General features: G+C 39.4%; 2 protein-coding genes across 4 annotated transcripts in view; one reads left to right on the top strand and one right to left on the bottom strand.

Annotated features, from left to right (window-relative positions):
- The first annotated feature begins 36496 nt into the window (after positions 1-36496).
- LOC132114368 (uncharacterized) lies at positions 36497-56579 on the top strand. The gene is made up of 2 exons (XM_059522472.1): positions 36497-36810; positions 52859-56579. Exon 2 carries the CDS (start codon positions 52879-52881, stop codon positions 55951-55953), a length of 3075 nt encoding a protein of 1024 aa, XP_059378455.1. The 5' UTR covers positions 36497-36810; positions 52859-52878; the 3' UTR covers positions 55954-56579.
- Positions 56580-67336: 10757 nt separating this feature from the next.
- Positions 67337-72089, bottom strand: part of LOC132114077 (moesin-like) — a 23659-nt gene continuing 18906 nt past the window's right edge. For all 3 annotated transcript variants that reach the window (XM_059522219.1, XM_059522220.1, XM_059522218.1), the window contains one exon: positions 67337-67717. In XM_059522219.1, coding sequence (XP_059378202.1) covers positions 67553-67717 — 165 coding nt within the window. In that variant the 3' untranslated portion in view covers positions 67337-67552. The remainder of the gene's footprint in view (positions 67718-72089) is intronic.

Genomic DNA, 72089 nt, shown 5'->3' with positions numbered 1-72089 from the left:
CAAAAGTTTACAGATAACACCACGGCTCTTATCTGATGGGGACTACCTACAAGTGTCTGTAAATAAACTAGGAGCATAACACAAAACAGTGCTTGCATCCACTAGGACGAACTCAACCCCACCAGCACATATCATTGCATCCTTGCTCCCTAGTATTATATTAAATAGTTTTTCCATGTCCTGAACCAACTGCCAACCTGCAATCATGTTTCACATACACACTGAAATCTGCGTGTTCAGGGTCTGCCACTGCCCACTGCACCGGATCATACATGACCTTTTCAGAGTAACTCTATTGTTCCAAATGATTGAACATTGTCACTGGTCAAAATGTTTAACAATAAAAGCATTACAGAGAAAGAAGTTTAATCACCTCTCTCACTTTCTGATCAAACACGATACATTTACTGGCCCATAGCCCATACAATCTACCTTTAGAAGTGACCTGAACCTCACGTTAACAACATGCATAAAGGAATCTCATTTCTCCAAAAAAACTAACTACACTTGATCCTTACCAACCCACTCTTCAAAAACGTTTATCTACTTTGGGATATTGTCACAAATTACACAAAGTGAGGGTATATGTTAAAACCTACTTAAAATGGATCTCTATCAGAGTTCATTGGCTTTACTAGCAATTTTAATAGTAAGGGTTTATAGAATGCAACAAGAACATAAAAAGCAGCAACATATAAAGGAGAACAAAGCCTAAATAGCCTAATAAGTAACGTGAAGGCCTCCATGCTTTGTCCTGTTTGTGGAACGTAGGCTTAGTCTCAATACAATGAAACAACCTCAATTCTCTCAGATAACCTAAATCACATTATTATAATTATGTTCTAATTACTGTATGCTCTTTTGTTGTTTTGTGGAGATTGCAAATAGGATCGCAAGTTGCTGAGGTCTCACCAAGTATATTTAGCTCATCAGTAGATTTCATTATGTTTGACTACTAAACTTAACTCATCTGCATTTAAGCTAAAAATGTTGAAAATAATAATCTAGGTTTGTCATTATTAACACACAACACAACATTTGTTGAATCACTGAACTATATTTAATTTGGTCACCTCAAGAGTCCATTCCTTAAAAGGACAGCATTGTAAAAATTAATAAAAGGAAAATAAAAGTGAATTCTGACATTAAAATGCCCAGGCTAACCACATAGCAAAAAAAAAAAAAAAAAGCATGCAAGCAAACTAAATGAAGTGACCAAAACAATTTCTGAACACAGGACATCAACATGTAAAACATGCCTAGAAAGCTAAAGGCTCAGGCTATCCAAAAGTGCATTTAGTGTTTAGCATTTGAATGCCTTTTAAAGGCCAAGCCTCTGTTGCGAACAAAGTCTCGAATGTTTTGAATGGATCTGGTCTCCAAGATAGGTTGTTCCTTTTCCTTGCACTTCAGGCACTGCTCACTGGTGGCAGTGACACCGTTTTCAATAAAAGGCCTCATATGTTTCATCACAGCTTGTATCTCCTTCTCAGACCATGGTCTCTTCACACACCGCCTAGATGAAACACGGCAACCTAAACAATTAAAAAAAGATTAGAAGATAAAAAAAAAAGATAAAAGATCCTGCAAGATGCACTTGCAGGTAGGAATGTTGCTGTTCAAAATTGCCAAACAAGCTGGAACTTGTGTAGACAAAATGTGTAATAAATTGACTTAAGATCTGCTAAAAATCAAGTTAGATTGTTTTCAATAAAATGACATTTCATTACACTGCTTGTTAAAAACAAATACATCCAGCTTCTTTATGCTTTATATGTCTAACCAAACATAATGTAAGTGTCGACTGCACATTAGCATGCCTAGTGATGGACATGGCACCGCATAATAATACCTTGAGTAACTGAGTCAGGGAGATGAGGTGAATCAGAAGTTACACAGGCAACGTTCCCCTGGTCATCTAAAAAATATTGCACAGTATAAATGGGCTTAAAGAGCCTGTCTGCCTACCAATCAAACACCATGGGCATGGAGGGGATACATGTAAAACTGCAGACAGCCAGATCTATATTATAATAACTATACTCATGGCAAAGTTGTTGAACCGGATGAAATCAGGAGAGTGTGACTGTGCAACAATACCTTGAGTGATAATTTTACTAGGCAATGATGTAGATTTTACACAGGCTAAGTCTTCACTGTTGTTTTAAAATTATCATGCAAACTACAGAACACATCAAAATACTAGCAAAAAGTTAAGCTTCTAACAAAGTTTCCAACCAGCATACTACTGTAAAATTCCTGACTAAAACATTTTTAATATACCCTAATGAACCCACAGATCCCAGCTCATTACATTTTTTTGGGTTCATCATTGAGATTATACCTTGAGCTGCAGTCTGGGAGAGGTGAGGCGATCCAAAAGTGCCAGAAGCCAACATTTCTTCATTGTCTAAAAACAAAACAAGACAAAAAAAACAATGGTATCAACCACACAGCAAGGAGGGTAGGCAATAAAAAGTTCATACATGTTTGAAATAACAGTAGGCTGTTATCTAAATGTATAAATATTTCACCAATACAATTAAAAAATCCGCAACACGGAATACAACAATTTCAATAGCCTTGGGACCCAATTTTAACAGTACCTTGCAATGTGGAAACATTAGGGACTTGCTGTGATACTGTATCCATATCGCCTATGTCATCTATTAAATGACATTGTAAAAATGTTATCAAATGTTATTACACCAACCATATACACATACACCAAGTAGATTTAACAACATATAAATGATGCATACCACCAATTTCGTCCAGAGATTTTCCTTGAATATCCTTCACACTTCCCTTCTCCATAGCAATAAGCAGCTTTGAGATCTTAGCCAGCTGAATTGTTGATTGTGGCAGTCGATAGTACTCCCTATGCACCCTAATGTCATGGCCGAGAAAATCGGCCAGCTGGTCTAGTTCATTATCTTTCAAGTTCATGACTTGGCTTATTGTGGCGATCTGTTTGCGAAGGTTAGTTGATCTGAGGTTTTGAGGATCTTCGGCTCCACAAGCATCTGCATAATGACCAAACTGCCCTCTGTAGTGACCATCACTACAAGGAATAGCGAAGAGGTAATTGTTGTTTTCAGTTACTCCACACTCTTTCCTCTTACTAATGAGGAGTGACAGGTTAGCAGTCATATCAGGAGTCAGGATCACAGCAACCTTTCGTCCTTTTTTCCCCCTCAATTCCACTCTGGCGAATTGTTTGCAAAGTCTCTTCTCAACTTCTGTAAGCCCAGTGCTTATGTCATCGTTTAATTGTGACATGTCACGATCTTCAAAATTTTTTACAGTCATCCGTGCCACTTCACCTTCCCTCCTTCTATTAAACAAAATGACCTGACAGAGGGTCACCTTTGATAGTGCTGCATAAGTGCCTGCTGTTGGGTTATCGGCTAGTTTTTCCTTAGCCAATTCCACTTGCTGACCAAGATGTAACTGTAGCTTCTGAACGTCTTTGGCCAGTGGAAGCCTGGTGCTCTTGTTGTATTTTGCCTCACTCAGGTTTGATAAGGCAGAATGGGAAACCAATTCAGACCACTTTGTTTCATAAAGTGTATGAAACCTCCTGATGGAATCGATCACCTCTTGGTCCTCTTCCATTAGGGCACGGCACATGATGAGGTCACTTATTTTTCTGAGAGAATGCCCAATTTTCAGGGCCAAACTTGGGGCTTTGAATGTGTTGTTTTCGTGATCAAAACCTGAAACTCTCTTGACAGCACTAGTAAGAATAAAGAAGTTGCCTGGTTTTATTGCCTCTTCCATGTTATGGATTCTAGTTGTGTGGCGCAAAGTCACAAGTAATCTCCCAAGTTCCCTTACTTTCTGTCTTATATACTCATGCTTTGATCTGTCACTCCCATGCTTATTAAAGAGGGACTGGGCAAACTGCATGAGATAATGATCATTCCTTATTGCAGTGGACACGTCATCCTTGTGCATTTTGCCCAGCAGTGACCAAAGTTCACTTGAAATTGGCTGGGACATTGTAGATTGAGCAGATGCTATACCAATGACTCTCTCTCTGAACTCAGGTCCCTCTGCAACATTATTCTCGGGTCTTAGAGCACATCTTTTCATATGTCGAGAAAGTTCTTTTCTAGATAACATACCCTTACAGTACAAGCAGTAATCATACGTCTCAGGGCTGCTGCTCTGTTTGGAACTCCTTTTCACTTTAAGACAGCCTGACCCTGTGGTTTTAACAATTGAGTTATGCTTGAAGTTGCCAAGGTTTCGGAATTTCTCAAGAAGAACCTTTCTGTCCTTCGATGATTTGGGGAACTGGAGTGCCTGTGCGATTTCAGCATTTTCATTTACATGCCTCTCGAGATGACGTGCAAATTTTGTTTGAGGTTTTCCACATACAAAACAATAATTGACATGGCTTTTAAGGAATTTTCTTGATTTGGTTGGGGATTTACTTTGGCCAAGAATATCCACAGTACCCTTTTCGTTACTCGCATCTTTTGTTTTCTGCAGGTATGACTCTGAGCTTTCTGGTTCTGGTTCGGAGTCACTTTGGAGATCACCAGTAGTTTCTAGATCCATCAGGATATTCTTACAGATATCCTCTGAGTTGTCCTGTATATCTATGGTCTGTTCTTGTTCAACAAAAGTAGCGCCTAAATCAGGTATATTAGTGGTAGGCCTATGGGACTTTTTGGATGATTCAGGCAACTCAACGCTCAACTCTGTCCCTGAGCTTTCTGAATCCGATTCAGAATCTGGGATGTAATCGTCACCAGATGAGACCTCATCCTGTAAAGTACATTAAATTAATTAATTAAATACAGCATACTTTAAATAACAGAAATACACATGGGGAGGAGGGATGTCAAAAACAACCTACTAAAAGCCATCATATTGATATTAAGCATATTATACGTCAATGTACACTTACATCTGATATATCCCAGTCTTCTGAGGATTTCTGGAGGCAGATTTTATGCCACACACCACAGCATTCTTCACAGACAAAATTAGGCAAACCACAGCATTAGACAAAAATGGATCAGTTTACCATGCTGACCAATTACATACTTATTTTCTAATTAAATTCAAACAGCTTCACGCTTATGAAACATACAAAACCAAGAAATGCTAACAAAATGAACTGTTCAGTACAAATGCACAGTTTGATTGATGGCTAAAATTTTCCATTTAGACAAAAAGTACACCGGTTTCGACCATTAAGGTAGAATTCACTGGAGTGGCAGAGCATTTACATTACCCATTCAAAGTCAAAAGTTAAAGTATGTAGTGATCCTACACATTAAATTCACTAACGCCACTAAACATAAGCATAAAGTGAACTAATATGATATATGGCATCGTCCTAACGATCAAGAGATTTGAGATTCTGATTATAAAACATTGTTATTGTAAAAACAGAGACATTAGTATCCTGACCTGACCAAACACTGGTTCTTTTTTTAATGTGTAATGTGCAAGGTGTGAGGCCATATAGGCTATGTTTCAGAATCAGAATTGCATCCTTGGCCCAAAGACTTCTGGCATAATGGTCTAATGTGGAACAACAATAGCTGAAATGTTTATCCTACATTAATTAATAAGGCTTGTGAGAATAAAAGGAAAGTAATTGGAAAGGTGTGGAGACACCTACAAGCATTTGGATTGCCAATTGCTTGGTGGATCTATTGATTTAGGTCTGGATTTATTAGGCCTAAAGTTTTTGTTCATCATGACCTTTTATATACAGTATATTCATCATCTCAATCAGACGAACTAAATTTAAAGTCCACTCGAAAAGCCCACTCGATCTATTATCAACTCAGATGCGTAAAGATAGGCCCAGTGACTTATTGGAAGGCACGAAGTTAGAAAAAGTTAGAAGAAAAAAAGCACTTCGAAATGCTTATCGGACAGACACTTTGAGTACAAAGACATTCTAGAAATTTGCAAGTTTGATAGTTTCTGCTCAAAGGGTTTAACATCATCTTCGAAGTTTGTGAGCGTAATTACAGAATGACTTCAGCAATGACCTGAGCGCACCACGGACTTGAGGGCATTTTGCTTGTGTTGATACTCACTTAGACATAATGAAACGTTTGTGCATTATGCTTTTCAGCTAAGCCAATCTTTAAAAATGCTGACGAAGAAGCACAAACATTGTCCTATGTTCACATAGCGCATCAAACCAAGAACTGCGGTTTTTGCATTGGTAACGTCACAAATATGGGCTTGTTGAAATTTGTTTATACAACAATTCAAACAAAGTGGTGTTTCGCTTATTGTGCGATTGGGTTAACATTGCAAACAACTCATCTATAAGTTGTAATTTTATTTCGGAGTCACGCAAATGAATAAAGTCCATGAAAGACATATTTAGCCGAGCTGCAGAGAACCGGATGAAAGAGCAAAACATTTGCGAGGATTCAAGGTTGTAGCCTAACTTAGGCCTAACTCTAATCAACAAAGAGCAATAGGACAATATAGATAGCCTAATAATATAAATGATAATAGCAAAGGAATTAAAGACTTGTTCAACATCCAAAGGAGAAAGTCTCCAGGGATAGGGAAACCCTGCATGATAGATTTGTGATGCGGCCACCAATAAAAAAAACCTCCTTTGCTTCAGGTAAATGACCTATTTTGATTCCAAAACGGTAAACTTTGCCAAAAGGCGACTAGTTTGCAGGTATGCTCTCTGTTCTCTGCAATGTGCCTCAGCTTACAAACTCACTTGCCTGGTACGTCATAGTATCTGCCACTCCAGTGTTTTCCACTGCAATGGTCTGAACTGATAAAACATTCAATCAACATGTTTTTATGCTTTATAGGAGGGAGTCTGGAACTGACCCATGGCATGAAATGAAACTACTTATGGTATACTGAGAAATGCATTAATTAAGAGGAGATGAATAACACACTTACGTTTGCATCTTACACCGTGCCATCTGATAGATGATAAAGGTGAATGGCATATCCAGCATTTGTCAATTCTCACCAATTCAAAAACCAGCTTATGGATTGTACACTGTAAAAAATGTTTTCAAAACATGAAATAAATATAAAACCTTTACACACAAATTATATCATGAATTAAAAAAAAAAAAAAAACCATTTGGCTGTTTTACTTTCACACAACCTTTTCTACAAATCCATCAGGAGAGATGAAAAGGGGGAAAGAAGTTACTTTTGAGATATAATAGTGAAGCATATCTATTAAATTCCCGTGACTTATGTTTAGCTTGGTTAACTGTTGGGGCGTCACTCATCACACACAAAAGAGAAAGATATGCTTCTACTTGGAACTCTTGTGATGATGGCAAGGAAGATAAATCCTCTAAATAATGAAGTAAACCTTCATCTGGCATTTGAAAAACACAACACATCTAGTTTCTGAACCTGTGTCCAAAGCCAAATTTAGATTTACCCTGCTTAACTTATTTTATCTGTAAAAAAAAAAAAAAAAGGCAACAGGGATCTCTACCAATCAAAGGCTTTGCTTAACACTAAAAGTTAAACTCCAGCACCAGGGTAAATCAACCTATAGTCCTGTTGTTTGAAGACAGTGAGTGCTGTAGGTAGGAAGATGGATGAGAAAATGTTCTACAATACAGACCACTAGCGAAACAGCGGGTAACTAACTGATAGGGGCAAGGAAATTGATTAAACTCTTCTTCCTAGCCACAGCACTACATAACATCAAACTGCAAGGAAAAAGACCAAGGTTAATCAACCTATTTAAGTAAAGCAAGAAAAGTAAAAAAAAAAAAATTCTAAGAAACTAAAGTAATTTTGTGAAGAAAATAAAATCTGTGCACGTGTTTGTAATGCAGACAAACTCAAGGTATGCAAGGACACTGTCCTTTGGACTTTTAATGACATCCTTGCTCAAACTCTAAGTCTTCCACTATTGAACTCCCAGTGTATGGCACACTCAGAAAAACACCAGCGTTGGGGGGACACCGTGGTTTGAAAAGACCATTCATACTGAATAGAGGACATTTCTACCGTAGCTGCAAGACGTTTAGTAAAACACTGAAAATTGTGTTCCATGGAACATCACAATACTTCTGACCATTGGTCAATTTCAAAACACAGGTAAAAATCAAACTCACCTCACAAGCAGTGTCGTTTGGCGCGGCTCGACAACCTGATCTCGATTCAGTCTCTGTACAAGGGAACACAGGGAGATTCAGTGCTTGGCTTTCCTAAGTCATAAACCCACATATAGGCATTACATACTCAACTCACATCCCTGACAGACAAAATTCTACTCAAAATATCCATCAAGACATAAAATAATCATCTAAAAATGGCCGGATATTGCCACACGTTTTTCATGCTGCAAACCCTTAGCAGGCATGACATGCATTGCCTGAAGTTAACAACATTTACTCAAAACTATAACTGACCACTGGTAAGGTCTGTTGAGAACACAGGGGGTGACACCTCCTGGTGCTGGACACCAACTTCTCCAATCCCCTCTTTTGCAGAAGAAGTGACACATTGACCTCTGAAACAGTCCACCTAAAAAAAAAGAACAGAAATATGCAAAGATGAACAGGCATCAACTGGTGCAGAATGCAGATGATGATACTACATATGTGCAAAGAAAGAGAATATTTAACCAGATTTAGCAACCATTTTGTATAAGGGAGGCATTAGGGCTGGGACGGTATGGATTTTTTCTTACCGCGGTTGAAAAGCAAGGAATTACCGCGGTATTGCGGTAAACCGCATTAAATCCTTAGAATTCTACTTTTGCTATTCGCAATCCAGAAGAGAAAGATCTCTCACGCAGAGCGAGCGCAACTCCCTGCTTAAATAGTGACGATGATGGAGAGAACTAAACATTCAAAATGTCTGGTTACACTTTAGGCCTTTTTTCATTTTCGATTTCAGCTTCCAAGGGTTATAAAAAGATGATATTTGAGGTAAAACTAAACTAGCCGCGTTCAGTCTAGCGCATCTTCCTTCCCTTCACAGCGCGCGCTGTCATTTCTCCCTAAACCCAAACTTAACGTCAGAATCAGCACGGTCGGTGATTGTTGTAAAATGCAGTGTCTGCTGTCGCTAAATTGCGTGACATGTTTGATAGTAAAAAGAGCTATTAAAAGCACAATAATCCGCGCAAGACGATGTTTACCCGTTACCAAGGCGGCGCGCGCTCCGAAACGGACCGCAACTAGACAAGCAAACTATACTTTGGGTTTCGTGTGCACGTCTAAACGATCAAATACACACAAAAATATGGCACAATGACCAGTTTGGAGATTCACTTAAACACAGTTTGTCTTAGTTTTGAGAAAATGTGTAGCCTATTATTAGATCTGCATTCGGTCTTAAAGGGGCAGCGTCTAATACACCTGCTGATGATTGCGCCATAAATGTGAATCAAACAACTAAAAGGCAAAGAGAAAATTACTCAGCTCTCTAATGAATAACTATAATAAGCATTAATCTATCTATATTAAACTATGCAGTGTTATTTTACATTTGATTACGTTATTGTCATTAGAATCAATGAATGTCATTAGACACAACTTGCACACATGTACAGGCCAATGTTTTTTTGCGGTGATGACGGTGACAAGCTCAGACCGCGGTAGGTGTCAAGTGACCGCGGTATTGCGGTAATGCGGTAACCGTCCTAGCCCTAGGAGGCATGTCACTGCATAACAAATTTCAGCATCAAGCCGCATGAAACAGCTGACAATGCACAATATAGGTACACATAGATGCCACAACTAAGAATGTGTATTAGAGAGAAAACGCTATTCCTGAACTAGCCACTTTACAAGTATGTGCTGTAGTTTCTACATCTGTGTGTGACAGAGAGGAATATTCATGTTATGTGAGGACAGTTTGTAACGCAGACAAACTCAAGGTATGCAAGGACACTGTCCTTTGGACTTTTAATGACATCCTTGCTCAAACTCTAAGTCTTCCACTATTGAACTCCCAGTGTATGGCACACCCAGAAAAACACCAGCGTTGGGGGGACACCGTGGTTTGAAAAGACCATTCATACTGAATAGAGGACATTTCTACCGTAGCTGCAAGACGTTTAGTAAAACACTGAAAATTGTGTTCCATGGAACATCACAATACTTCTGACCATTGGTCAATTTCAAAACACAGGTAAAAATCAAACTCACCTCACAAGCAGTGTCGTTTGGCGCGGCTCGACAACCTGATCTCGATTCAGTCTCTGTACAAGGGAACACAGGGAGATTCAGTGCTTGGCTTTCCTAAGTCATAAACCCACATATAGGCATTACATACTCAACTCACATCCCTGACAGACAAAATTCTACTCAAAATATCCATCAAGACATAAAAAAATCATCTAAAAATGGCCGGATATTGCCACACGTTTTTCATGCTGCAAACCCTTAGCAGGCATGACATGCATTGCCTGAAGTTAACAACATTTACTCAAAACTATAACTGACCACTGGTAAGGTCTGTTGAGAACACAGGGGGTGACACCTCCTGGTGCTGGACACCAACTTCTCCAATCCCCTCTTTTGCAGAAGAAGTGACACATTGACCTCTGAAACAGTCCACCTAAAAAAAAACAGCAATATGCAAAGATGAACAGGCATCAACTGGTACAGTGTCCATTTCACCCAAGAGGGACACCCTCACTCAAACCTTTAAGTTTATGACACTCAAAATGATGTAGACAGGGGAACAAAATGTTAAATGATGACTATCTGTACCGATAAAGATTTTCAGACTGTATCTGCAGTATAACTGTAATTAATTGATAAATCTGTCCCTTACGAAACTACATCATTTCTTAACAGTCATACATCCCGAAAAAAATAGCTGAATTCAAACTAACCTCATGTGCAGGGCTGTTTGGTGTGGAACTGGACAACTGACACTCTGCTCTCAATTCGGTGTCTGTTGAAGAGAACACAGGACATGAAGGCACAGTGCTTTGCAAGACCCCAGTATTTACCAGACATTGCTTATTCAAGCAGGGACTCACCTCTGAATAAGTGTGTAGAGAAGAAATTGGGTTCCAAGTCATGGTCACCAAGCTCTGCAACAGAGTGTTGGCCAGAAGGGATGCTTACACCACTGAGCTGTGTCTAAACAAGTTAAACAGAAAAATGCACATGTGAACTTGGACATCACCTACACAATTGTGTTATTGTACAGTTGAACTGACTAAGACAACAATTTAAAATGTTCTGACCCTTGAATATGATTGGCTGGATCACATTTGATCCTGTTGTTAAATTCCCATAACATCACATCTCTGGCTGCATTTTGTTCTATGTTAGTACACCTTAAAAAGTTATGCTGTCTGCATTTGTGAATTACTTGCCAACAATTCAGCAAGAGAAAATACCTTTTGCAGAAGAATTGTTATTTACGAATAATTCACTACATTTTGCTGTGCCCTCATTCAATAAAACTATGCCAGGAGTACGTGGTGATGCTTTGCGTTGTGACCTACTTCTTTACTTAGCCATTGTAAAACAATGGGACTTATTGCTTTAACAGACAGCTGTATTCAACCTAACCTCACAAGCAGAACTGGCTGATGTCATTTTGCAGGACTGGACTTCTGGTCTCTCTCTGGTATCTGTAGAATACAGGAAAGAATATGAGGAAGGCCAGGGAGGGTGGGGTTGTGTATCACTCTAGAAGCAACCACACTAATCACTGGTTCACATCCATTATAGACACAATACGTTTATATGCCCACCATAACTAATGTAAAACCATCTCAGTAAACATGGCCATATGTGGCATAAATGTTTCTCACTCATCTACAGCACACCATTGACAACTAGATAAAACATTAAGTCAAACAGTCACTGACCTTCAATAAAGACTGTGGATATCATGATTTTGTCTTGGAAACAGTCTTTAATAGACTCTTGGGCAGCAGTGCTTGTAACAGTAGGGGGAATCTACAAAGAATACAGGACAAAACATACAGATAAGCTTGCTGGCATCCCCTGGGAGAGTCAAGCAAGTTCAAGATTAACCTGACAAGATTGACTGAAAACCGGATTGAATACCACCAAGCAGTGACTTCTGTTTTTTGGTTATAATTGTTGGCACTAACAAGTGATAGGTATTGTGTAATATCTGTGGCTTCATGAAGCTGACACAGCTTAACACAGAGTAGCTTTTAAGACAGAGATGATTTCATTGTTATCAAGATGTCAAAATATAGGCTTTAAACCTTGACACCAATTCAGAAGAAAAAAAAAATAATAATCAAAATAACCCACCTCTTTACGCCAGGGCCATTCTTTCCCACCGTAGTCATAAGTGATTTCAGTTCCTGCCGTAATTTCCTTCAGTGCAAAAAGGCAGAGATGTGGCTTCCCTTCTGCTTCGATCAACTTCATTCTGCAATTTGGTGCCTTGTGCTCATCATTTACCAGACGTCCAAATGACCCATCTTCAAGTGCCCCATCAATACTGCAAATTTATAAACATCATGCACCAAACAGAAGTTTATAGTGACACACTTTTGAATTGTATACTTTAATTTGTAAGCAACTACACTAATGCCAACATCCAATACAAGTATAGTTGTTCGATGCACAGTTGAAAAGTTAAAGTGCAACATGAGATCTTTACTTCAGAAATCCTGACTTCTCACTATAGAAATCTAAACATAATAGTCATTCTGAACCTACCACCATGTCTTCCGCTTCCATTTGAAGTCAAACATGAAGACTGAACATGCATTGTGGTACACTTTTCTTCTATGTTCAGCTTCAGCTGCATCAATGAGCTCCCCTCTATACTCCACCACAAAGTCTCCTTGATTAAAAACATCTAAGGTGAAGATACCACGACCTGCAGACACAACCTTATTAGAGACACAGGGCTAGCAGACTATCTATTGGATACAACGCAGCACTACAAATAAATCACATAAAATTCAATTATTCCTATAAATCGCTACAATGCAACGCTGTGCATTTTTTTTTCAGTTCTACATGTAGAATAATGAATACATGTCCAAGTGTAGAATACAGCAACAGACAGGCCCACTATTAACTAAAATATAATTAAAATACTATTAACAACTTTAATTTATATTGATGTTTGTACAATTAATAGTCATAGACTGAAAACCACTGGCCATAACATCAATTCAAGAACCAGAGACGTATAACCCCTCAGTCTAGCCTACAGTGTGTCAAAGTCACTCACCTTTAAATGGATTAATATATTTTATTTGCAACATTGAGATCTTGTCTCTTCCTGCAAGGATGTGATTAGTGGCATCCTGAAGGGGCGTAGTTCTCCTTGGCATGACAGAATTTGCTAAGGAAATTGAGAATAAAAATGTAAACCACAACACAACTTCAACACATTTCATCTCACTAATACCATGGATATTCAAACGGTTTCACTTGAGTTTTATGCTTTCATAACATTCACATAACTTTTCTTTGCTGTCAGTAGATCAATATATTTTAAGTTCTGTGAGGGGACATACATAGAAAAAACAGATGGACACAAGGGTCTAATTTCAATACCCTAAAACATTAGCCCCCGGTTTCACAGGCAAGGTTTAAGCTAGTCCCAGACTAAAATGCATGTCTGAGCTGTTTTAACTGAAAGCAACTTGGACTGACATATCTTAAAATATGTCAGTGTCATTGTTTTGTCTCACACCAGTAATGTTTTTTTCTAAGGCACATTTATAAACGCTACTTAAATGCCCTAATTGAACTAAGGTCTAATCCTGGCTTAATCTAAACCCTGTCTGTGACACCAGGCTTTAGATCTCTTAGAAATGTGCTTCACTAATACAACTATAAGAGTGCAAAACAATATAATGCAATTTAAAAAGGTAAAACTTTACAATATTATCTAAACAAATATGTGCAGTAGATACTGAAGAATGTGTCCTGTCATCCCTGTTACTATTGTCAGTCCTGTTACTATGACGTCAATCCTATTACTCTCAGTAAAATCATAAAAAGTATTATAATTATATTTGTAATGGCCATCTAATTTTTCCATTGTAACCCTATCTATATTGTAGTTTTGACAAAGCCCTTCTTTTAATATCTCTCTTGTAAAAATATATATTTTTCTTAATTGACATATGAACACCCTCCATAATTTGTATGTTCTTGGTCATCTGAATGACAAAGATTATGTTAAAAACATTAACAAAGATGACAAAGATAATGTTAAAAACATTAACAAAGATTAATAAATGCTGTACAAGTGCAGTTCATGATTAGTTCATGTTAACTAATGAACCTTATTGCAAAGTGTTACCGTGAAAACTATAACATAGTTCTAATTAAAACTATAGTAGGCCTATACCGCATGTGTCTGTAACAAGCATGAAAAAAATATAAAAAACATGAGGTAGGTAAATAGTCATAAAACAAAAAAATACATAGCCTGAGATGGCACAATACAATTTATTGTGCTTTTTAAGCTGTCTTCATTTCATGGATATTTAAAACAAATCGATTAAACTTATTTTTTTAATTTGTCGAAGTTGAAAAGGCACTGATTTCGTGGAATGACCCGTTTTACTGTTAAGTTTAACTGTGTATTGTTGTTATTTGTATGTCGCTTTGGACAAAAGCGTCTGCTAAATACCATAAACATAACCATACTTGTCATTGGAACCTATTAAAACATTTTGTAATTGATTTCTTACCTGCTCTCCACAACGTGCATTTGCAGATCTCCCGGGAAAATGAATCTGCTGATGACAGAGTAGCTCTCTCCTATCCAGCCAATCAAAATGAGTCAATCAAATATGAGCATGCGCAGTGTTGAATTGGCGACTAATTTCGCGCGTTGTGTATAATTTCCCGCGTTTGTGTATAATTTCCCGCGCATGTGTGTCGCAACATGCAGGGACCGCGACGACAGATAGGGGGCAGTGGCGGACACACAAATATACAAAATATGTCAGGTTTTTGGTACACAAAGACTTTTGAGAAAACCACTTTTTAGGTATTAAAACATGCTGAGAAAAGGTTTTATAAGGTTTATTTTTATGAGGACAGCCAACTGTCCTCCCATACCAGAGGGTCCTCATTGCTCGTTGAAATGTCTTGAAATCTGTCCTTCTATGCCCCAAAACAAACACACACACACACACACACACACACACACACACACACACACACACACACACACACACACACACACTTCAGTGTCTTCAGTTCACCTATGCTGCATCCCCTCTGCAATCAGTACATGTAAGCTAAAATGATTTTGACTCAAAGGAAGGTATTTTTATGAGCTTAAAAAGATGATGACAACACGTGCACTCAAAAAAGTGATACATTAATATGTTTTTTTCTTAATATTAATGCATTTATTATGCAAGATCTAATTTGGCCAAGTCTTTCAAAAGTGCCAAGTATAGCAACACTGGGATGCTCATCTGTACTCGAAGCTTGGCTCATGTTCCATCAGAGGTACAAATCACGTTTTTGATAAAGAAAAGTTGTTACCTTAACTATTCATAGAATATTTAATAATAACATGATATATGCGTCTCACATGGAAGCACCATAAGATTTGACTAATTAGCAGAGAACAAAATAATCTTTTGTTCATGACACTGCTTGTGCAGAACAAGACAAATCATATATATCCTGTTCTCTAAAACACTAAATAATCCTTCAACAAAAGCTCTGTGAGAGCAAAGGGCTTATGACTTAAAATAGATGGCATTGTAACGGTTAACGGAGTTTTGTCATGTTTTTAATCCGTCCATTCACACAGACTGAAAAGAAAACCCTCTCGCAGACAACCGATAAACAGAGGGGGAAGACCCGAGCTTCCTCCATTGCCATCCCTTGCTTTATCTGTACTTTAGTTTATTATTATGAACGCTTGTTTTGGTTTTACCGAGCAAAATCCAGCAGACACGTACTCCCCGCGTCACCGACGGCGTGCTCCGTGACGTCACGCGCATTGGGCTGGAGCTCAGCGGAAGTATGGAAGGCCAAAAGGGCCAAAACCTGTGAAACTGTCGCGTTAACGCGTATTTACGTGTTAACACGCAATTTACGCGTTAACACGTCATTACGCGTTAACGCGTATTTACGTGTTAACGCGTAAATTGCGTGTTAACGCGTAAATGGCGTGTTAACGCGTACCTAAATTTGGGACATTAGCACCACCTACTGGTTTGGTGCTGCTCTTGCTCAAACACAGAGAACCTAAATTAAGCTTGTAAATAGCAGTTTTTAAGGTGAAAATACATGTTCAACAATGACTTTTCAGAATATAGGTTACAACTAGGCCTACATATAATTACAGCATATTTTAAATTGGCCTCTGAAAGTCATGACCATTTTTACAATCACAATAGAAGTTGTGTTAGGATAATATTACACATTTCCTTCAAATTGTATTTTCATGTAGCCTACACTCCTACTGTAGCATATTTCTAAAGCATCTTTTTATAATTTAACTACTATGCATTATTTGTTAGAGAGCCCCTTCTGATAACACATTAAGCCTTGTGAATCTGATTGATATATATCGTATATATATCAACACACACTTTGCACATTATACATTATAATGTGAAAAAAAAGCTACTTTCAATCACCTCGCGCCCAACGACCTACCCACTGTAGATATTTAGTGGCAGGTGTCTTTTTGTCATAAACACAGGAATTTTGTGCAAATATACTGTCTGTTATTGGAAATGTAAAAAAAAAATTCTTCCACTTGCTTGGGCGAGAAAAAAATCTCTTGGTGTGACTAGGGCTCTTACTGGCGCCCCCGGCTGTTCTAGAAACGGCCCTGGCTACATGTGTGTGAGTATCTCTCTGTTCTGGAAACGGCCCTGGCTACATGTGTGTGAGTATCTCTCTGTTCTGGAAATTATTTTGAGTATTAAAGAAACTTTCTTCATCATCCTGTTCTAGTCTGTCTTCCACTCAGCGCGTTGTGACAATAGCCAGAACTTAGAGTTGTTTATTTTTTTACAACATTGTGTTATTATTTATTTTATTAACGAAATGTCAATCTTCGTGTTTATAACAGATCGAAGATACAATAAAATACAAAAATCTTCAAGATACAGCCTACAATCGTATAACGGATTGTCACCTTATAAACAGTCATTTGTGTGGTGGAATAAGCAATGCTATATGTTAGCATCTTATGAAAATTTATTTTGTGATTTTATTAGTTAATTAACTAATTATGCTAACTCAGTTTAATGTAAGAGCTGGGAACTAATTAGGCTACTAATTAAATCATGTCAGCTATTTAATGGGCTATTGATTAGAGTTGCCATAGACTAAATATTTTTCCTAGGGTCATTCATTTAAGCACGGACTAATCGCATGTTTATATTCAATCCTGAGTGCAAAGCGCATGCATATTGCCGCAAAGCACCGGCAAAAGTGGGCTAATGATAATAAATGTGTCTGAAAAAATTACATAGCATTTTAATTGTTTATTAATAGTGTATTCTTAATCAGTGTTGGCAGCAAATTTATCTCCATATAATAGCTGTAAAGTATAGATGCGCAGATGGCCTATAGGCCTATAGCCTATGAGTCATTCCACCGAAAGGGAATGTCTTTTCTTCTGTCCCCAGGAATAAAATAAAATAAAACAGCAATAAAATTGCATGAAAAAATAACTCTAAAATACATTTTATTATTAAGCCTAATGTCCATTAAGCTAACTACAAATTTTAAATATATAATTAAAAACATTAGGATAATAAAAACTACAAAAAAAGAAAAAAAAGAAGCATTTTCTGCATGTCCCCATTTTGGCAATTGAGTGGAAAGGATAATAGGCTATGTATGAAAATATGTTTGGAACATCTAACTACACTAACTACCGGAATTATGAACGGCATCTGATCATTAGACTGTAAATGTCATTTTTGTTATGTCATATAGGCTATTAGCTATTGAGGTTTTGTCTTTAGACCCATACAACGATATTCTTGTTATAGGTTATGATATAGGCTATTACGGTCGGTGGTTATAGTCCATGTCTTATGTTATGTTTCTTTCTGTTTCCCTTCTGTGTCGCTCTGCCTCTATGAGCGCGCAGCTCTCTTTCTCATAGGTTGACGGCAATGAGGAGAAGAAACGAGAGAGAGATGCGTTCCAGACAGAGAAGCAGCGTCTTTGTTCTATGTTATGTTTGTTTTGTTATGCTTTCCGAATACGAATTATTTTTCCGCATAGCCTAGTTGTTGTTGGCTATGTTAGATTATCTCAACCAAGCTTATTCAATGTTTTGTTAGCACAGACTGTTAGACCTTACCATTTTTTTTTTTTACAGTAAAATACTGGCAACACTGTTTTAATGGAAAATGATATTGTCAGAATATGGCCTTTATTTAGGCTACCGCAAGGGTTAACACTTAACAGTGCAGTTATTAACAATAAAAACTGCTACTTTGGGTAAAAAATGTCGTCCTGTGTTCCGTCTTTCAAACTTCTCAACGTGCATGCAGTGTAAATAAAGCCGTTGCATCAATGAAATGATAAAGTTAGTGCACGGCGCAAATTTAATACGAAAAAATAGAAAATCTGTTATATTTCATTTATTCAAATGTTTGTTTCTGAAGTCACAATTTAGCACAATTAATTTAAAAAGGGGGAGAAAAGGCAACTATCCATTGATACTGGAAAAACAAGAAAAAGTATGTCTGGTTTTAATTTTTAATTTTTGCATTTGCATTAGGCTCTGAAAATTTAATTGTGAAGTGCGGGTCCCTTAACTAGGCTATTTCTTATGTGCTTTTGTTTTGTTTGACTGATGGTGGCTAGCCTACTGGCTGAATGTGTAATTGCAAAGATGATTACTGAATAATGGTGAGGACTCCAAGTTTTGACTGTTGAACAATAAAAAAAGTTAAATTACAAAATAAACTTTTTCATTGCTTCTTTTCCATCTACTTTTTTAATATTAATGATTATATACCAACATAATTATCAGGTCAACAAAATAGAAAAGCTATGAAAAGCTATGAAATCCAGTGGTAAAATCACATCTTAAAAAAAGACCACCACCGAAGACTATAATTTGACCCAAGAAAAGCCCTGTATTATTATTATTATTATTAATAACAATTAGTATTAATATTATTATTAATAACAATTAGTATTAATATTATTATTAATAACAATTAGTATTAATATTATTATTAATAACAATTAGTATTAATATTATTAATAATAATAGGCCATATAGCCCCGTTGAGAAGAATTATGGGTAGAATTCGAATTCAAAATTTCGCACTAAGAAACGCCGCCGCCGTCCATTGGTTAGGAATCTGCCCGCGCATTATTTAAACTCCATTTTGTGATTTGAGGTCTTCGTTTTCGACAATCAAGATATTGAGACTTTGAGAGCTGATGGAGCGACACAGAAGGCTGAATTCTCTGGCAGATAGGTTCAGTTCTTTGATTCAAAACAGACTGGCAGAAGACGGAGAAAATTCTGCAGGAGAAGGACTAATCGACAGGTAAGCCTAGTAATGCTTGCTTAACTTGTAGGTTCGCATGGTAGAATGGGTTCTTATTCTTCTTTTTCTTATTACGGTATTATTATTATTGTTGTTATTATTATTATGCATACGTTCTAAAAAGCCTACCCAGCTAACATGAGTCCAGCGGGCCAGTGGCGGCCCACCGGCGGATCACCGACGCTTTCCCGACGGTGGTCCGCTATCGTGCCGCTGGTTTATAATAAGTGTTTTCTGGCGGACCACGGTCGGTCCACGATTTATAATCAGTTACTCATGCTAACCAAAATTCCCTATAATGGATAAAAAAAAAAAGCAATGTACACCAATCTCAATGGCAGTTGCAAATTTATTTTTATTACATTAATTTTCAGTTAACAGATGAAATAGATGGGTCATTATACGAAAACGTGCCATTTTGTGTCCCTCAGAAAAAAAAGCTCTGTAAATCTTAATAAACCATAAAACAAATAAAATATTTTATAATTTAGTTTCCATAATATGTCTCATAATATAAGAATAAATTAATTTCTGTTTCTTTTGTTTTTAAAGGATTTTAATCACATTTTTGTGCAAAGCATCTTGCAGAAATGTTGAAAATGGCCTGTCCCTCAGTATGATTTTTCTACTTCTACTTGCTATTGAGGCCAAAAAAGTCAAAATATCATAAAAAACCATATACTTGTATAAAGCATTAAGTGTCAGTTCATTAGTCATGAATGGATTTTATTCTTAACATGTGTCAAATTTAGAAAAAAAACACAATTTAGTCGGGTCCCTAGGTTCTCGTCAACCCTGTTACTTTTTATGAAAACACCTCTTTAAAGATAATAGACTGTTCCAAAAGTTGCATCAGTTCCAGGAAGTGACATCATCTGCCTTTCATGATGTTGATGGTAGAAAACAAGTAAGTGTTATCTTCTTTTAATGAATTTTCTTTATGTTTATGTAATGTCTGAAAGACAGGGACACGCTCATTGTGTCAGCCCTGTTACCAGAAAAGCATAGGTTAAAAAGTTATTTGTACATATTTAAAAATGTACATATATTACAACATTTAAGCCTCTCAATAAGGCACATAATGTGGTGTCATTACCTATACCTCATGGCTAGTAATGGCAGCCAATAACATTTTTCGTCAACCCTGTTACCGTCAACCCTGTTATCATTCCAGGGTAACAGGGTTGACGAAAGTATGCTTTGTGTGTCTTACCCATGTTGTAAACCCAAGAAGGGTTAAATCAAGGGCAACTGGACTTTGCTTTGCCTCTCATCCAAGGGGTTTCTTCAGTTCTAAATGACTGATGGGGAGTGCCAGGTATTTAACCTCTGTGGGGTTGTCACCCCTGAGCCAACCCTTCTTGGATAACTATGACCTGGGTGACTGAGAATTTTCACAGACGTACTTTTCTTACTAATAGTATTTACATAATATACAGTGGGGAGAAAAAGTATTTGATACACTGCCGATTTTGCAGGTTTTCCCACTTACAAAGCATGTAGAAGTCTGTCATTTTTATCATAGGTACTCTTCAACTGTGAGTGACGGAATCTAAAACAAAAATCCAGAAAATAACATTGTATGATTTTTTAAGTAATTAATTTGCATTTTATTGCATGACATAAGTATTTGATACATCAGAAAAGCAGGATCTACTCCATCCAAAAAGGGGCTTAAAGATTTTCAAAACAGTACTTTGAAAATCAAACATTAAAAGTGGGAAATGGCACGTTTTCGTATAATGACCCAGATACATTTGCATTGCATTTATCAGATTCTTTTATCCAATGTGACTAGTAATTTGTACCCTTATGAAAATTAACCATGGTTTTACCACATTATTTGCAGTAAAACCTTCGCCGTTGATCAAAATTACCTATGGATGAACAATAATTTAAATAGGCTAATAAATAGGCCTAGTCTATATTGATGATTTCCACCTTAAAACCTCTGCTATACTTAAAACCCGCACACTCCAAGAAAAAACCCCCAAACTTTCTCTGCCTATAACAATGCAGTAACTTTAATAGATTGTGATGATTCAAAGATCACCACCATTCGTTTTCCATAAGTTGATTGTACATGATAATGTAAAGATGGTGTACAGTCTACAAATGCAAAACAACATCATAGTGACACGCATGACTCCAAATAATGCCATAGACATTAATTAAACAAATTATATGTAATATAAACCCCAAATGTACATAACTGAAAACAAAAACTAAGAAGAAACATAATTATTTAAATGAAATAACATTAAATGTGAAGTCTCACGCAGGGAATTTTGGGAATGTCAATTTAGAGAAATAACAAGAACAGAAAGAAGAGAGAAGCGACGAGCAGAAACACAATAACTACATCTTACTTCAGACACAGCCTTGATGAAATCAAATTAACATAAAAAACATAAAATCCCTCAAGATCTCAGCAAAGGAGGATTAAACAACACTCACAAACAGCATTACCAGCTTCACTTATTACTAACCAGACTGACTTAACTTCTGTTCTGCTACAGTTCTGTTTGAGAATTAACAGAGGTTTAGATGTTGTTGATTTATTGTTTTAGTTACCATGATGGTGATTAGTGACTGCTTTAGTTGGGCTCTTGATAAGTTATACCTATTCATTTTTTAAGTAATGTGTTCTGTATTTTGTGTTGAATAAGACTGAGGATGTTCCAAAGGGGACAGGGAACATCTGCGACACAACGACCACCGAGAGTGCGCCTGGCAAGAATAAGAATGGGTTTGATTCAAAATGGGAATGACACAATATATATGCCAAGGCGTAAGTGCATATTTTATGCTAAAATATGTAACTATTACACTGTAAAAAATTTGTAACCCTCCCAAATCAAAAATTTCAATTGACCGATAACATCTAAATTTTTCAATTGGACCAAGTGAAATTCTGTAAATTCTAAAATTAAATGTACAGATTTTCACTTGGGCCAATTGAAAAATTTAGATGTTATCGGTCAATTGAAATTTTTGATTTGGGAGGGTTACAAATTTTTTACAGTGTAAAGTAAAATTTCACATAACTTGTACATGACAAGATTATTTTAAAGGTCCCATATTGTCAAAACTGAAATCCCTTGGCTTTCTTCATGATAACAGAGCTCTAGGGTCTGTAAAACTATAATATAAGTTTCAAAACAGTCGATCCACAGACGACTGTTTTAAAATAGCTGTGCCATTTCAGGAGCCATTGTGACTTCTGTATAAATGTGATGTCAGAACTACTCAGTCTCCGCCTTCAGTCTCCACCCCTACCAATGGTGGCTCACTCAGAAAACAACGGGCCAATCAGAAGAGAGGCTCATGAATATTAAGTAGACAGACCAAAATCGACTTGTTCTTGGCAGAGCTCCTGAGAAAGGAGCTGTAAAATAAATATTGAGATGCTTTTTGGTGCTTATACAGCAAATATATATTCTTAAGGACATCAAAACCTAAAATAAAACTTTAGAAAGGTGAACAATATGGGGCCTTTAAATGTGCAGTAAGCTATTTCTGAAAACAGCTGTTAAAAGTGGATCTTGTAACCAATCAAATTGTTCTTTCTCATGCTCTGCCTAAACCTTTTTTTACCCCTCTTTACAGCTGGAACAACACAAAAACTATTGGTTGTCCCACATTCCATGTCTGAGAGGGAATTTGTGGCAAAAATAAGGGAGGAATTTCCTGAAGTGCAGCAGTGTGAATTCACACTCTGCCGATTAAATCGGCACAGGCAGATTATCCCATTAATCCTCCCCACAGTTTGCCCCGCTACCATAAAGTCCTGCCAAGAACTCAGGAACTCACGTTCTGCTGTGTACATTAGACCAAGGGTATGATTCTATCTAAATGTTTTTTCAGCTCAGCTCCTTTTATGTGCATTTTGCACAAGTGTCAACGTGATGTGGCATCTGACCAATCAGTTTTGAGAATTTCCTATCTGATCTGAGAAATGCTCAAAAGCAGTGGAGAAAAACTGTAGTAGATCATTTATGTGATTAAATGACACTTCTTCAGCAAGTAATTTGTTTTGATAGAATATATATATATTTTTTTTTAGGTTCTGGAGCGAGCTGGAGATGAAGATTTAGTGCAAGATGACAATGTAAATTTATCAATTGTTAAAATGTAAAGCAATCCATGATTAACATGTGTGACAGTTTACAGCAAGGGATATGGGTTTTTTCTAAGAACAGCTTTTTGATCTTTTTCAGGTTTTGGAGCCAGCTGAGGATGAAGCTATAGTGCAAGATGACAATGTAACAATTTTTTAATTTTAAGATATTGAAAGCAATCCATGATTAACATGTGTGGCAGTTTACAGCAAGGGATATGTTTTTTTCTAAGAACAGCTTTTTGATCTTTTTCAGGTTTTGGAGCCAGCTGAGGATGAAGCTATAGTGCAAGATGACAATGTAACAATTTGTTTAAGATATTAAAAGGAAACTTTTGTTCAGCAAGTAATATTTGTGTACTGTAAACTCTTTTCTAAGAACAGCTTCTGGCGATTTTCACAGGATGAAATTTGAGTGTTTAAGCTTTTGAGTGACCTAATTTTTTATGATTGAAAATGTGATTGGGGAAAAATGTAAATGAAAAAGTGTTTCACTACAATTAGTAGCTTAATAGACCAGAGTTACACCAAGCTGTTGTTCGCTAGATCAGTTCCATTCATTATTCATGGATTCATTCTATTTACAAATAGAATTGAGTAGTATTTCTTATTGTGTTATATGCTGCACTACTACCTCAAAATCAACATTTATATTATTTTTTCTTAAATAAGCATGTGTTTATATGGATCTGTGCAGGATTTAAGGGCATGGAGGGCCCTAAGGCAACAACAAGATATAGAGTACAAAAACTCCCTGGAAATTGACAGAGCAAGGGTAAGTAGGCCTATAATAATACAAATAATACTAGTTGTTTGGTGCCTGTATGATAAAAAAAAAATAAAAAAAATCTGTTGAACACAAAATAAGATATTTTGTGAATGTTGGTGACCAGACACTTGGTTGTAGCTATTGACTTCCACAGTGGAAAATAAATACTATGGAAGTCAATGTCGACAAGAAACTGTTCTTCAAAATATGTTATTTTGTGTTTGTACATTTTCAAATGTAACAGGAGATAAGAAGGAGACAGATGGAAGAGTGTGAAAGGCGACGCAGAAAGGTATATTCAAATATGATGTCGTCAAAAATTTGGCCACAATATTTTTTTCTGTGTATGTAACTAAAAATGTTTAACTTTTTAAAAAGGCAATAGATGATCGCCGGAGGCATATATCAGCAATTCCTGAGCCGGCCGATGGTCTTATGATACAATTTAAATACCCAGATGGGAGAATCCTGAAGAGGAGATTCAATGTCTCTCAGTCATTTCAGGTTAATTGCTATTTTATTATCTACTTTTTAATTTGTTGAAGAAAGTTGTTTCAATTACTGATAATTTATTTTGCTTCTGACAGGACCTGGTTGCATTTGCTGGTGTTGATGACATGGCAAGTGTTCTCAGTGCAGTTGCCACTCTCACCAACTCCGTTATATAGCAATCTAGTAGGTACCCTAGAAGATCATGGCATAGATGGGCCTTCCACTCTTTATGTGTTGTGGTTATCTTCGGATGAGGTACAGGTAAGAACATGTGATACATGTGTGTTATTATGTGATTACTACAAATAGTAATTATCTGTGCATTATCATTATTATTTTCTTTATTGAATAACTACAGATATTTTTCATTCATTGGCAGGTTTCACTCCCTCAACTATATATATATATATAATATTGTATAAGTATATATATGTATAAGTGTACAATATATGTGATGAATGTGTTATCATTTCAGGAATTGCTTACAAATACAGACATCTCATCGACTGGATTTTCACCCGCCATTTCACCCCCACGGTCCGCCATTTCAACCCCACGCCCCACCATTTCAACCCCACGCCCCACCATTTCAACCCCACAGTCCGCCATTTCAACCCCACGCCCCACCATTTCAACCCCACGCCCCACCATTTCACCTCCACGGCCCGCCATTTCAACCCCACAGTCCACCATTTCAACCCCACGCCCCACCATTTCACCTCCACGGCCCGCCATTTCAACCCCACAGTCCACCATTTCAACCCCACGCCCCACCATTTCACCTCCACGGCCCGCCATTTCAACCCCACAGTCCACCATTTCAACCCCACGCCCCACCATTTCACCTCCACGGTCCGCCATTTCAACCCCACAGTCCACCATTTCAACCCCACGCCCCACCATTTCACCTCCACGGTCCGCCATTTCAACCCCACAGTCCGCCATTTCAACCCCACGCCCCACCATTTCAACCCCACAGTCCGCCATTTCAACCCCACGCCCCACCATTTCAACCCCACAGTCCGCCATTTCAACCCCACGCCCCACCATTTCAACCCCACAGTCCATCATTTCAACCCCACGACCCGCCATTTCACCTCCACGCCCCGCCATTTCACCTCCACGGTACATCATTTCACCCCCACGCCCCGCCATTTCACCTCCACGCCCCGCCATTTCACCTCCACGGTACATCATTTCACTCCCACGCCCCACCATTTCACCTCCACGCCCCGCCATTTCACCTCCACGGTACATCATTTCACCCCCACGCCCCGCCATTTCACCTCCACGCCCCGCCATTTCTCCCCCACTATACGTCATTTCACCCCCACGCCCCACCATTTCACCCCCACGCCCCACCATTTCACCTCCACGCCCCGCCATTTCTCCCCCACTATACGTCATTTCACCCCCACGCCCCACCATTTCACCCCCACGCCCCACCATTTCACCTCCACGCCCCGCCATTTCTCCCCCACTATACGTCATTTCACCTCCACGGCCCGCCATTTCACCCCCGAGCTCCGACATGTCTCTCTTGTCACCTGGCATACCTGAAGAGTGAGTAGTGAATGCTTACTAATTCTAATGCTTTCACAGACAATACTGCTCTTAAGCAATTAAAAACACAACATGCTTGCATTTGTAGGTCAATATTTATTCTGCCAAGTAACTAACTTGCAAGAAAAGAAAAAAACAATGAAGTGAAATTCTCTTGTTTTGTAGATCTACCAGTCTTTATTCTGGTGAAAAGTAGCATCCAAGTGTTATACAACATGTTTAAGCTTGTGTATCAGAATATGAGCATTTTAAAGATATGTAATTTAATTCCTTCTTTATGTCAATGTATTTTTTATCTACAATACAGACATTTGGACATTACTCACATTATGCTTTGCCTGCGGTCGAGGGTGAGGCAGAGGGCTATCACTGCCAATCAAGTTAATGTCCTCCGTGGGGAGGAATTTGATTGTGCGGTGAGAGCTTTCAGTCGGTCCACATTTGATCCTCAGTCCAGGCTGGATGTGGTGTTTGTGGATGAGAGTGGAGTGGGTGAAGGGGCTGTTGATGAAGGTGGGCCAACAAGGGAGTTCTGTCGTCTCCTCATGGTCCAGCTCCAGGAGCACCATATTTTTGAAGGGCCTTCCGAATCACGAGCTTTGGCTCTAGACAGTGTTGGTATGTTTGCTTTCCACACAATCATCTTAAATGTCACTTTAATACTATTATATTAATATATTAATATTATTATATTATAACATTAGTCACTGGGTATCCTACACTAAACACTAATAAATGGTAATGCATCAAGACCTTACATTTTAAACAATTTTCCTCTATAGCTCTGCACAACGGGATATATAGGCTTGTGGGCCAAATGGTAGCAGTTTGCCTAATTCAGGGAGGGGTTTCTCCACACTTCTTCTCCGATCGGCTCTTCAGGCAAGTCTGTGGCCTTCCACCGCTTGCCCCTTCCATAGAAGAGGTGGCAGACCCAGAGTTGAAGGACAAATTGCGCAAGGCAAGTTTGTAAATTACTTTATACTGTAATATCATTAGAATGTTAGAACAGTCAAGCGGCAATGTACTGGTTTGTAGATATGACTCTTTTTATGAACTGGACCTGTAACTCTCACATCACACATGTAAAGAGGTTAAAGTGTTTCCATGCATTTATTTTAATAGTAGTAATTACTAATTAAATATGTAGTTTTAATAGATATATATCCATTGTCTATAAAGGACAAATGGATTTGAGAGTTTGTTATAACTTCAGAAATTTCCCATTAGTGAAGCATCAAATTCTCCTCTATTGTTAACATGTTAATAACATATTAAGAAGTCTATAAAAACTCCATAATAACCATTTGTGTCAACTACAAACTGTCTAGCACCCCCCAGCAACCGTTTAGAGCCACCTAGAAACCATATTGCAACATATTTCAGCCCTACAATATCGTACAGACATGGTTGTTGGCTCGTATGCAATCATGTAAAGCACTCATACTAGATAGCAAGTGCTGGTACATTAGAGGAGGCCAGAGAGGCAATCACTGGAGCCACAGATGAGCTGTCTCTTATGGGAGCTTTATGCTACCTAAACTCCATGGCCCAGAGAGACGAACTGATGACAGCAATCCTGGAGTTTTACACAGAGGGCCGTATTCATGCCGCACTCCAGCAGTAAGTTATGGTTTAAGGAATGAAGAAAAATGATGAAGAGGAATTCTTTTGTGTGGCAGATGCATCAATAAGTCTTTATTCCAACTAAGAGACGTAATGAAGCTTGTAAAGCATTCAGATTCAGGGTGTGTGGAGCTTGTTTTTACCATGATAAGATTTCTTAATTTCGTACAGCAGTAGTGTGATTTTAATAAGTGTAGTGCTTGTGAAATGGACTAACTGTTTTTATAGTACATGCAATTCTATGAAAATACATGAAAATTTCTTCAGTTGTGTTAATATTAAATTATTCTCAAAGAATTGCACATTGTACTTTCTGGAACCCAGATGTCATTGAGTGGTCAAATAGGTTTAAAAATGTTTACTCTGTGATATATTTAGTATTTACACAAAATATTTTTCCTACTACCATCTTTACTTTAGGTTCAAAGAAGGTCTAAATGCCCTTGGGCTCCTAGATGAGCTTGTGGCTCACCCAACAGTTTTTCAAGAACAATTTCTGAAAACTGATGCCCAAATTACTGCTGCTGACATTGTGGAGCTGTTCAAGCCACAATTCAGCTCAACAAGAGGCTCCCATAAAAGGAGACAAGAGACCAGGACCATTGCATTCTGGCGGGACTGGCTTCTGGAGGTGGAGGGTAAGACCGTTTTCAAACTCCGAAATTCACAAATTGTATTTTTCAACCACACCGTATAATTATTTTTGTTAAAATAATTCAAATGATCATAGATAATCGAAGAACTGCGATACAAGTTTTTAGTTTGGATAACAGTGATAAAAATAATAGAGTAAATCACTTTTTGAAAGTAACTTCAAATAAAAGTGCTTCAAATAAAGATTGTATCAATTACGTTGTTACATCAGCAGACAAGCAACTGTTTAAAGGTGCTATCAGTGATCTCGGTTGGCATAACCTCTTGTTGATGTTTGAATTATTATCAAACATAAGCTAGCTAGACCCTCCCTCCTCCTCATCCGTGCAATAACCCCCTAAACCCCACCCCACATCATTCTTGTCGGTTATTGGCTGGAACAGTCTGTTATGTTTCGTGATACAGGTCGAACTGTTTGTTGCTCAGTTTGTTTGAGCTGTGTTTGTGGAGCCTGGGCTGTCTACAGAGACCACGTTTCTTTACAGTGTGTTCAGAGGACAGGCAGCTAGCGGATAGTGATGAGATGTTTGCGGTATGTGAAAAAAATGTTTTAGCCTAAAAAACGCGTGACATCACTGATAGCACCTTTAATGTATTTGTCATTGTATCATTAATGCAAGAGATTGTTCAAAAATGATGATTCATCCAGTGATTAAACAAGTGAAGTCTTAATAAGAGAGTCATTGAATCATTCATTCAAACTTTTTCTTTTTTAATTTTTAAACTTTATTAAATTGACTGCAGCAATAAACAGTTTGTCAGAACCTTGAGTAAATTACTTTTATTTTTATTTTTTTTATTGTCTTTTCAGAATTGTGTGAGAATTGTGATCTATTTAAAAGAAAAAAAAACGTGATTTCAGAATCGTGCAGCTCTACTAAGTACTTAAACGAAAGAGTTTATAATCATACATATTTCTCATCACTTGACAGGTGGAGATGCAGCTCCAATTTCTCTACCTGATATTTTAATATTTGCCACAGGATTGGAGAGGGTTCCAGCAATGGGGTTTCAACCCCAGCCAGAGCTGTCCTTCCTCCATGAGGGTGATGAACGACTGGCAATGTACCCCACTGCAAACACATGTTTACTTATTTTAAGAATTCCAGTCAAGAATACCTATAGGGAGTTTAAAAGTGCAATGGAAACAGGGATTGGCTGTTCAGACCAGTTTGGTTTCCAGTAAATGTTTTATTTTTTTGTAGACAAGTTTTGTATTTTATCTGAGTTCCTGTCATGTTTTGGTTTTGTTTCATGTCTGTTACAGTCCTGTTATAGTCATGTGATCCTGCCATGTGTTCCTCATGTGAATGTGTCATGTTGTCCTTGATTGATTGTCTTGATTATGTCTACAGGTGACCCTTGTCTAGTAATTAGTCTTGTGTATCTAAGCCCTCATGTTAGCCGTGTGTCTTTGTCAAGTATTGTTCCTGTATTCACTGTTTGTAAGTCTATGTTCACTTTTTTTTTTTTGAGATCCAGGCCACGGCATGCCTTTTTTTTATATTTGATCTTGTTCTGAATAAATACTTCACTTGGGTTCTTCAAACTTGCCTTCAGTAGATATTACTTACATTTGTTCCTTTGTAACAAATTCATGTTTTTTTATTCCTGTTTAACGTGTTTGGATGTTTTTACTGAACTGTTTCCCTGTTCACCATTTCACACAATAAATAGGCTGAAATATTTTATATTGTTATAGTTTTATTGACTTTAACACATGAAAGAATTGTCTTATGAATGTTGCAGATATCAAGTAAACTGCATGTAAAATGAAACATCTAAACTAAATTGACTGGATAATAACTAGGATTCTGAAGCAGAAATATTATGAACATTTCAAGGAAAATCTGAATGTATTAGACAAAGCAAAACCAAACCTTAGCGAGATGAATCAGTGCTTAAAATGGGGAAAGAGAGATGTACTGTACATAAATACAATGTAAAAACAGTACAAAGAACAATAAAAAGGTTATTACAGAGAGTCAAGGAACCTAATGGCCTCTCTCAAGAGGTCCACTCCAAGGTTGTCTCTTGGTCCTCCCAAGGGATCAACAAGTTGCTGAAGTTCACCCAAGCGGTCATTGTCCAGGGTATATTCAGTCAAGGGGACCTCAACGCTGTCTGGCCAGTTAAAAGTGGGTACCTGAGGTGAGTGAGGCACTTCTGCATCCAGTTGAGCAGGCTGCTCATCAGCACCAAACACTCCTTGAATCCCAGTCAGATTTTGAGCCTGTAAGCGAAGACAGCCACGCACAAAGATCTGATATGGCGACATGTACCTTGCAGTTCTCAGGTGGTGATGGTTCCACTGATTGACAAAAAGATGTAAGTCCTGGTTAATTCGGGGAAGGTAGATGTAATGGAGTGCCCAAAGGTGCTTCTCATTGTTGCAGTCTACTACTCCATCGTCTTCTAAAAGGGTGAAAAGTGAATGGTACACATTAACAACACCTCTCCAAACATCTCCCCACAGTCTCTCAATCCGCTGATTGTGGGTGCTCCTTCCCCTCAAAGCACTCCCCCTGTCAGAACCTCGAAAAACCTCCATGAAAAGACAAACGGCGTTGTTCTCTCCACCTTGGTCACAGCGAACTCTTGATGGCACACCATACTGGTCGACAGCCTCAACAAACTTCTCCATCACAGTGCTGCTTCGGTTGTTGTTTGAAGCTTCCAAAAATGTAACAAGTCTGCTAAAACCATCAATAGCCCCATGAATAACAATTCTCCACCTGAAAATGAAATGCAATATTAATACACTTGTTAAAAAAACATTGTCCTGACCTGAAGTATTTTATATATATATATATATATATAAGAGGAAGTTACCTAATTAGCTTGTGGTTGCCATCCAGATGCCATAAAGAATTTGGCCCTGCAACTCGGTATGTCCGCCTGCGTAGTCTGGAAGACATGGCTCTGCGTGCAGCCCCTTCTGGGTTGGTCCGGAGCATACTTTGGCGAACACGCCTCCGTTGCACCAGCAGACCTTCTCCAAAAAGTCTTGCTCGTACAGCTTCTGGACCCAGTAAGTCATTGCCATTGACCACCTGTTTGACTCTTTCATCCAACTCCGCATCAGAGATGTTTGTGAAACGGCCACGCAGAGATAGATTGAATGATCTGTTTAGGATCAAACATTTAAAGATAATTCTGAGTGTAACATTGATTTATTTTACTTAATTTTAAATAAATCTATATGATTTTAAGTTTGTAAGTAGTGAAGTCAAGCTGACAATTATCATTATGCAATTAAACAAAATTATGACAATACCATTGGGTTCATAAGTAAGATCTATGTTTACCCAAGACGTCGTTTCACAGTGCGACTTGAAGTGCCCAGTATTTCTGCAATCTGGGGTATGGTGAACTGTAAAGACAGTAAAAACTGCAGTTGTTCAGATGTGATGTGGCACTTTGGACGCCCACTATGTCCCCTAACGCGTGGAACTTGATAACCAAGGAAAGCTGCAATAGAAAACATTGAATTAGATATAACAATGATTAGTGCTTTAACATCCACCTTACTTTGACTGTTTTTTTTTTTTGTTTTTTTTTACACTTTATCCAAGTATGCTTTACTTTACACTTTATCCAACTGCATGATTTATGTTTTCCATTATAGTGTGGGTACATTGAACATTAAAACCTCTAATGTGAAAGTATATTTCTTTATCCATCAGAGTTCCGATATAGTCCAGCCCATCCACTAGTTTCTCATAGTGAAAAACAACAATACCACCAGGTTGTCGTTGCTGCCGAACATCTGCCACAAACTCGTCAATTAAATTTAAGAGTCCGTCAGCTAGTTGGGATTCACAAAGTCTCCCTCTTGCCCATTGAAGACTCCGTGCCATCGTTTCCATTCTAGACAGAATTTAACAAGAAACAGGGCAATCAATGGATAGCCTTACCTTAATTTAAGTCAAATACAAAAATAGAGGAGCTGGAACAGATATTTCTTAATAATCAGTTGCCTTTTAGGTTAACTTACCTTGTAATTATTGTTTCAATAGAGTCCTGGTCGTCTGTTTGTGCCAATCGGGTGCACTCCCGAAATGCTCTATTGCAATCTGACAGAAACTGTCCCAGCGCCATTGTAATCCTCCTGAAAAGAAGTGTATTATAGTGTAATATAGTTACTTAGGAATAAAATAAGTGTAATATAGTTAGGAATATATTTAGGAAATAATGCTGATGTGATGGTTTCATCTATCTATCTATGATAGATATCTATGTAGCCTAGTTATGTCTGTCTGTCATCAACTCTGTATCATAGAATGGTAACTTTTCTTTCTGTTGTTATTTTGTAGATGTTTGTTGTAACAAAATGGCTTGAATGTAATTCTAGATAATTTAGTAAAACCATGGTTACTACAGTGATGGTTACTATGGTTTTACTGTATTGATACAATAGAACTGTAGTAAAACCATGTATCTATCTATCTATCTATCTATCTATCTATCTATCTATCTATCTATCTATCTATCTATCTATCTATCTATCTTTACTTATTTGTTGTGTTATTCAGTTTATAATAAAGTTTATAATAACTGCATCCAATTTCTAGATTTTTTGTGTCATCATTTTATTTGATTAGTTGTGCCATAAAAGTAAAAGCCTTAAAGTATTTATTTTTTTTATATATAATTGATATCGATTATTTAATTATCTTGTAAATACCATACAAATGTGGGGAAACTCTGGGGGAAAAAATGATTAAATGTGTTAAGACATAGGCTAGCCTATTCTAGTACTATTACTCGCTGTTAATAGACATATCACAGGGGGTTAAATGACCAAATATGTGAGTCGAAGAAAATGCATAACTCTGAAACATCAACTCTTATGGATTCCATGCAACGGTATTTTTGATGTATTGCATATAATGGCAGGCTGTCGCGCTAATTGCGAAGCAACAATCTCATGACAAACTTAAATAAAGTTTAAAAAAAAAACTATTTTCAACCCACCGTAATATGTTTAACAGTGTTTATTATAACCGAAAGCTAGTTTGTTCAAAGTTACCTGTAAAGAAGTGTAATATATAATTTGGAAAAACGATGTATGGATTCCCGTCTCTCTATACGATTCTCATCACGGGCGCTCACGGAACGGAAGATGCCAGGTGACGTAGGCTCATCGTATCCATGAGGTAAGCGCTTTTTCGCAATCTCATGAATAAATACAATAAAACGAAGGTGTGCGTCACCAAATTAATAGTCATGAGAATGATTACAAACAGTAAAGACAGGCGGTGTCACCGTGACACAACACCTTTATTTTATTTGAATTATTCATGATAGAGTGACTCAAGCACTACGCTGAACATACCTCATGAGCCATCATGAGCAACGACACTGATGGAAGGGTAACTTCCAGGAAACTTAATAGATAGATCACGAGTGTATTAGCACTCCAAATCTATCCAACATTTTGGCGAGAATATAGATTAATCTCTTGTTCTGTGTAGTATTAATAAAATATTATTACTTTTGGTCCTATATTCATGATTTCACAATGTAATATCCATTGTAAAAAAAGAAAAGCAGAAGTTCTGTTTCATTTCATTTATTAAAAATTCAAGCCAATCACTTTAGATTATTATTATTACGCATGTGTGTGTGTGTTTGTGTTTGTGTGTAGTGTGTGTTGTAATATAACTTTGTAATATATATATATATATATATATATATATATATATATATATATATATATACATATACATACAGGCGCTTCTCAATAAATTCGAATGTCGTGGAAAAGTTCATTTATTTCAGGAATTCAACTTTACAGGTGAAACTAATATACACTTTTTACATGCAAAGTGAGATATTTCAAGCCTTTATTTGTTATAATTTTGATGATTATGGCTTACAGCTTTTGAAACCCCCAAATTCAAAATCTCAGAAAATTTGAATATTACATGAAATCAACAAAAAAAGGATTTTAAATACAGAAATGTTGGTTCTCTGACAAGTATAATGCATATGTACTCAATACTTGGTTTGGGCCACTTTTGCTTATAGACAGTTTCACCTGTTAAGTTGAATTCCTGAAAAAATTAACTTTTCCAAGACATTCTAATTTATAACCACCTTTATAGCCTATATATATATATATATATTATTTGTTATATTTTATTGAGCTTGTTATCTTCGAAAAATACTGCAAAACAATGCATCTCAAATCTCAGATTCTTCTAAATTCTCAGATTCAAGGCTTAATGGTGTTAACAGAAGGGGTTCTCTAACAAATAATGCATAGTGGTTCAATTATAAAAAGATACTTTAGAAATATGCTACAATATAAGTATACATGTAAATACTGTTTGGAGAAATGTGTAAATATATTACACAATTTCTATTGTGATTGTGAAAATGGTCATGACTTTTAGGGCTTGAACAGTTATAGTTAACTGTCTAAATATGCCCATTTAAAATATGCTGTAATTATTCTGAAAAGTCATTGTTGAACATGTATTTTCACCTTAAAAACTGCTATTTACAAGCTTAATTTAGGTTCTCTGTGTTTGAGCAAGAGCAGCACCAAACCAGTAGGTGGTGCTAATGTCCCAAATTTAGGTACGCGTTAACACGCCATTTACGCGTTAACACGCAATTTACGCGTTAACACGTAAATACGCGTTAACGCGTAATGACGTGTTAACGCGTAAATTGCGTGTTAACACGTAAATACGTGTTAACGCGACAGTTTCACACGTTTTGGCCCTTTTGGCCTTCCATACGGAAGCCCAGGCCCCAACGAGACATTTCTAATAAACTGAGCGGGAGTCCATTTAGGTGCGTAGTGACGTCGGATTTATTTATGGAAATTCGCAAATTGCCATCATCTACCGAGAGCGCTTGCTTGAAACACTCATGATGTCCAGTAAAACGTAGCCCAACCATAAGCCTTTTAAAGAATACTGTTACTGGAGGGGAAAATATAAATGTAATATTTCTTAATTTCTAAATCAAAAACGTATAGTCTGTATTTCATTATCACACATTGGAGTGTTTGGTCAGGCTGTAATCTATACACTAGTGGACTGGTTTAGAAATGCAACTAAACTAAAGTCTCAGTGAGGACGAGGGGTGTCTGTCTTTCTCTGCAGAGATCTGGTCTTGACGTGTGCAGCAGGGAGGGGTGATTGATGCTGGCTCGTGCGTCTCTACATCATGAGAGCAAGAGAGGGATGAGTCATAAAACATAGCACTGCAGCTCACTCACTGCCAGGAAAGCGCATCTGTGTGAGAAATACAAGAGTTATCTGTTACAATATGATTCATATTAAAACAGATTCAAGGTAGTGATTAAGTAAAATAAAGTGGGGAAACACCAAAAAGGAAGTTTTGTTTTATTGCAGTATAATATATGGCAGTGTGGAGTTGTGTACAAATTTCAGCTGCATCAATGCTTTGTAAAATAGGATCAAATCACATTTGTAGAGATGAAAGATATCGTCTGTATCCTCAGAATGCCCTGAAAATTATTTTTACCCGTGAGAAATGCAGAAATGTGTGTAATCATCTCTAGAAGCGCACGTCACCGAGGCCTGTCTAACTGCAAAATAACGGTCTAATAAAACGGTCAGATATAACTATTAACAATTGTAAACTTTGTTTCCCTTTTTTTTCTCCACAGGTCTTTAATAACATAATGGCCACCTTTGAGCTATTCATTGGAAGTGTTTTTTTTTTTTTTTTTTGTAAAAAGTCTCTTTAGATCTCTTTAGATGTCAAATGTCATTAACGAGCAACAGCACATCACGCATATACGTGTGCGCGCGCACTTGACACCTGTTAGCTCTTGTTGCGCGCGATTATGATGCGTGCCATTGTTGTGACTCGCGCGCTACGTGGACCACCTCAAAACTCTGACGCCAGGTCGTCATGGAAACTGCTTTAAGCTCGGGGCTCCGAGAGAGCAGAAGGTGTGGGGTATCGCAGAGTTTCAGAACCACGGTCTTCCTGGACAGCGCTCGCGCTCCTGAGACCTGCAGCACTCCCCAGCTCTGGAGTTCAGCCTAATGATCCCTAAACGAGCAGATCCCTGTCGGATTAACCCTGGACACCAGCACTGACGCCTCTGCTCATCCAGCGGTGAGTTGAAGAAGTCCCATCTTTGAGTGGACTTCAGCTCATTTGACTTTACTTCTATTCCCACCACTAGATAATGACTAGATAAATAATTGTCAATGAATGATATATTGGCGACTGATTTGTACTCTGTGACTGAATGCTGTCAAGTTAGAACTGCGAATCGCTACAGTAGCCTACACTTGTTTTCGTTGGCAAAGTTTGAAAACCCCTCGAATAATGCTGGACTAGCAACTCAACTCTGATGTATGGAAATACCATTTAGGGTAGCCTAGGGATGACGACACAAATAAATCGAACGCACAATTTTTTTTATGTATAAATACTGACACGCGCACATAAATAAAACAGTGTAGTAGGTTTAACGTTTATGTTATGAATCCTGTGAGTTGAGAATGTCACGCGCGTGTACTCCTCTCTGATCAGAACTTTAAAAACACCTGGTCTGTACGCAGATATTACTGCAGACGGTGAACAAAGAGATGCTATATTCAACACACAACAGACAATTGTGAATTAGTAATTAAGTTTGTACTCAATGCGTTTAAATGTACAAAGAGGCATTATCCGTGAAGAAGTTGTTTTTTCTGGAAGCTGCTGGCGTGTAGCTGTGAATGGATGAGCAGAAGTACTCGGATGACTCACAGCGGTTTATTCGCGGGAGAGTGCGCGCATGAGGGGAGGGGGAGGACAACATCATCATGCTGCAGCGTCACAGCCACTGTACACGTAATACGTGTGTCTGTGGACAGAAACGCCACCAAAAATAACAATAAAGCTATTTTGCAGAAACGAGTAATCATGGGGACAGTTATTTGAGATATCTGAATATATCTTCCTGGGATTGAACTGCCGTGACATGTCGCCAATGACGTCACAGCCACCGGGCATGCGTCACGACGTCTATCCCGCCCACTCACTCAAGATGAATTGTCAAGGTCCTTGGCTGTCTGTTGTTAATAGGTTACAGGCGTACATTTTAGTTAAAGTGATCATATGATGTTGCTAAAAAGAACCTTATTTGGTTTAATGAAATGTGTTTATGTTGTTTAAGGTAAAAAAAAAAACACATTATTTTACGCATAATGTACATTATTGTTTCTCCTCTATGCCCCACCTTTTGAAACTAGTCAATTTTTACAAAGCATCGGTCTGAGAAGCGAGGTGTGCTCTGATTGGCCAGCTATCCAGTGCGCTGTGATAGGTCGAATACCTCATGCGTGTGACAGAAATGTTACGCCTCTCACCGTACTGTGATGTGTGTCCCGGTCAGAACACCGGCGTGATGAGACAAAACCAATAAAACCCATTACAAATGAGCCATTTGTAGCAGCCAGTGGGGTCAGTGGTTCATGTAGGTTGTCTACAAACCGGAAGGTTGGTGGTTCGATCCCCGGCTCCACCTGACCAAGTGTCGAGGTGTCCTTGAGCAAGACACCTAACCCCAGCTGCTCCCGACGAGCTGGATGGCGCCTTGAATGGCAGACACCACAGTCGGTGTGTGAATGTGTGTGTGAATGGGTGAATGTGAGGCAAATTGTAAAGCGCTTTGGATGGCCATGTGGTCTGTTGAAAGCGCTATATAAATGCAGTCCATTTACCATTTTGGGAAGTCGTGGCCTAATGGTTAGAGAGTCGGACTCCCAATCGAAAGGTTGTGAGTTCGAGTCCCGGGCTGGCAGGAATTGTGGGTGGGGGGAGTGCATGTACAGTTCTCTCTCCACCTTCAATACCACGACTTAGGTGCCCTTGAGCAAGGCATCGAACCCCCAACTGCTCCCCGGGCGCTGCAGCATAAATGGCTGCCCACTGCTCCGGGTGTGTGCTCACAGTGTGTGTGTGTGTGTGTTCACTGCTCTGTGTGTGTGCATTTCGGATGGGTTAAATGCAGAGCACAAATTCTGAGTATGGGTCACCATACTTGGCTGAATGTCACTTCACTTCACTTCACTTCACTTCACTTTTAAGGGAAGTCGTGGCCTAATGGTTAGAGAGTCGGACTCCCAATCGAAAGGTTGTGAGTTCGAGTCCTGGGCTGGCAGGAATTGTGGGTGGGGGGAGTGCATGTACAGTTCCCTCTCCACCTTCAATACCACGACTTAGGTGCCCTTGAGCAAGGCATCGAACCCCCAACTGCTCCCCGGGCGCTGCAGCATAAATGGCTGCCCACTGCTCCGGGTGTGTGCTCACAGTGTGTGTGTGTGTTCACTGCTCTGTGTGTGTGCATTTCGGATGGGTTAAATGCAGAGCACAAATTCTGAGTATGGGTCACCATACTTGGCTGAATGTCACGTCACTTTCATAATTACTGATTATAATGACTTATTACATGTTTTTACATTTTACATAACACAATGCGTAAACATAAAACTAGGTCTGCATTTGTGATCAAAGAAACAACAAACAACAAGAACTACTCTACACCTCTCAAAACTCATGTTTGAATCATCAGTGGCAAATTATTTAAATATGTAAATGTACTTACAGTCTGTGAGTCAGAACAGATGGCATTGTAGTCTTCTCTCCCAGGATCTGGAGACAGTCCTCCATTAAATGTGCTGCACACATATGAATATTTGGGTTGAACTGTTCTGGAACAGTGTTGTAAATACAACTTAACCACTGATTTCTAGTCATGTCCTCTTTTGGAGGACCAAACAAAGTAGCTTCGCTTTTACAACGAAACAGCGTCTCTTCGACATGGTGCCGGCACCAACATCAATACTACAACAAGAATAAAAGTTACACCTTTCTTCCTTCATAGTGATGTAGACATGTGGGGGCGTGTTAGAACGAGGCATTTTAGGATGCGTGGCAAAGTCGTAACTTTTATAAAGAATATCTCTTTGTGTTTGAGACGTTAGTCTTTGCAACTTTACAGATCTCCTTTATTCACCAAAGAGAAAGGAAAAATTTAAAATCGCCCGTTTAAGGGCAGTTGGTTTTATTGTGATTGGTTGTCTGGTTAACCATGTTCCCACACAATAGGTTACAAGTGAATTTCCAGTGCCACGATGACTGCAGCTCTGTGGAGCGTTTCAAGAAGGGAAACAATGATGAAGAAACTAGAGTACTGCTCATGTCTGCTCCTAAACATGAAGCAGGAATAGGCCTATGGTCCAAGCCTCTTCTCGTTGCAATTGATCTGAATGGCCATTTATGAGCACGGTTCATTCACACATTTCAACTAAGTTATGGTACACTCTTCAGTCTCCGGGCTCACAGGATCCAGGACAAGGTTTTTTATTTATTTATTTATATTTTTTAATCTGAAATATTCAACATATTCAGTGTTATTACAGTTATTAAACACAGAGTGTTTATCTGCACCAATTGTTGCTTGCTAGAAATAGTGGAGTGTGACATCAGACTTAACAAGTGGATAGTGGTTTTGAAATGTATCGGTACAAGTTAATTTAATAATACTAGTCATAATAACCAGTGTTGGGGAGTAACTAGTTACATGTAACGGCGTTACGTAATTTAATTACAAAATTAATGTAACTGTAATTAGTTACAGTTACTACGAAAAAATGAGTAATTAAATTACAGTTACTTATGAAATTTTTAACGATTACAAAGGGATTACATTTGAATATTTACACGCATCCACATACAGATTTAACTGATTTCTTTCCCAAATTGCACTGGCTATTCTGAGACATACCGCCCTAATAATTTCCGGGATGCGGAAACACAGTCTGGTTCGTAGAATCCAGTCATAAAAACGAAATGCCTAACGCGGACGGAATATGCCACATTTTGGATGACTAAATCAAAAGTAAGTCAGTACACTTGAATCAAAACATGACATCGACTAGTGTCTGTGAATATAAAGCCCCAAAAATGCAATATATGACTCCTGCACGTTCTGCGTGTCTGTGGAAATCAGGCGCGGACTGGACACCGGGAGAACCGGGACAATTCCCGGTGGCCTGGCAGCCGATTTTGCCCCACTATTTAATATCATTAAAGTATAATTGCCTGCCGAATGTACTAAAGCGATCATTTGCGAATCCGCCGTTTGATAATTAAATCTCTAATAAACCATGAAATGTTAGTCATGACTCGCGCGCTCTCCGCGCCTCCGCCAAACGGTTTGGATCAGACTCAGAGTAATCAATGCGAGAGAGAGAGAGAGAGAGAGAGAGAGAGAAAGAGAGAGAGAGAGAGAGAGAGAGAGAGAGAGAGAGAGAGAGAGAGAGAGTATAGAGTGGACTGTGGAAGCGCACAGCTGGAGCAGAGAAGCAGAACTACTGTTCAGGGTTTCAGGTCAGTTTCATCTGTAAAGATGCTTTTTTGTCTTTGTTTTTTTATTTATTTAATCAAGCAGCAGCACGTTGCTCACCAGTCAAAATACTATATAAAGCACATCATTATTATCAGTTGTAATGTTACAGTAGTAATTTAGCTGAAAAACAGATCAGATTTTTTTATAGGTTTAGGGGGAGCTACGGACAGACAACAACACAACCCTTACGAAAATTAATGTTTTAATATATTTCTATAAATCCATAGAAAATAGTTACTATTGTTTAACTGTGGTAACCAAAAAATTAAAATGATTTTACAAATTGAGTTATTTAAAAATAAATACAAATCCATTTGCAAAAAACAAAACAAGGTTATTGTATATAGGCTAAAAAAAGCATGGTCAATTTTTGTAAGGAAAACATGACTCGTGTACAGTATTAGGATTTTTCTATAAAGATATTGTATTGTAAAGTATAGTTTTGTTCAATCTTGAGTATTAAAGTCATGAGAGAGATGGATAACAGGGCAAAATAAAGAGACTGAAGAGAAAAATGGAAGTGAAGGTGCAGTTCAGGAGAGAACTTTTAATTATTTTGCATGTCCCCAAATTAAAGATTTAAACCTTTTTTTTTTATGTCAGGTCCATACCAAAAATAGTTTTGTCCGTGAATTTGTTTGTATGAGTTTGAATTTTCCAGTCTGAATTTTTTTCCCAGTTCCCATTTACTCCTGTAAATTAATGGCAAAGACATGGTTTCATTTACTACACATAGGCCTACTGAAGCTCGGAGTGTTTTCAACCTCTGCTGCCTCAATATAGGAGTACACGAGCACATAAACATAATTTCTAGAACTGCTCTGTGTCACTTCATGTGCATTTTACTTATTTTTAGAAAACTATCATCATATACAAAGAGACCGCAGTTTAAAAAAAAACATCAATGTTTCAGGAGTTTATTACACAGAATACGACACATGCTTATTAGATAACTGTATTTGAGTTGATGTATATGCTTTTATTTATTATTCTTTAATTTTCACAAATTTAGAAAAGTAATCAAAAAGTACTCAAAAGTAATTAGTTACATTACTTTAATAAAGTAATTGAAAAAGTGACACTACTATTACATTTTAAACAGGGTAACTTGTAATCTGTAACCTATTACATTTCCAAAGTAACCTTCCCAACACTGATAATAACCACATAACATATTTCAAGTATGCAACTCAGGCTCACATGTGCATAGAATCAACAACTTAAAGTACCTGCCAGACACCTTGGTATTGCTTGGAAACTTTGAAATTTACCAGATCATTCAGTTCTTTTCCAACTGGCTTGATTCATTGATTTCAAACCAGTTCTTTCAGTAACCTGTCTAATAAGAGCTGCATATAACCTGCCTGTAAGAGTCCAACTCATTCATTGTGAACTCTCGGGCTCGTGACAGTACACAGAGGCTCGTCATTGTTAATGCATTGATGATTTCTTTAATGTCCATCAAAACAACAAAATCTTGTATCATCAACCCAGAACTAAAGTTCGGTTCAGTTTGTTTTTGTGAAACAACTCGACCGGTTACTTATTTATCCTTAAATAACGCAACAGCTTTTCTTAAAAAAAACAAATCAAATATTTGGGTTGCCAACTTTGCTTACCTGGTTGAGTGAGATTTTGGTGACATGGACTATTTTAGTGACAATCCCATATTTAAGGTCCAGGGGCCTCATTTATAAAACTTTGCATAGGATTTGCGTCAGAAGTGGCGTACGGATGAAACATAGGACGTGCGTACGCACAGAAATATTCGGATTTATAAAACCGTGCGCACGCACATCCTACGCATTTTTCCCTTAATAAATCACAATCAATTCTAAATGTAGTGCAGCTTTTGCGGCTTCATGACACGCCCATAGTTGCCCATAAATAGTCCGTGAAACGCCCACAAGTTAATATTCATTGATTGCGAAATCATGGCAAACACAGAGAGGAAATCAAAAAAACGTAACTTCACTCAATGTGAAGTAGAAGTTATCGTTGGCGAGGTGGAAAAGAGGAGAAAAATGTTGTTTGGAGGCAAAACGGTGGCAGACGCCATAAATGCTGTAGCCTCACAACCTCGGACCGTGGCCGAAATAAAAAAAAGAAATGGTCGGACATCAAAGTCGAGGCAAAAAAACGTCTAGCGCTCCATCGCCAGAGTGTGTCTGCCACGGGTGGGGGAAAGGGGACACCGGAGCTGACCCCTCTTGCATCTGACAAGCTACAGATGTCGGTAATAATCGACGTGGAAATGGGAAATTGTTCAGCGCAAATGTAATTTCTTGTTGCTTTCTGAATGGTTGAGACATATGCCATACTTTGTTTTATCAAAAATAAAACAAACTAAAGGCATATGCATGAATACCATAATTCCGTAGCTTATGAAGAAATGTTTTACTATGAAAACAACTTTCCCCAGTGGACAATTAATACATCTATCTATCTATCTATCTATCTATCTATCTATCTATCTATCTATCTATCTATCTATCTATCTATCTACATATCTCCTTAATTATCTATCTGTCTATCTAATTGCATCTATGTCTGCTCCGCCAGACGGACACATTGACGAGAATATCAGTTTTGTACATTATTTCGTTCTGTTAACTATATTATTTATGAGGATGAATTGCACAACATGCCAATATTATTGCAGAACATATTTCACTTTTCTTTTTGCAAATATGTGTTCATTTGAATTTCTGTTGTAATTTTCGTTTGATTTTTTTTGTTTGTTTCACTGCTGATCGATCAAACGGGTGTTCGTGTAGGCTGTTAATTGTAAGACTTGCTTTGTGAAGTCTTCATGTTATTTATGAGAGGCAGTATTGTCATTTTCACTTTCATGTGTTTCTTCCATCTGCCGACGGTGTCGCCATTTCTCATTTCACCCGTTTTTGTGCGTAAACCTGGGTCAGAGCTTGCGTGAAGGACCGCACATTTTCCCGTCAAGTTTGCTTTTTATAAATATCAATTATTGCGTAGAGAGTGGTGTACGCCTTCTTTTGTGCGTACGCAACGTTTTTAAATGAGGCCCCAGATAATTCATAATAATTAACGATCCAGCAATTCATTTTTTATTTCTTATCATAATTAAAATGATTCAGTTACTCAATCATAATATTGCAGTAGATGCACTTTTTTTAAAAACCATCCCAATGAACTTTTCCTACCATTATTACCACTGTTGCGGATTAGTTAGTCGTCTAAATACATCCATATAACTTTATACTCTCTACGAGTTGTGTTCTGGGGCAAAATGTGTGTATTGGGACAGGCCCTATAAAATGGTCTACATCAGAGATGAAACAGCCCTGATCAAAAATGTAATAGCAACACATTTGTTTACAGCCTAACAAATTTGTTCAGGAATGGGCCATATATGTTTTTCTAATTGGGAATATACTTTGTGTAACTGACTAATATAGATGAATACTGTGTGTAAAATCCCACTAAATTCCCCTAAATTCCCCTTTAATTCAGTTAGTTGTCCACTATTAACATTGTGTTTACTGCTTGTTGGAACCCTATTTGTTGACAAAATCTTAATGTCCTTGGATTATTATTAAACTTTGTTTGGATTATCTTCTTCTTTGTGTGTTTTCCTGGCACAAGTAAGTGGCAGAACAGCTGAACTATGAGATAAGTTAAGCGGCGTGTGTCCCCGTGTTTTGTTTTTCATTTTTGAAAGTTTTCCTTTGTTTTATATGACCCACCTTCCTGAATTCATCCTCATACTGGAGCAGAGGGAACACACTCTTGAGGACCATACTAGACTCTTCATTAAAGTAGTTAATTACATCAGCTACCTAGACGACTGTCTCTGCTCATTCTTTCATGGGAGCCTCAACACCGCATGCAAAGCGCAGTTGTTCGAGATAGTCTTCGAAAGAATTATGCCACCCTTTGTGGAGTGGATGCTGGTCAGCTGCAAGTCACCACTCACCATCTGCCACGCTGATGAGGAACTCACCAGCCCCACTCCCGACACAGAGCCCAGCCAAACACCTCCCCACTGGTTAACAGCCAGAGCTCACCACAGATGGAGAACAAGAGTCCCCCGCAACCGTCGAGCCATCGCGACAATGCTGAGGATTGCCCGGAACCAAAGCCTCATCAAATGTCTGACCAGGTGCATGAGCCGACAAAGCCTGCCACAGAGGATTATACAGTGGAGAGCGAGGGTGCTGAAGGAAGCCCGTCCACTCTTCTACCACTGAGGGTGAGCTACCGCTGGACTGAATTTTGTTTGGAGATACCCAGTTTCCTTCCATCATCGTTTAAACTCTCTGTCTGTCCCAATATGGTCATGAAGGCAGTTTATGAACTGTTTTTTCTTTCTTGAACTGTCTGTCTGTTCCATCATGACCACAGAGGTCGTTCCCCTGTTGCTAATCCTCCCAGTGCTGGGAGTTGCTATCTGATTTGTGTGGATCGCACACTACATCCCAAAATCCTCTGCCAGTACACTCCCTTCTTTCCACCATAGTCTGTCAGTCATCGACCTGCCCTTGCCTTGACTACACTCCTCCAGCTTTACCTCATCCCTTCATCCCTCTGGCTCCATTGGGCTCCTCCCTCCCTCCACCTCAATCTCGGTCCTCTGTCACACCGTGGCCTTCTGGATCTCATCCTATGCCTCGGTCGTCTGAGCCATCTGCTCTGCCTTGGTCCTCCAGATCCTCCCTGTTGCCCTTGCTCATTAGCTCTCTATCTCCACCCTGGGCTACTCTCCCACCTGCTGAGCTGCTGTCATACTGCCCACTGGAGTCATCAGCCCTTCCTCTACCATGTCTCCTCCTTCTATCGGCTCCACAGTGGGCCACATTCATGGCTGTGGTCTGGGTCCCACCTGGCACCTCCTGCTCCAAGTCCCTCCTGTCTCCATCCGGGCTCCTTCCTTCATCTGATCTGATGTACGAACATCGTGTACAATGTTTGTGGTTCCTTGTTTGTTCACAAAATCTTCATCTTCTTAGATTTACCAGACTGGTGTGGATTATCTTTGCTAGACTGCTATAATTTGACTTAAGAAGTAGCCTAGTGATGTGATTAAAGTGAATGTATTCAAGAAATGTGTGAATTGACAACATTATTAACAAAAAAACTCAATGAAGACCTTATTCCATAGACTCTATTCATCGATTATCTGAATTCACAAATAAAATCTCAATGTAGACCTTATTCCTTAGACTGTATTAATCTATTATCTGAATTAAAAAATAAAATCTGTGATGTGTGGACTTGTTGTGTGAACCATATGGACTTCATACATACACTGATCAGCCACAGCATTAAAACCGCTTGCCTAAAATTTGTAGGCCCCTATCATGCTGCCAAAGCAGCTCTAATACATTGAGGTATTGACTTCACAAGACTTCTGAACATGTCCTGTGGTATCTGACAACAAGGCATTATCGGTAGATCTTTTAAGTCAGGAAGTCTCCAATCCTGCGATCGAAGAGCTGCCATCCTGAAGATTTCAGCTCCAACATAAATCAAACATACCTGAAAAAGCTAATCAAGGTGTTCAAGTTACAATCCAGGACCAGGGTTGTAGATCCTTATTTTAAGTCCTGCAAGTTGAGGTGGGGCCTTTATGGATTCGATTTGTTGGTCCAGTTTGGTGGCCAAGGCCACACGTTAGACTTCTTATCATGTTCCTTGAACATTCTTGAAACCATTCCATTCAATTTTTGCTGTGTAACAAGGTGCATTACCATGCTGAATAAGTCCACTGCCTTCAGAGAACACCATTACCATGAAAGGGTGTATATGGTCTGCAGCAATCTTTACTGTAGATAGGTTGTGGGTCAAAGCAACATCAACATGAATACCAGGATCCAGTGTTTCCCAGCGCAATATTGCCCAGGCATAGCACTTCCTCTGCCTTCTTCCCATAGTGCATCCTGCTGCCATCTAACAGATCAAAAAGGAAATATGTTTCATCAGATTCGGCAACCTTCTTACATTGCTCCAGGGTCTACTTGTCACAGGTCGGAGCGGACCACAGGTGTCGTGAGTCACGCCCCTCCCTAGTTTCCACCTCGAGGAGGTCCCAAGAACACCCCAATGACCAGACACACGAGAGACGGTAAGTAAATATTAAAACAGCTTTATTAAATTACTAAAAAAAGGTATAGGGAAGGGAGGGGGAGGGAAGCTAAAATCCAACTCTCCAATTGGGGGAGTACCAATCTCAAATCTCTTAGACTCCGTCACGGGAGATCTCGGTAAGTCCTTCACTCCTCTTTCCTTCTGGCTATGTGACCACAATCAGCTTATTCACGAGTGCCCCTTTTGTCTAGCTTGCAGGACAGCTGCCCAGGGCCCTCTCCTTTTCCTGGACGTATTAGATACAAGTGGTAAGTATTTAGAGTTTGAATGCACGGTGTATACCTGCTGCTTCCCGTGGCGAACTCCGAGGCGGCCCAGCGGGTTGGACTCCCAGTCGTCCAGATGCTGGTGGAGCTGCACAATGGCTGTCCACAGCAGGTAATAATACACGCACAGCTGATTTCCTCCTCCAGCAGCAAAACTCCTCACCATTAATACTTCCCACTATATCCACACTGTTCTTACTTGAATTTGTTTCCCACCTCCGTTACGTGGGGTAGAAGGGTCAGGATGTCATCGACGGCATCTAATTAGAGATGTTGTTTTCTTCGCCCCCCTCAGTACTTACTTCCTCCACAGGATTTCGTCAGGCCTGAAAGGGTGGTTTTTGACTTCACAAATACAGCACAACACTGCAATTTTCAAGTGTATACACTCACAGCAAAGGACAAAGGCTCACCCACTGCACTCCACACACTCTTGGTGAATTTAGGGTCAAACCCCCCGTCTGACCAAAGACTCGTCCTGGAAATCGTGAGAACACTGATGCAAAGAATATTCAGATTTGAACGTCGCCGCCACGACACCCCAACGTCTTTTCTCACTCCTGGTCCCGGCTCACCCACAATCCTCCTCCACGGTGGGGCCGCTCACTTACTATGCCAAAAACTCACAAAAAGGCTCACAGATAGTTCACTCCAGATAATTATGCTGCTGTACGATGGTTTGGAGTACTCACACCGTTACTAACACGAGGTCTCTTTTCCCTCTTCTTTCCAGCTCCTGGATACTTCTCCTGCTGCCACGTGACCTGTCCAAAAAGGGCCTCCTTCAGCGATATTTCCGGTGAGTCTTCCTGTTCTCAACCACTCAGAATTCGTTACACATGTCCATAGAGCATTTCACAGTTAGATAGACATCCCAATATACTCAGCCCGGTTTCTGTTTCTGCCAAACCCTTGTCTCCGTCTTCGCCCAGCCAACAATATTCCTCCGCCTTCTTTCCGCTGCCCTTGCCCAAACACTCCAACTCACTCGCCGTATCGGCTGGAATAAAACAACTCCTCTCTGCAGTTTCTGAGGCCCTCTTTATACTCCTCCCTCTCTCCACACTGCCCAATCCGCGATCGCCCCGTTCATCTAGCCACCTGCGATCAATGAAACCCTAATTTCCTTCCCCGGAAGTAACCGGTGTTTGAGGAATTATGGTCCGGGCGGAACCAATCTCTGTCCTTTTAGTTCCGCCCTTACAAAGTCCCTCCGTGACATCCTTCTGACACTCACGTATCTGTTGTAGGTGATTTTGGCTACACACACTATGTGTTGCTTATCAGTTTAAATGTCTAAACCAGTCTCCTACAACAAATGGAAGCGTTAACCCAGAGCTCAAAGTCATTACAAAAGCTATCATACGATCTGTGTGGAGCCTTGCTGTCCTGGATCTTTATTTGACTCTCACTGATATGTGCAATGCTATGAAAACTGCCCTCATGGACACCATGAGTGGGTTTTTTGGCGATAACATAGAGCAGTGGTCCTAATCCCTGTTATTTGCGGCCCTGCATCACTGCACATTTTGGATGTCTCCTTTATCTCACAAACGGATTTCAGAACTTAGTCTCTACTAATGAGCTGATAAACTGAATCAGGTATATTGATGAAGGAGATATACAATAGGCTAATTTTTGTGGGAATCACTGACATAGAAGGTTTTGCTGGGTGTGGTTTTGCTTCAGCACAGCTCAAAACAGTCAAGGGCAATGGAAGTTTTTTTTTTTCTTTTTTTTTTCTTTTTTTCTCTGACCTCTGTTTGGAAGAAAATATAGAGGCTGCACCTTGGAACTTTAATGGAATACCCCTGACTTATATAATAAAGAAATACTTTGTTTCTAAGGTTTTGTACAACCCGAATTCCGGAAAAGTTGGGACGTTTTTTAAATTTTAATAAAATGAAAACTAAAGGAATTTCAAATCACATGAGCCAATATTTTATTCACAATAGAACATAGATAACGTAGCAAATGTTTAAACTGAGAAATTTTACACTTTTATCCACTTAATTAGCTCATTTAAAATTTAATGCCTGCTACAGGTCTCAAAAAAGTTGGCACGGGGGCAACAAATGGCTAAAAAAGCAAGCAGTTTTGAAAAGATTCAGCTGGGAGAACATCTAGTGATTAATTAAGTTAATTGATATCAGGTCTGTAACATGATTAGCTATAAAATTGTCTTAGAGAAGCAGAGTCTCTCAGAAGTAAAGATGGGCAGAGGCTCTCCAATCTGTGAAAGACTGCGTAAAAAAATTGTGGAAAACTTTTAAAACAATGTTCCTCAACGTCAAATTGCAAAGGCTTTGCAAATCTCATCATCTACAGTGCATAACATCATCAAAAGATTCAGAGAAACTGGAGAAATCTCTGTGCGTAAGGGACAAGGCCGGAGACCTTTATTGGATGCCCGTGGTCTTCGGGCTCTCAGACGACACTGCATCACTCTTCGGCATGATTGTGTCAATGACATTACTAAATGGGCCCAGGAATACTTTCAGAAACCACTGTCGGTAAACACAATCCGCCGTGCCATCAGCAGATGCCAACTAAAGCTCTATCATGCAAAAAGGAAGCCATATGTGAACATGGTCCAGAAGCGCGGTCGTGTCCTGTGGGCCAAGGCTCATTTAAAATGGACTATTTCAAAGTGGAATAGTGTTTTATGGTCAGACGAGTCCAAATTTGACATTCTTGTTGGAAATCACGGACGCCGTGTCCTCCGGGCTAAAGAGGAGGGAGACCTTCCAGCATGTTATCAGCGTTCAGTTCAAAAGCCAGCATCTCTGATGGTATGGGGGTGCATAAGTGCATACGGTATGGGCAGCTTGCATGTTTTGGAAGGCTCTGTGAATGCTGAAGGTATATAAAGGTTTTAGAGCAACATATGCTTCCCTCCAAACAACGTCTATTTCAGGGAAGGCCTTGTTTATGTCAGCAGGACAATGCAAAACCACATACTGCAGCTATAACAACAGCATGGCTTCGTCGTAGAAGAGTCCTGGTGCTAACCTGGCCTGCCTGCAGTCCAGATCTTTCACCTATAGAGAACATTTGGCGCATCATTAAACGAAAAATACGTCAAAGACGACCACGAACTCTTCAGCAGCCGGAAATCTATATAAGGCAAGAATGGGACCAAATTCCAACAACAAAACTCCAGCAACTCATAGCCTCAATGCCCAGACGTCTTCAAACTGTTTTGAAAAGAAAAGGAGATGCTACACCATGGTAAACATGCCCCGTCCCAACTATTTTGAGACCTGTAGCAGAAATCAAAATTGAAATGAGCTCATTTTGTGCATAAAATTGTAAACTTTCTCAGTTTAAACATTTGCTATGTTATCTATGTTCTATTGTGAATAAAATATTGGCTCATGTGATTTGAAAGTCTTTTAGTTTTCATTTTATTAAAATTTAAAAAACGTCCCAACTTTTCCGGAATTCGGGTTGTAATATCTGTGTCACATATTTCGTTGTGTGTCATAATAGATTGGACTCTTATTATAGAATTTCATTACAGAAAAACTGTTACAGAAAAACATGGTAATGGATTAAAATAATCCAGTGTGGATAATGTGGTGGTAGGAGCAAACGACAGACACAGTTGGGGTGGCGTCAGGCTTTTATTAACAGAAAATAACAAAACAGGGAAATAAACGTGTCCAAACGGGAAGAGTGTCCAAAATAAACAGGGAATCTGGTGTCCACATCATACTGCTGGGTTCGTGTAGGTAGGGAAGTGTTCAGGAAGGAAGGGTCCAAGTAATGGGTGGAGTACAGAGGCTGCATGCCCTCCCCCCTTTGGTCGGGGCGTGAGAGACGGCGGCTTCTTTCAGTGGCTGCATCCTTCTTGCTGGCTGTGGCGCTTGAAGGGACTAGATGGCCCGGCATCCTGGCCCGATGGTCATGTAGCAGGTGTGGTTCTCGTCGGGACCTTGGGTCCGGCAGCTCACGTCTCTGGCAGCGTGGGAGTCCCTCTACGCACCCTTCCTGGTCCCCTGGGGACAGAATCAAACCAGAAGCAAAATGGCATCCAGTGGATGTTATGGACTCAATTGGATGATCTTGACTTTGCCAATGACCTGGCCCTTCTCTCACACACCCAACAACAGATGCAGGAAAAGACCAACACCATTGCTGAAACTTCAGCAGTCTTGGGCCTCAACATCAAAAGAGAAAAGAGCAAGGTGTTAAAGAGCAACAAGGCCAGCAAAACACACAAAACACTAATGCCACGTTTCCACCAAAATTACCCGGAACAATTGTACCAGGAACCTTTTTCCCCAGTAACTATTTTCTCAGACCTGTTTCTTTCTGCGTTTCCACCGCGGTCAAAAGCAGGGGTTTTATCAACCTGTGGGGCATTTATCAACCCAGGGGGGCACCAGCACCTGTCAAAGGGGGAATGAGCATCTGTTCATTCAGAGGCAATCTGATTAGCCCCACTGCTAATCAATCGAAAGTTAGAGTATTGTTAACTCGAGTATAACTCACATGTAGACAAGATGATTTATGGTTAGCCGTGTCGGGAATCCAGCCACGTATTGGCATGTTGCTATCAGAAACAGGCTCAGCCATCACTTTGAATCAGGTAATATATTTATTATCTGGTTATATATTTGTTTTCATTTTAATTACATGTTGTATTCAGAATTAGATTGTTCTCAAAGTTCCATTGGGTCTATTTTCCAGAGTAGTCTTCTTTACAGAGAGAGTGAGAAAAGTATATACATAAATAACATAAATACTAACTGTGTTGAGGAAAATCAGTGATGAGGAATCTTGAAAGTCTCCTAAATCAGTGTCTGATTTGAAGTGAGCTTCATTCCGGAGTTTATATTTATAGATGACTTTGGTGCTTTTTTAAAAGTTGGATCTGGTAACATTGTCAACACAACAGACGTTATACTGCCAATGTGTGATCTTCACTGCCAGTATTAGAGTCAATTAGAAAGATGCTTGCAAACAAGCTCTCATCATTGTTTCAGTTCATATCCTTCCTTGTTCAAATCCTTCTTGTTATAAAGCTTATACCACGAAACTATTAAACGTCTTATTCACAAAAGACTACTTAACAATTTACACATCATGATGAAATACATGAACCATTGGCTCAGCCTTACCCAGATGTGTTTTTAAGCACCCAGTTTAGTACATCATGTGAAATATTGTACCAATGAAATCATGTGTATTTATACAGTGGATGCATACCAGTGATATGTTGTTTTGCATCTGAATACATTTAATTTAGCATATGGGTTATTACATAAAAATAGCCATTATATTGTACTTTATTAACTTTCATATAAACTACTTGTATATGTTGCCCATCTATAATCAGCTTTCTCTCTGTCTATATTCCTCCCAGATTTTGTGAACATAATAGAGATGGAAGATGACCGCCGGTTTCACAAACTGACAAAAGAACAAGTGGAGACTTTGGACCAAGTTCTTACAGAGGTCATTCCCATTCATGGTAGGGGTAATTTTCCAACCCTTGAAATCAAGCCTAAAGACATAATACATGTGGTCAGAGATAGACTGATTTGGAAGAAAATCAAGGTGAGAGATGTCCGTCTCAATGGCTCTACAGCCAGTCATGTGCTGGTCAAAGAGAATGGCACCAGCTACAAAGACTTGGATATCATCTTTGGTGTGGAGCTTCCCAAACCAGAGGACTTCCATATTATCAAGGAAGTGGTCTTGGGCAGTCTGCTGGACTTTCTACCTAAAGGTGTCAACAAAGATAAGATTACAGCTCTCACCATGAAAGAGGCGTATGTACAAAAAATGGTGAAGGTGTTCACTGAGCATGACCGCTGGAGCCTTATCTCCCTTTCAAATAATAGTGGTAAGAACGTGGAACTCAAGTTTGTCAACTCTTTACGACGCCAGTTTGAATTCAGTGTGGATTCCTTTCAGATCATCCTGGACAGTATACTTCAATCTTATTTGGATGCTGAAAGGAGGAAGATTGTGGTAGGGCAAGAGGACCAGGACTCTTCACTAGCTCAAAGTCAAGGAATTCCGACAGCCCTAATGGATGAACCACTCCTCAGCTCAAGTGACACAGGGAATCACCAGGAAAGTGACATCGACATGTCCTGCAAAACTGATGATATTCAGACTTTGTGTGACTCTCAGTGTAATTCTAAAATGAGTAAGAAAGAGCCGTCTAAATACTTAGAAAGAGAACCAACTCTTGAAACAGACAAAGATGTTGAAACAAAAATGGTTCAAACAACAACTTTGTCTGTATCTATGGAAAAAGTATCTGAGCACTCTGTAATGGTGCATGTGGAGGAAAAGAATGAACTTCATGAAAATATGTCTTTGCAAACGGAAACACTGCTCGAAGTAAATACAAATAAAACTGGTATTGACTCAGGGGAGGGAAATGAACTAGTTGGAGTAAAAACTATGTCTGTTAAGGAAACAGATCCCACTGTTAAAACATTTATTAATGAAACAGCTTCTGATAAAACAGAATACATGTTAAATGTAGGGCCAGTTAAATCCCAACCATGTCTTGAAATGGTGCATACAGACTTCTCTTGTCTTTCAACAACAGGGACCTTCGGTGAGCGATGCACATTCCAACCTGCTCCCATTACATTTATTACACAATCAGCACTAGAATCATATGCAGAATATCCTTTACCACCCCCTGCCAAGAAAAACAGCCAAAATTCACAAATGGTTGTTCTCAAGCATTCCTCACCGAAACCTCCTCGGAAAATGTCCAAAAAGACAACTCTTGTACCATATTCAACAGAAAAATCAGTGTCAGATAATTCAGATGTTAATATTTGTCAGGTTTTGCATCCACCTAAAGCTTACACAAAAGAATCATTACCTATTCAGGTTAAAATGTCAGGTCTTACCACAAAAAGCTTTGAATTATCCAGTGCCTCAGAAAATGACTCTAAAGAGTCTAAAGAACTAGCCAATTGTACTGGAGCTTTTACTGTTGCTGCTCCAGAGAATGGTATGCATTCAGAAAAGACATTGTACATGAGTCTATCACCAGAGGAAAGCCTTCAAAGTCGAGTGCAAACTTCAGAACCAGAAACTGGTGAAGCTACTCACGTCACTATTCTAATTCCTACATCCATTCCCAGTTGTCTCCCCAAAGATCAAAACAGGATAAACCAGGCTTTTAATGAAAGAGTTCAGACAGCACAGTGTCAGGCAATGGTACCTCTTATTAATGTGAATTCTGAGCCTTTACTTCAGGCAAATGACAGTTATGACCTCAACTTAGCCTCTCCCAAAGATAAAGATACTGAGTTTTGTGCTCAAGTTGATGATGCCACATCACCAAAATATCTTACTGAATCCTCAGAATCAGTCGCTATGGCAACAAATTGTCCATCTCAAATGTTGAATTCACTGTCTGAAGACCTTACTATTGATTCACAAGTAGTAGGGACTAATTCTTCAGACTCTGAACATGTTATATCACTTCAAGTTCACAACTACCCCATGTCCACTCTGCAGACTCAGGAACTTCTTTTGCCAAGTCCACAGACTAAAGAACCTCCAGAACTATTATCACTTGTCTCTTTACCAGAAGTTCAAAGCCTCACAGTATCAGTACCACATTTGTCAAAGCCACTAGAACCTTCCATATCCTCAACAGCAAGTCTAGAATCTCCTAGATTCTCAGAACCCCTTTTAGAATCATCAGTTATATCCCTGGATGTCATAGAACCCTCTGAAGTATTATTTAAAGTTACAGAACCATCTGAATCACAGGTGTTAAAACCCTCTGCAGTATCAGTGTCACACACATTAGAAGCATCTATGTCATCAGTAAGTGAGGAGGTGGTTTTCAAGATATTAGCTTCAGAAATGAACGAGCCCATAAACCCTTCAAAACAGATGCCTTGCATTACAGTGTTGGCTGAGAGCATGTATGGTGACTTTGAGCAGGCTATGGACCACCTACGCTACCGGCTAATAGCGACACGCAACCCTGAAGAGATCAGGGGTGGAGGCCTGCTCAAGTACAGTAATCTGCTTGTCCGGGACTTCAAACCTGCCTGTGAAACAGAAATTAAGACACTTGAGCGCTACATGTGTTCAAGGTTTTTTATTGACTTCCCTGATGTGAATGAGCAGCAGCGCAAGATTGAATCATACCTGCGAAACCACTTTATTGGAGAGGAGAAAAGTAAATATGATTACTTGATGACCCTTCGGAGAGTGGTCAATGAGAGCACTGTGTGCTTGATGGGGCATGAACGCCGTCAGACTCTCAATATGATTACCATTCTAGCACTTAAAGTCCTGGGTGAACAGAACATCATTCCCAATGCCAATAACGTTACCTGCTACTACCAACCTGCACCATACATGACAGACCACAACTTCAGTAACTATTACATTTCAAACGGCCAGTCCCCACTGATATATCACCCCTATCCACTACACATACACATGCAGTCTGGATTAGTTTAGGTCTAAGTATGTAACATTGATAGTAAATTGCACAGGGAAATCTCTGAATCTTGCAACCAAATAAAATAAATATCCACCACAACAAATGATCTACCCTTGAGCATGTGTCCCAACATTTAACTGAAGTTAATAAATAAATAAATAAAAAACCTTAAGAACCAGCTGAGTGTTGGACAACAGTGTTTGTCAATTAAGATCCTGATCTATCAGTCAGAATTACACATACAAACACTGGATTCATTGCACTAGCAATGTGAAGGTTAAAACAAATGTTACATGCATTTAATTTTAAAAGACAATGACAAGATAATTGGTTTAAAAACAGGAAGACGGAAAAAGATTTCAATAAATAGTTACTTTGAAAAATACATTCGGAGGAAAAAACTTTGCTAGGCCAGTTCTTGTCTTATCAGAGGTAGCTGAAAAGTCCTGTTGTAACAAAGAAAGAAACAAAACATAATACACTATCAAATGCTTTTGATAGAAAAAATTGGCATGACAAAAAGTGCAAGAGAAATAATCAGCATGTAGCCAATGCTTTATTAAATAGTAAAGTACTTTTGTTGTCTGAAACAGTTAAACTGATTGTTCCCGCCTTGTTATGCTCTAAGAATGTTCAGTAAGGTCAGTGCTCCATCCCTTTTTATTTATTTTTTTCTCTGTTTTCTGTTTAAATTGTTTTATATGTTGTGATATTTTGTATACAACGACTGGGTGTGTGTATTTCTATTTATAATATATAATTATTAGTATATTATGAATGATGATTCCAGGGGTGTCCAGTTGTGCTCCTGGGGGGCCGCTGTCCTCCAACACACCTACCTGCAAGTTTCAGGTGATCCTAAAGACTTTGAGTAGGGGGTTCAGGTGTGTTTAATTAGGACTAGAGCTAATCTCTGCTGGTGGCCTTCCAGGAACAGGATTGGAAAGCCTTAATATATTCAATATTTCACAAGAATATGGAAATAAATTAATAAAAATTACTAAATTAGAGATTTATAGAGATAAATTAGAGATCTGTAGTGATCTGCAATGTTTGTAGATGATTCTACTAAAATGTACAATATGGAATGTATTGAACTGATGAAAACAAATCTCAAATTTAACAGAGTGAGGTGCAAAGGTTACTACCGAACTTGGACAAATAAGTAAACAAACAAACCAATTACAAAAGAAGAAAGAAATAGGGATGTTTGCTGGTGTCGTTTGTGTATCTGTGGTGCACAATGTTGATTTTACATGGAGAGCAACAAGCAGTCTTCTTTGGTTTTCTTTTCTTATGTACTGTAAATGTAGCCTCAAACAATCCATGTGAGGACATTAAATGATGTTATTTCTTTGTATTTAACAGAACCATCAGTGGTGCTAAGACTTAAATACATTTCCTCCCCCTTTTTACATCTTTGTGACGAAAATACATATATTTTTCCAAGAATTTATGTGTAGAACTGTATTATAGCCTACATGAAAGATTGCACCAGCCACACATACATTATACACAGATAAACAGGAATAGAAACTATAAAGTCAGGACCAAAAAGATAAAAGTGTATATTGTTGGACATCAAAATGGCATGAAGATAACTTAACTGTTATTTTTATTTGAGTGATCATTATAGCAAAAGTTAAGTGATTTGCCTAAATAATAAAAAAAGTTCAGAAGATATACACTTGTATGACATGCTGACTTCACTGTAATTGTATAAAGAAATGCTATTTTTTAGGTTATCTTGAGTACATAGTAAAAGTATTAGCAAATGTTTGACCTTGACCTTAATACAAGTGCAAAAGTTTAATAGATCATACAGAGATCTCATCACTGGCATAGTTATTACAACTTGTGGAGTTACTTTTTCCTGTGCAAACCTATCGTTTTGTAAAGTAATGGCTTGGTTATATTATGATTTCTTGTCTAACATTCTCTTTTACCATTATGTAATTGTCTACCTTTAAAAAAAACAGCCAAAACCTGTAGTAACACTGTGGTTAGAAATAGGTTTAGACTGAAATTGTTTACCAAGAGGATATATACCCGTCATGAAATACATATGACCAAAATTATTTTTGCAGGATAACATCAGTGCCTAAATGAGCAGGAGAAAGCTGTAAAGAAGGTGACAGAAAGGACAATGCTCCTGCAAATGCAGCAGTCACTTTTTATTATTTTCAGGTGTGCATTTTCTCCTCTTCTCATGCTGTCTGTGTTGATGTCAGATGTAGTTCTGTGCTGTGTTTTATTTATTTAATAAAACAAATACAAAGAGAATAGACCTACTTCATTACAAATTAGCACTGATGTTCTGTTTATGTACAATATGTGAGTGTGTATGGGTTGGTTCTGCTACACACTACGTTAGGGGGAGAATATGTCCCCACAAAGATGATAGTATCCAAACTTTATGACCTTGTGGGAAGTTTTTTGAAAATCTAAAAATGCTTGTTGTTTTCTGTAAGGCTTCGGGTTAGGTAAGTGGATCAGAAATAGAGTTTGTACATTATAAAATCCATTATGCTTATAGAATGAACCCAAAAAAACAAAAAAGTGTGTGTCTAAGAGAGAGAGAGAAAGAAAGCTCTGGTTCAGGTGTAAAAAGTACTCAGACTGTAATAATCTGGGTCGACATGCTTGTCACCTTCTGTACTACATCCCTAAGAACCCTTCCTGGTCCACCACTTGCACACATTCCACAATTATCATCAGCTGTCTCCAATCATCTCATCACCCCTGCTCCAGATATAAGGACACTCCGCGAACACACATGCATGCACTGCTTGTTTTTGTTGATTGCTATTGTTTGGATTGTGACTTACCTGAATTACATTAATCTCTGTGTCCTTCTCATCCGTCTTCATGTTCCTGTTTCTCCTCATTCCCCAGTTTCCATGTGGACATTCAGCAAACAAAGGAAAGTTCTTATTCTAGACTATTAATAGTTCACCTTTATATATTTGTATAGTACTTTATAGAATATTAACTGTCAAAGAAGCTTTGCAGTGTCAAACAGGAAAATAGACTGTTAATAATGCAATTAGATTTTCCAGCTAAAGTCAGTTAATTTATGATTCAGTGATGTCATCCAGTTCAGTTATCTTCCAATAGTGTCTGTGCAGTTAGTTAGTCAGTCAACTATCCCCTACTAAGCAAGCCAAAGGCGACAGTTGAAATGAAAAAAAAAAAGCTAAATTGGTGAAAGAAATGGAGAGGAAAAAAATACAAAAAACTTGGGAGAAACCAGGCTCATTTTGGGGCCTCCTCTGGGAACTCAGCCCAGTGCCTGCTCCAGTCCCAGAACTCACCCCAGAGAGTATTGGACTGTCCATAATATCACTAGCAATTTTGTGTGTCTGGGCAACACACCCACCAACTCCAGCCCCTGACCAGAGTCCAGTGATGGCTTCAGCACCTGAGTTTAGTCCAGAACCAGTTCCAGAGTATTCTCCAAGTTCCCATGTAAAGGCCATGAAAGCTAGCCAAATGTCCTATTCTGCCTACTTCTACATAATGGTCAGGATGACCATCAAAAGCCTCCTTGCAACCGTTAGAATGACCAAAGGAATCTCCTGTGTCCTGGCCATGGCAGCCGATGTAATTAATATCCTGTCCTTCTTTTTTCTGTGAGCCAAATTTCCTGGACACGCCCATAAAGGTCATCCCCAAGTTCACAGTTTGCCTGCATACAGACCACTCGTTAAATTTGCCAAACCAGTTCACAAAAAAATGCAAGTGTGGCCCAAAGGGTCATCAGAGGCTCTTCAAGACTGTTTTGACACCACTGACTGTAATGTGTTTTAACAGGCTGCCACTTACAATAATGCCACAGACCTCCAAGAGTACTCAGAGACTGTCACTGCCTACATCAAGAAGTGTACTGATGAATGTAAAACCATCACTGTCCAGGCCAACCAGAAGCCGTGGATGACAAGGGAGGTCTACAGACTCCTGAAGAAACAGAACACTGCTTTCAGAGCTGGAGATGAGGTGGGCCTGAGGACAGCTCGAAGACAGTACTCCAGGAGGATAGTTGTTTCAGCGACAGCTGAGACACTCAGAGCCTGTGGCAGGGGATGCAGACCATTACAGACTACAAGCCCCCACTGCGATCCTGTGACAGCACCATCTCCCTGCTGAATGAGCTGAACGCCTTCTTTGCTCGCTTTGAGGCACAAAACAGCACCACTGCACAGAAGACTCCACCTCCTCCCAGCAAACAGGTGATGATGCTGACCCCAGACAGCATGAGATCATCCTTCAGCAGGATCAATGCACGCAAAGCTCCGGGTCCTGACAACATTCCTGGGCGTGTACTGAGAGACTGTGCAGTGGAACTCACTGATGTCTTCACAAACATTTTCAACACCTCACTTAGTCAGGGTGTTGTCCCCACATGCTTCAAAGCTACCACCATCATTCCAGTCCTGAAGAAGACATCCCCATCCTGCTTCAATAATTATCATCCAGTTGCACTGACTCCCATTCTCATGACATGCTTTGAAGGGCTAGTCAATCACCATATCAAGTCTCCCTGGACCCCTTCCAGTTCGCATACCGGTCCAACCGCTCGACCAATGATGCCATCACCACTACCCTCCACTCAGCACTCACACATCTGGACAAAAAAGACTCATACGTCAGAATGTTGTTCATAGACTTCAGTTCAGCATTCAACATTATCATCCCTCAACAGCTCATTCACAAACTGGTCCAGCTGGGGCTCAACACTTAGCTGTGCAACTGGCTGTTGGACTTTCTGATTGGAAGACCTCAGGCAGTACGGCTCGGCAGTAACACATTCAGCACCATCACACTGAACACTGGGGCCCCCCAAGGATGTGTGCTGAGCCCCCTCCTCTTCACTCTGCTGACCCATGACTGAACACCGTCACACAACTCCAACCTCTTTATTAAGTTTGCGGATGACACAACTGTAGTGGGTCTCATTAGCAACCGAGATGAGACCAACTACAGGAGCGAGGTGAGCCACCAGGCTGGGTGGTGCAGTGACAACAATCTCTCTCTGAATGTGGACTTCAGGGAAGTGCACACTCAGCATGCTCCTCTGACCATCAACGGTGTGACTGTGGAGAGAGTGAGCAGGACCAAGTTCCTGGGTGTGCACATCACAGAGGACCTCTCCTGGACCAACAAAACTGCAGCACTGGCCAAGAAAGCACAGCAGCATCTCTACTTCCTCCGCAAACTGAGAAGAGCCAGAGCCCCAGCCCCCATAATGTGCACCTTATACAGAGGCACTTAGAGCAGCTGAGAAGATCGTTGGTGTCCCCTTTCTCTAGGACATTTTTGGAACCCATCTAACCCGTAAAGCCCTCTGCATCGCAGGTGATCCCATTCACCCATCACACAGCTTCTTCAGGGAGAAGACTGCGGAGTCTTCAGGCCAGGACCAGCAGACTGAGGGACAGCTTCATTCATCAGGCTGTCAGGAAGCTGAACCCCCTTCCGACCTTACCCACCCCCCCCTTTCCCCATGCACCACTGAACTCTGAACCTCAGTCGCCCCAAATAACTGCTCTCTGAGATTTTTTAACAATTTAACCAGACTGAATAAGCTCTTTGCACAACTATCATTATATCTGCACTGTTTGTTTCCATCTGCCTTGTGCTGCTATACCTATCTTTCTTTTTACATTGCAATGTCATGGAAAAGTTAACTTATTTCAGTAATTCAACCTAAATTGTGAAACTTGTGTATTAAATAAATTAAATGTACACAGACTGAAGTAGTTTAAGCCTTTGGTTCTTTTAATTGTCATGATTTTGGCTCACATTTAACAAAAACCCACCAATTCACTATCTCAACAAATTAGAATGTGGTGACATGCAAATCAGCTAATCTACTCAAAACACGTCCAAAGGTTTCCTGAGCCTTTAAATGGTCTCTCAGTTTGATTCACCAGGCTACACAATCATGGGGGAAGACTGCTGATCTGACAGTTGTCCAGAAGACAATCATTGACACCCTTCACAAGGAGGGTAAGACACAAACATTCATTGCCAAAGAAGCTGGCTGTTCACAGAGTGCTGTATCCAAGCATGTTAACCGAAAGTTGAGGAGAAGGAAAAAGTGTGGAAAAAAAAGATGCACAACCAACCGAGAGAACCGCAGCCTTATGATGAGTGTCAAGCAAAATCAATTCAAGAATTTGAGTGAACTCCACAAGGAATGGACTGAGGCTGGGGTCAAGGCATCAAAAGCCACCACACACAGACGTGTCAAGGAATTTTGCTACAGTTGTCGTATTTCTCTTGTTGAGCCACTCCTGAGGCGTCTTACCTGGGCTAAGGTAAAGAAGAACTGGACTGTTGCCTAGTGGTCCAAAGTCCTCTTTTCAGAACCGAGTGAGTTTTGTGTTTCATTTGGAAACCAAGGTCCTAGAGTCTTCAGGAAGGCTGGAAAAACTCATAGCCCAAGTTGCTTGAAGTCCAGTATTAACTTTCCACAGTCTGTGATGATTTGGGGTGCAATGTCATCTGCTTGTGTTGTTCACTGCACCCGCTTACCAAGACATTTTGGAGCACTTCATGCTTCCTTCTGCTGACCGGCTTTTTGAAGATGCTGATTTCATTTTCCGGCAGGATTCGGCACACACTGCTTAAAGCACCAAAAGTTGGTTAAATGACCATGGTGTTGGTGTGCTTGACTGGCCAAAACCTGAATATTGTCAAGAGGAAAATGAAAAACAAGAGACCAAACAATGCAGATGAGCTGAAGGCCACTGTCAAAGAAACCTGGTCTTCCATACCACCTCAGCAGGGCCACAAAATGATCACCTCCATGCCACGCCAAATTGTGGCAGTAATTAAGAGATAAAGGAGCCCCTACCAAGTATTGAGTATATGTACAGTAAATGAACATATTTTCCAGAAGAACAAAAATTCTTAAAAAAAAAATATATATATTTTTTTATTGGTCTAATGAGGTTTTCTAATTTGTTGAGATGTACAGTTTGTTGAATTGGTGGGTTTTTGTTAAATGTGAGCCAAAATTTTCACAATTAAAAGAACCAAAGACTTAAACTTTATTTAATACACAAGTTTCACAATTTGAGTTGAATTACTAAAATAAATAAACTTTTCCACAACATTCTAATTGGTACACTTTCTATGAAGCCGGTACTTATAATAATACATTATAAGGGTTTTCTTAAGGCATTATAATGAATACATAATGCATTATAAAAAAACCTTATAATATGTTATGTCAACTCATGAATAATCATAACAACAATTATAATACATCATAATACTTACGTATTTCCAGTTATAAGTTTAAGAGTACGATTATTTATAACACACAATGAACACCATATTAAATCTACTTCATTTACAGTATAATGGACTGTATCATATCTTGACATTGTTTATTTAAGATAGGCACAGTGTCCTGGAGCCAATGTTAATTAATTGATGTGAGATTAATACTCCAAATGAAAAAAAATGCAATGTTTTATATGGTTAGATTTTATTTTGATTGTCCCCTTAATCAATCGACTATAAAAGACTTTGCCACTACATGCCAACTTTGTTACGGATGCACACAGGAAACGAGAGATCCAATTGCAGTGTTTTATTGGGGTAATCCAAAATCAAACCCAAAAGAGGCAGGAGGTCAACACCAATGAAAGCAGTCCAAAAAACAAGAAACATGAGAACACAAGGGAACACGAGAAAGCCGGTGATGGAAAACAAGGACTCCATGAAACAGATAGAGACAGGCTGGTTTATATGGACAGATGCAAACGATGAAAGTGGAGACAGCTGAGTGCAATTAACAGGTGTGCAATTAACAGTGATGAATGGGTCAAAGGCTTGTGGGAAATGTAGTGCCTGCAGGTGGGTGACTATGGGGAAGTGAGACCACTAGTGGACACCCAGGGAAAGACAGACCACACACTGTGACATTACCGCCCCTCTAAGGAACAGCTACCAGATGCTCCACCGAACACAAGAACAAACCAAGGAACACAGAGACCAGGAGGGAGTTGGACTGGTGGAGGATAAGGGGGAGGGACGGAGGGCCAGGTCCATAGAGGGAAACAGAGACAGGAAGTGAAAAAAACAAAACAACAACAACAAGGAGACCAGGAGGGAGGTGGACCAGCGGAGGACCAGGGGGAGGGACGGAGGGCAAGGTCCATAGAGGGAAACAGAGAAAAACAAAAACAAAACAACAAGGAAACAAAGAGGTCAATAGGGAACAGAAAGTTGAGGGGCCCAGGGCAGGCACAGACGGGACTGACGCCCACCAGGTCGGTGCAGAGAACCATGACCACCTTGTGGTTGAGACAGAAGCCCACCAGGGCGGCCCAGAGGACCACCACAGCCGAGCAGACGAGACAGAAGCCCACAAGGGCAGCGCAGAAGACCACCACAGCCGTGCGGTCGAGACAGAAGCCCACCAGGGCGGCACAGAAGACCACCAAAGCCGTGCGGTCGAGACAGAAGCCCACCAGGGTGGCGCAGAGGACCACCACAGCCGTGTGGTCAAGACAGAAGCCCACCAGGGCGGCGCAGAAGAACACCACAGTGGGATCGACGGCACAGGAGAGCAAGTCTGGTTAGGTAAGCCTGAAATAGAGAACATGAACAGGTTAAGGATGGCCTGTGACTTGACTTTGCCCATGAAGAACACTGGTGACTTGACCTTGCCCATGAAGAACACTGGTGACTTGACCTTGCCCATGAAGAACACTGGTGACTTGACTTTGCCCATGAAGAACACTGGTGACTTGACTTTGCCCATGAAGAACACTGGTGACTTGACTTGACTCCTGAGGTCTAACTGTGGTAGTGCTTGACTCATGAGTGTTGATGGTGACTTGACCTGACTCAGGACGGTCAACAGAGACCTGACTCGACTCTGGAGGGTCAACGGGGACCTGACTCGAATCTGGAGGGTCAACGGGGACCTGACTCGACTCTGGAGGGACCACGGGGACCTGACTCGACTCTGGAGGGACCACGGGGACCTGACTCGACTCTGGAGGGACCACAGGGAACTGACCCGACTCTGAGAAATCAGCGGGGACCTGGTCAGTGGGGACCTAACACTACCATCTGGTGCAGTGGCACTGTGCTGGTGGCCATCTTGTGCAGTGGTGCTGGGCCGGCAGCCATCTTGTGCTGTGGCGCTAGGCCGGTGGCCATCTTGTGCTGTGGCGCTGGACTGGCGACAATCTTTTGCTGTGGTACTGGGCCGGCGGCCATCTTGGGCAGTGGCTCTGGCCTGGCGGTCACCTGGTGCTGTGGCGCTGGGTTGGTGGCCATCTTGTGTTTTGGTGCTGGGCCGGCGGCCATCTTGTGCTGTGGCGCTAGGCCGGCGGCCACCTTGTGCTGTGGCTCTGGCCTGGCGGTCACCTAGTGCTGTGGCACTGGGTTGGTGGCCATCTTGTGCAGTGGCGCTGGGCTGGCGGCCATCGTGTCTGGAGAGGGTGTGGTCTGTGTATCCCATTGACTATGATGATGAAGGTAACTGGTGAACCCCTAAAAGTCCAGGACCTCCATCCCCTTCATCTCCCACCCAGGCAAAGGGTCATCCAGGCAGTTGTTGAATATATCCTTCACGGCCTCATCATTATACCCCAGCCCCACAGCCATTGTCCAAAAGACTTGAGCAAAACCACCCACCTCACTCCCCTTCTGACGGATGGTGGTTAGGTTCGACAGTCTCCCCATCCGCTCCTCTATGATGGTTGGGGAACGGATACGAAATCCCACACCGCTGGATCTGGGCATGATGGAGTCCGTGCTGTGGCACTGGGTTGGTGGCCATCTTGTGCAGTGGCGCTGGGCTGGCGGCCATCGTGTCTGGAGAGGGTGTGGTCTGTGTATCCCATTGACTATGATGATGAAGGTAACTGGTGAACCCCTAAAAGTCCAGGACCTCCATCCCCTTCATCTCCCACCCAGGCAAAGGGTCATCCAGGCAGTTGTTGAATATATCCTTCACAGCCTCATCATTATACCCCAGCCCCACAGCCATTGTCCAAAAGACTTGAGCAAAACCACCCACCTCACTCCCCTTCTGACGGATGGTGGTTAGGTTCGACAGTCTCCCCATCCGCTCCTCTATGATGGTTGGGGAACGGATACGAAATCCCACACCGCTGGATCTGGGCATGATGGAGTCCTTCCGTTACGAATGCACACAGGAAACGAGAGATCCAATTGCAGTGTTTTATTGGGGTAATCCAAAATCAAACCCAAAAGAGGCAGGAGGTCAAAACCAATGAAAGCAGTCCAAAAAACAAGAAACATGAGAACACAAGGGAACACTAGAAAGCCGGGTGATGGAAAACAAGGACTCCATGAAACCGACAGGCTGGTTTATATGAACAGGTGCAAACGATGAAAGTGGAGACAGCTGAGTGCAATTAACAGGTGTGCAATTAACAGTGATGAATGGGACAAAGGCTTGTGGGAAATGTAGTGCCTGCAGTGGGTTGACTATGGGGAAGTGAGACCACTAGTGGACACCCAGGGAAACACAGACCAGACACTGTGACAAACTTACTCTCATTAGAGTATTAGTATGCTCAAGAATGGTTGAATCTAGTATGGTAGAATAAGCTGACATAGTTGCAAAGACACTTATAGTCAGTTTATCTGTTGGTTGACCATCAAAATAAAGTGTTAGCATATATTTACAGTAGCAGACATACTAATACTCCAATGACCGCTAGCTGACATGTAGCTGCAGAGTTACTTATCAACAGCTGTCTGAAGGGTACCTTCAAAATAATCAAACTGATATTACAATAGAAATAGTTCAAAGCAAATGTGTCATATTACACATTCATCTGATCTGATATCTGATCTTACGGTTGTTTGAGAGAATTTTTTTATTATTATTAATATTATTATTACTACTTATAAGTGGACTTTGAGACCTTTAAGTAAATTAGCATCTGAAAGATGGCAAGATATGAGACTTATAAAACATTATAACTATGAGAAGTATAATCCATTGTAAAAGTTGATGCAACATGTTCATTGTGTTATAAAGTATCATACTCTTAAAAGCTATAACCAAAAATTAGTAAATATTATAATATATTAAAACTGTTTTTATGAATATTCATGAGATAATACAACATATTATAAGTTTTTATTTAATGCATTATGCATTGATTATAATGCCTTAAGAATACCATTATAATGTATTACAAATACGAGCTTCATAGAAAGTGTTACCTTCTAATTTATTGAGAAGCACCTGTATATTTGTATAGTTGTACTTTATATTTTATCTGTATTTAATGTTCTACTATTGGTGTTATCTGTATGCACCGGGGGTCTTAGAGTAACACAATTTCAATTCTCTGTGTGTATGCACTGTACATGTGGAAGAATTGACAATAAAAGAGACTTGACTTATTTAATTATCATGTGAACTCAATACAGTCTAATTTCTTTCATTCAAACAATCAAGAGGTTCACAACATTTATCATTGCTTTAACTTCATATTGTGCTTTTTAATTCACCTCAAAAGACTAAGATCACTAGACTCTGCAGTTCAAAATGCTCTGTGATGGATTAATAATAATGCTAACTGACAGAAATTCTGTCCAACTGGTAAATCACATGGACTCAAATTCATCAATGCGCTGTTTGGTGTTTCCTTGTCGAATTTGCCGTAAGGTCTTGTATTTGTCCCTCCCTAACCTCACGTTCTCAGCATGGATCAGATCATTTGCAGTCTTCTTACTTTCATCACGAGCATCTGCCAGCTCAGAGCTCAGGACCTGCAAAGACATAAAGAAACAAATTGTATGTATTATTTCAATGGGACTGATATGGTCATTTGGGTAACGCTTTATATATATATATATATATATATATATATATATATATATATATATATACCAACCCTTAAACCTACCCATACCACCAAACCTGAGCCTAAACTACCTGTATTTCATCGCAATGGCAGCAGCAATGTTGTACATCTACAAAAGCTTTTAATCATTGTATAATATCTGTCAAAATCATTTGTACATTTTGAAGAAAAGTCCATGTAATGATCACATGAATTAAAAGTTTAAAGACATTTGTTAGTATTTAAATTTACATTAAATAGGTCATGTATAATAAGGTTATAAGTTAACCATAACAAGCACATTATCTCATGTTTATAGCTGTTTTAATAAATTGTATATTAACTAATGATCTGTTAAGCATCATATAATAATGTTAATAATTTATGAATTAAAGTTATTTTAAAGGGGCCATGGGATGCCCATTTTCCAAAAGCTGGTATGATTCTTTAGGGTCTTAATGACGCTTGGTTAAAATCTCTCAATGGTAGTGTAAAAAACATTTTTTTTTTTACTCTGTCAAAAACAGTTCTTTTCAGAGCATTCATTTTTGTAGCATTTTCATTTAAATGTTAATGAGCTCTGCTGACCCCGCCCCTCTCTTCCGAGCCTCTCTCTGAGGGACTGTTTACTTTAGTTGCATTCATCGTGAAACTTGCTAATTAGCACATTAGGGAAGGTGATTTGCAAAGCGGCTCAGATGTCGGGAGTAAATGACGCTATGTTCATTATTATCCAACAACAGAACACCTCAGTCGCTCAGAAGTCATTCTTGTCTACATCTGCTCCGTAGGTGAAACAATGCTGGACTGATGACAGTCACTCAGGGCGGGTCTAAGGTAAGACGCCAGTCCAGTCTGTGCTGAAACACTACTGTCAATCAAACTATTATGGGAGGTGCCTGTTTTTGTGATGTCACACAGACAGGCATCTGAGATAAACTCAATTTGACAAAGTGGTAAAGATTTAAGCAGATTAAAAAAAACACACACTGGGTGGATTTTTATCATTTTAGGATTCATTTGAACATTTCAGTTCAAGCAACTTGTAAAAATGCATAGCATCATATGACTCCTTTAAAATGTTACCATTATTTGCAGAGGTGGAAAGTAACGAATTACATTTACTCGCGTTACTGTAATTGAGTAGCTTTTTTGTGTACTAATACTTTTTAAAGTAATTTTTTAAATTTGTAATTTTACTTTTACTTAAGTATATTTTGATTGAAGTATTGTACTTCGCTACATTTTAAAACACATTAATTACTGAGTAAAAAAAATAAAAAAATAAAAAAAAATTCGCTCCCTGGAAACTACGGCAGTAAATAATGGGCAGGAGGGCAAACTGGCGCTAAAATCACAAGAAAGATGCAGACGGACAAAACAGGCGTTAGTGGTGCAGACACCGCTGAAAACGAAACCCCGTCATATTCTGAAGTTGAACTCGAGGGAAATGAAGTGAACCCCTGGCCATATGTATGCTCTATTATGCAGTGTGAGCTGTACTTGCCTAGGAAGACCAAACTAGCAGCTTATAAAATCTCGACAAGACATCAACCCTTCGCAAGAATGTAGAGGTAAGCTAAATAATTGCATCGTTGCATTGGTGGTTAAAATGAAGCTTTGACATTTTAGCAAGAGGTTTTGCACAAATTAGCCAAAAAGACCGTGGTGAGGAGTGTGCTATTTGTGTTTTAATGATGTGCGCGCGCATTTATAGTGCGTTCTTTCACTGTGTGATTCAGTCTCCTAAAATGCATTTAGAATGATCACAAAATTGAAGATATAGGGGCAGAAAATTCACATATTTATATAATTTCATATATTAAATCAAAATCACACAAAGAATGCCGTCTTTTCCTCCAAAAATCATCATGAATATATACATACATATATATAACAGTTCAGTAAACAAGTTAATTAAGAGACTTGCGTTTTAGACACCATATTGCCTTTTTTAGCTCTATTTCTACAACAGAAAATAATTCCAAACACAGCCACCAAAGCACAGTTTTGCGTCTCTGAGCAACGTGACAGTGTTTCGTTCCTGAATGAATCAACCGTTTAAATGATTCGGTTCAGTCGCAATGACTCACTTATTAACAGTGACTTGCTGACACATACTGGCCATTTTAATTTCACATTTAAAGTATCTTTTGATTTTTTTAAAATAATTAATTTCTTATCATTTCAAATGAGTATTCAACATTTTATGTCTTGTATATCAAAACATTATTCATGCATTTGTAACTGCAGGTTAAATGCATTCTTGTCCTGCACTAAACAGTGTAATACATCTAAATGCCACTTCCAATGAATCTTCTGCATTTCCTCTGCATTAAAAGATGAGTTTGTTGATACTGATTTCCCTGGCAACAGCCCAAATGTTTTATTATTCTAAATAACTGATTCCTTTAATTAAAAACAACTACAACTCGAATTCCAGAAAAGTTGGGACGTTTTTTAAATTTTAATAAAATGAAAACTAAAAGACTTTCAAATCACATGAGCCAATATTTTATTCACAATAGAACATAGATAACATAGCAAATGTTTAAACGGAGAAAGTTTACAATTTTATGCACAAAATGAGCTCATTTCAATTTTGATTTCTGCTACAGGTCTCAAAATAGTTGGGACGGGGCATGTTTACCATGGTGTAGCATCTCCTTTTCTTTTCAAAACAGTTTGAAGACGTCTGGGCATTGAGGCTATGAGTTGCTGGAGTTTTGCTGTTGGAATTTGGTCCCATTCTTGCCTTATATAGATTTCCAGCTGCTGAAGAGTTCGTGGTCGTCTTTGACGTATTTTTCGTTTAATGATGCGCCAAATGTTCTCTATAGGTGAAAGATCTGGACTGCAGGCAGGCCAGGTTAGCACCCGGACTCTTCTACGACGAAGCCATGCTGTTGTTATAGCTGCAGTATGTGGTTTTGCATTGTCCTGCTGAAATAAACAAGGCCTTCCCTGAAATAGACGTTGTTTGGAGGGAAGCATATGTTGCTCTAAAACCTTTATATACCTTTCAGCATTCACAGAGCCTTCCAAAACATGCAAGCTGCCCATACCGTATGCACTTATGCACCCCCATACCATCAGAGATGCTGGCTTTTGAACTGAACGCTGATAACATGCTGGAAGGTCTCCCTCCTCTTTAGCCCGGAGGACACGGCGTCCGTGATTTCCAACAAGAATGTCAAATTTGGACTCGTCTGACCATAAAACACTATTCCACTTTGAAATAGTCCATTTTAAATGAGCCTTGGCCCACAGGACACGACGGCGCTTCTGGACCATGTTCACATATGGCTTCCTTTTTGCATTATAGAGCTTTAGTTGGCATCTGCTGATGGCACGGCGGATTGTGTTTACCGACAGTGGTTTCTGAAAGTATTCCTGGGCCCATTTAGTAATGTCATTGACACAATCATGCCGAAGAGTGATGCAGTGTCGTCTGAGAGCCCGAAGACCACGGGCATCCAATAAAGGTCTCCGGCCTTGTCCCTTACGCACAGAGATTTCTCCAGTTTCTCTGAATCTTTTGATGATGTTATGCACTGTAGATGATGAGATTTGCAAAGCCTTTGCAATTTGACGTTGAGGAACATTGTTTTTAAAGTTTTCCACAATTGTTTTACGCAGTCTTTCACAGATTGGAGAGCCTCTGCCCATCTTTACTTCTGAGAGACTCTGCTTCACTAAGACAAAGCTTTTATAGCTAATCATGTTACAGACCTGATATCAATTAACTTAATTAATCACTAGATGTTCTCCCAGCTGAATCTTTTCAAAACTGCTTGCTTTTTTAGCCATTTGTTGCCCCCGTGCCAACTTTTTTGAGACCTGTAGCAGGCATTACATTTTAAATGAGCTAATTACGTGGATAAAAGTGTAAAATTTCTCAGTTTAAACATTTGCTACGTTATCTATGTTATAGATATCTATTTGAAATTCCTTTAGTTTTCATTTTATTAAAATTTAAAAAACGTCCCAACTTTTCCGGAATTCGGGTTGTAGTTTGAGATTAATAGACCTATCCCAGGGGTGTCAAACTCAGTTCCTGGAGGGCCGTAGCCCTGCAGAGTTTAGTTCTAACCCTGCTCCAGCACACATATCATGTAGTTTTCAAATAAACCTAAATGATTAGATTAGCTGGATCAGGTGTGTTTAATTAGGGTTATATCTAAACTGTGCAGGACTGTGGCCCTCCAGGAACTGAGTTTGACACTCTTGGCCTGTCCCATTTTGACTCCCTCCCACTGTTAAAATGTAACTAAGTAATTTTTACTCTGAGTAAATTT

Source organism: Carassius carassius, chromosome 33 (assembly GCF_963082965.1).
Source record: "Carassius carassius chromosome 33, fCarCar2.1, whole genome shotgun sequence".
NCBI lineage: Eukaryota > Metazoa > Chordata > Actinopteri > Cypriniformes > Cyprinidae > Carassius > Carassius carassius.
This window is presented reverse-complemented; position numbering and strand designations above follow the sequence as displayed.

Excerpts from the sequence above, each read along its gene's own strand:
- LOC132114368 (XM_059522472.1), top strand. The coding sequence starts at position 52,879 with ATGGAAGATGACCGCCGGTTTCACAAACTGACAAAAGAACAAGTGGAG.